At 45.5% G+C, this 72,089-nt stretch overlaps 3 protein-coding genes across 3 annotated transcripts in view; all 3 read right to left on the reverse strand.

Moving 5' to 3' along the window:
- Positions 1–12,751: 12,751 nt before the first annotated feature.
- Positions 12,752–21,419, reverse strand: LOC125944706 (uncharacterized). Its single transcript, XM_049665651.1, has 6 exons — positions 21,321–21,419; positions 16,816–16,860; positions 16,017–16,091; positions 15,830–15,901; positions 14,471–14,524; positions 12,752–13,260 (listed from the first exon to the last, which is right to left on the reverse strand). Exons 3-6 carry the CDS (start codon positions 16,068–16,070, stop codon positions 12,889–12,891), a joined length of 552 nt encoding a protein of 183 aa, XP_049521608.1. The 5' UTR covers positions 16,071–16,091; positions 16,816–16,860; positions 21,321–21,419; the 3' UTR covers positions 12,752–12,888.
- A 9,676-nt stretch (positions 21,420–31,095) lies between these two features.
- LOC119448638 (serine/arginine repetitive matrix protein 1-like) lies at positions 31,096–34,069 on the reverse strand. The gene is made up of 2 exons (XM_037711868.2): positions 33,919–34,069; positions 31,096–33,273 (listed from the first exon to the last, which is right to left on the reverse strand). Exon 2 carries the CDS (start codon positions 33,268–33,270, stop codon positions 31,096–31,098), a length of 2,175 nt encoding a protein of 724 aa, XP_037567796.2. The 5' UTR covers positions 33,271–33,273; positions 33,919–34,069.
- An 18,742-nt stretch (positions 34,070–52,811) lies between these two features.
- The window catches only part of LOC119448639 (uncharacterized), a 34,999-nt gene continuing 15,721 nt past the window's right edge, over positions 52,812–72,089 (reverse strand). The window contains exons 4-11 of the mRNA XM_049666441.1: positions 65,751–65,850; positions 61,780–61,874; positions 60,217–60,327; positions 57,834–57,878; positions 56,997–57,074; positions 56,834–56,905; positions 56,161–56,214; positions 52,812–54,268 (exon numbers count right to left, since the gene is read on the reverse strand). Coding sequence (XP_049522398.1) covers positions 53,762–54,268; positions 56,161–56,214; positions 56,834–56,905; positions 56,997–57,074; positions 57,834–57,878; positions 60,217–60,327; positions 61,780–61,874; positions 65,751–65,850 — 1,062 coding nt within the window. The 3' untranslated portion in view covers positions 52,812–53,761. The remainder of the gene's footprint in view (positions 54,269–56,160; positions 56,215–56,833; positions 56,906–56,996; positions 57,075–57,833; positions 57,879–60,216; positions 60,328–61,779; positions 61,875–65,750; positions 65,851–72,089) is intronic.

Genomic DNA, 72,089 nt, shown 5'->3' on the forward strand with positions numbered 1-72,089 from the left:
GATGGAGGCGATCTCCGCATCACAGCAGCTCGTCATGCGGTCTCGAAAAAACGTGCGTGGCGGCAGCTGGCGGGGGAGCTTATTCTGGGCTCTCTAACGTCCTCATGCTCTGCGGCCACGACCTGACCCATACAGCTCGTTGTGCCACTTAAACAGCCGGTCGACTGTTCAAAGCATCCAGTTCAACCTTGTGCGTCTGCCGCCACGTATTCGTTCCTATACTGCGCCCCGTGTGCGATGGTAATAAAGGTGTAGCGGGAGCCGGCACGATAGCCAGCTGGGTATCTTTTTGTCGTTTCATTTCATGTGGGGTAGTTAAAATTAGTCCGGAGTTCTCCACTACGGCGTGCCTCATAATCAGATCGTGGTATTGGCACGTAAAACCCAGAATTGTTTATTTTTAACCGTCGTCATGGCATACTTGGTTGTCGTTATAGTTATGCTTGTCGCCGAGGTAGCTACTGTTGCTTCGCGTGAAACGTGAAGCTTTCCTTCAAACGTCCTGTTGAACTCTCTCTCTCTCTCTCTCTCTCTCTTTGTTAGCCCATCGTGACAGTCTGTCCTCTCAGGTCACGGCTCGCATGCTAGCCACCAACATTAACCTATGTCAGAGAGAGATATTTATTCTGATGGAATAGCTTACAGGCTGACCTGAATCGAAGTTCTGGATGGATATGTACTCAGCATTAGGCGAGGAGAATAGAAGTAAAAAGAGAACGATAGAATATCGTCGATGATGAGGACGATAGCGCGGGTTTGAATGAATATGAACAGAGAAGTCCACTTTCTGCAGCTTGAAGGCTCACATGGTTGACATGATTTTACTAGATTTAGCAATCAGGTTGGGTAACAGGCACCGACACTTATTTTCCTATTTACATCAACTTTGCGACACTGATGTTACAGCTAGACCAGAATGCAAGAGAGTTGATCACTGGACCGTCACGCCAACACGTTTTTATTTTCTTGTTATTGTTGTCGTTCGGCCGCGGAATGCTCCTGCACAAATTCATTGCGACCGCTCGAGAGCCCTGCCGCTTAATGAGCGTGCATCGGCATTCGAGCGACAAACGTTGGTGGGGCGTGATGCAGGAAGAGGAAGCAACAGCGCTGTTATTTGCGTAACTATACAAGGAAGCGACAGAAGCAGCATTGTACGTGTACGTGGTACAGAGCAGCGCGACACAGCCAAGCAGTCAAAAGTGTCACTGGAAAAAAAAAACTGCGTAAGGGGCCCAGGGGCGTATAATGACCGCATTCGCTGCAGTGTGTTCAATATGCAGCATTCTGCTTGCAACACTCCCCATTGCAATTACGGGTTCGGCGAATAGTTCGCAGAGAGGAAACGAGAAAGACCCACCGGGGGTTACCTTCTGTGTATACATGCTCACCGCTATGGTGGTCATTTCGCGAGTCCATTATCACAGTCTTGTTTTGGAAAGCTGCGCGAAGCCCACACTCGGTGGCAACAAGTATACAGTGCGTACGCACACTTCTCTATTACGTGCGGCAGTCATGTAGATCAAAAAATTAATAGCCCTGTATATATTTTGCTCGGGGCAAGCGCATAAGCCAAATTAAGGCATAAACCCTCTCGTTTTTTCCCCCGTTTTTTTTTTTCTTTCTTCGTTTTCTTCACAGAGGAATCCAGTAAATGTATACATGTACGCACTCGTTGCCAAAAGTTTAACAATAACTTGGAGACATGCGATCGAATACTCGTCATGATTAAGTGTAAAACAATCGCCACACCTATAGGGAAACGTCGGCGCCAAAGTCCTCAAATTGTGACTCTTGTCTTCACTGCAAACTGCAGGCGAGGGCGATGTGCTGCCTCCTCCGCGGAGTCGTCATCGTTCTAAGAAAAAATGAAACTGCTCTGTGTGCAAACACGCGCTTTTTCTCCGTATCAGCTCCGTATCACGTGCCAACTCTCCATGGACATATTCGTGGTGCCAAAGATTTATCTGCTCCTTTTAGCTTACCTCGCGTCTTTCTCGTGCGCCTTATCTCGACAGACGCGAACGTGCATTATATAGAGGAGCGACACCGGCTACGGAAAAGCCAACAACCTCAAGCATTTGTACCGTATAGGATTTGCATAGCGGTCACCTTGAGGCGTTGGGTCTCTTTCCGCGCACGTTCACCCTTGTTTTAAACGCGAGCTCGCCGCCGCCGAGAATCGCACGCAGCTGTTTTGACTGCGCCGCTTGATGAGTAAGGAGGCGGTCTCTGTTAGCCTTCGGCGCCCACTGAGCGTGTTGTCAAATGTTCAGGCGCAGCTGTGTGTGACAAGTAGTCTCACACTGTTTTCTATGCTCGAAAGCAAGCGTGGTCTTTAAAGGTCGCGAATGACGGAGAATGCAGATGTATAGCGCGCGAGCGACGCTGTACGCATGCCAGTTAAATTCCATGCAGTTTCGAACAATAAATTAAAGCTCAATTCTAATACGGGTTATAATATGCGGCAAATTACGCATTTTCTAAAGAAAGAGAAAATTTTTGCACATCCGCGGAAGGTACATCACTTTCGCATAGGTATAACCAGTGGTCTAAAGAATTGGGTATACCAAAAATAGTTTAGACAACTTGGTTAAAATTTTTCCATTCTGAATATTTCTTCTCTAGAAGCCTCCTCTCTCGGAGACTACGACCGGGATGTTTGCTCAGCCATGGAGGAATTTATAGCTGTTTCAATAAGATTTTCTAAAGTTCTTCATAAGTTATTTTTTATTCATTTCCTCCTGACAATTTTACCAATTTTAGTATTAACAGCAGTTCCCTAATACCCTCCTAACCTTGTCCAATCCACCGCAGTGGGTATGCGCCATCAGTGAAGGGAAACCAAACCAAACCAAACCAAACCAAGGGCGAGATAATAGTTAGCAATGGTAATTATATGCTCAGGTGTTTGTTCTGTATTGTAGACAAGTCATACAATAATATTATTTTGCAGCCGGCACCTTTCCCTTGCAGAACGTGCGTCTTAGTGCTGCTGTTTCAAGAGTAAGTGACGCCGTGCTATCCAGCTGTTATGGACTGCGTCTCGCTGTATAGTTGTATCGTTGGGGTGACTCATAGGAACAGCTGCTCTGGAAAATCAGCGCGGAAAAGCGCAAGCTATGAATCCTCGACAGCGTGTTGTCGTGTGGATTTCTTTTAACAAGCGCTTACTGCGTTGACACACAGTGAACGTTGGGCAGCCGCGATCGCGCGCTCGTCACCATGGCCAGAGCAGCAACTCAACATCGTGTCTGCAAGAGTTCAAATATTGCTATAGTAGCACGTGCAAGTCTTAGCAGCGAGCGACTGCAGTATTCAAACACCTAGCAGCGCTGGGGCATCATGGGATGGAGCACACGAGCAGATCTCCGAGCATCTTAGTGTACAGCAAATAGCATGGCGCGAACCTTACCAGCATAGAGTTAATATAACCAACTCTCGTGAAAAAGCTCCCCATAGCGACCATGTATTGCAATCGGGAACCGCAAGGGCACTGCCATGATGCTACCCTATGCAGGCGCGCAGGCGCAGACCACGAGAAGCGATTCAGACGAGGTGCGCAATCAACGCGATCCCGAGCCTCTGTCGGTATGGCAGCACCATCTAGTTAAGACACCTGCAAACGCAGCCTTTCAGACACTGTAAATTTACATCGAAATTTTCTAAATAGCCATCCGATCTTTCTGAAAAATATACGGAATGAACTTAAAACGTTGTCCGTGTCTACGTGCTACGTGTAAGTGCTTGCTTTTGCATAATATTTTGAATATTTTTAGTGCTACAAGAATGAGTCGTAGCAACATGGTGGCGCCTATGGGGTTCCCACTTTTTTCGCCCAGCTTTTCCTCTAGAGTCAGTATACTAACTCTATGCTTACCAGGACAAGTCATGTTCATTATTATACTTGAAAAGATTGGAACATAGGCTATACCTCGGAGATAAAAAGTACACTCAAACTGCTCAAGCACTTGCACTGATAACTAGAAATACATTCAAAAGTATTTAAATCCGCGGCTACAATAAGTCCTGACCACAGTTGTCGGTACTAAAAGAGTGAGTCTGTAAAGCTCGAACTGTTCCATGCATGCCCGGGAGCGAACGTGAAACGTGACATTTAGACCTGCGGAAATTGAACTCTATATGAGGCTCGAAGCGACTCTGACATGGTGATAGAACAATAAAGTTGAATAGAGAATTGCACAGGCGTTATCTAAGCAGGGGCGTATAGCATACCGATTCCTTTCAATTTCCATTCTTTCTGCTCTTCGCATTGACTGCTCGGACACCTCGCCCTCGTTTATCGGGCTGTCGTTGCAATGGGTAATAAGGAAAAGAATAGCATCGATGAAAGCAATTTTTGCATAATGCAGCGTCAGCAATCAGACGCATGCGCACGAGGTCACTGCCAGCTTTCAGTGATGATATTTATCGCAACTCCTTTCTGTAGGCACATATACGCGTGATTAGGTGTAGAAGATTTTATCTCTAGTTTCTTCCTTTTGCATTCGCTATTTGTAGTGTCTGTTAGGAGTCACTATAGGGCAGCCACGGCTTACCATCTTACAAACATGCAGCATTTGAACCTTTGTGCTTCGATGCATAAAACAGCGTTTTCTTCAAAAAGTTAACTGGAACGCCCATGCATTTTTCGGATGCTTTGCAAATTAATAACTCGAAACTCGTTCAGTCCTGAGAATTCGTTCCAAGTGGGTTCCTTGCGAACTCAGTGGTTATAATTCGTTGATTGAAAGATGTGCCGTAAAATAATTAATTAAAAAGTTAATTAGCGTAATTATGTCAATTATTCAATTAGGCGTTTTGATTTCTCGTGAAAGTAATGGCCGTCTCATCGAGTAGTTTAGATCAAGGATTATAATTGTGCTATCTGCCACAGGCAACTTTTAAAATTTGGTGCAGCTAATATGAAGCACCCAGTATAGGGCTCACTATATCGCGATTTACAACAAGAAAGGAGGAGTCGTTGCCTCGCTAACATGGCTACCAATAGATAGAGTTGCTGTCAACGGTCAGTGCCCTACAACATAACTAGAACCACGAAAAAAAAAACGCCTTTGCGTTTATGTCTGTGCAACACAGAATGCGCAGCCGAGCTGCCAGACATCATAAAAGGAAATCCGGTTTATTGACTGTTATTCAGTAGAAGAAAAAAAAAGCAGAAGTCGGAACATTTGGCCGTCCACAGTAGTTCAAGGTGAGACTCGGAACATTTACTCAAAATTCGGGACTGTCCCGCTAAATATGTGACGGTTAGCAACCCTACAAGACGGTGCGATGAAATGAGAAAATTTGTGGAAATAATTGGGGGTCAGCTGGGGCGCTAGACAGGGTTAATTATAGACCACTGGGAGAGGCCGTCGTCCTGCAGTGAGCATAAATAGACTGATGACGATCATCATCATCTCGCACCAACAACTGTCGTCGAAGCCTCGATTATACTCGTATTTCCTTGTGGAGCGCGCTTTTTCGCGTTGTTTGGCAAGGAGCTGCATGCGTGTTGTGACACAGCCTTGATTATATAAAACTTGGCTACTTGCTCGGTTGCAAAACCGGTTGCAAAACTATAATAACAAATCGTTCCCAATTTATTTCACTTAAGGAAAACGAGCACGATTTATTTGACCACCAAGGAAACCAGCTATGGAAGAGGAGACTTTCAACATGTGTTACAATATGACACTTTTGAAATAGAAAACGAAGGCGTGCGCTTTCCTGGCGTATACAGCGAGGTCAAAGAAGCAAGGATATCAGGTGAGCCATACGAGCTTGGAGACGCTCCAAGGGTCGCGCGTCACGTTCATGGCTTATCTCGGTGGGAAGTTCGCCGGTCTGGCGCGACGCGAGCAGATACATAATCACTGCGCGCTGTCGCAAAGCGCTGTTATGAAACCGGGCTTTTTCCAACCCAGATCGTGCGTGCGCAGGGAACGAAACAACAAAGCTGGCGAAGACAAAACTGAAATTATAATAACGGATAGGGCATGCTTTATTGAGTTATGCACATGGCACAGCTCAGAGTCCGGTGACTCGGTGTGCGTCGCATAAGTACACATCTAAATTCACGGAAGATCGGCAGAGGATGGCTGATAAGTTCACCGGTCTTGACAGCCATCCATTGTCAGGTGATCTTATACATGTCAAACGCCTCTACAACGAAGCACTCGGGATCTCCAAACCCTTCGTTAAGTACGTCTTTCGTTGTAAAGATCAGGCACCATACCGCTCATAGACCAGCCTAAGGACGTCCAGCAAAATAAAACCATTGTTTAGCATGAACTCAGGATATACTGGGTGAAACGAGCGGCCAATTTTCTTCTGCATGATGCCTCCGATGGGACGTGCGAGTGCGACTGACTCTATGTCATGTATACGTTCACGCATGCTCCGCGGCCAAACCCGAGAACGATGCACGGTGTGGCTACAGAGCGTCCAATGCCCGCTTTTTCCCGCCCTTGTGATTTCAACGACATCGTCGACCGTCACTAACAATATATATATATATATATATATATATATATATATATATAAGGTGGAGAGGTCCGAGAACTTTGTCTCTGGCCCGCTGGCGATTCCTGGAGCTGTGTAGCAAGACTAAAACACTCGCTGTGATCGGCCCGCACGCTAAGCACGTCGCTAGTTCTAGCACTGAGCGGCGAGCGCAGCTGAGTGGCGGCTTCGGAGGGCAGTGGTGGCACCGCTATTTGCATCCATTGTAAAGCAACGAATTAGCGATCGGAACGCCTTGATTTCTTCGTTGTACAGTCGAATTCGTTGGAGTGGTCTTCGCGAGTGGTCCTCGTATAGGTGTTCACAATACATATATGAAAGCTAGGAATTCGGCCGGGCCACACGGAATCCTTCGTTGTACAGGTGATTTCGTTGTAGTGGCGTTTGTGGTAGAGCCGTTCGAGTGTATTGGGCCTTAGTTGTGACTGTAAATTCACGTTTCAGGCCACACAGGCTTCACTTGTTTTTTTTTTTTTTTTTTTCTTTTTTCTGGACTTAAGGCTGCAAGTAGAGCTGTCCGGTATGCGTTTTGCCTCTTCCCTCTGTCGTCATCAACACCCATCGTGTTCCTCTTTATTTCCCTTATCTCTGTTCACCAGCGTCATGTAGTTGCAGGCTAGTGGAATGTGCCTCAGGCCAACTTCCGTGTCATTCTTATCATTACATTTTTATCTCTCGCTTGGTTACATTGGCATTTTCTATCGTATGCGCGCCGCACCGCCGTGCATCTGTCGTGCACGTGGCGTTTAGCCATGCAACGAAGCAGCCCATGGCGAGCAGAAGAACAACAATCCGAGATTTCAAACTGAGAACGCTAGACCATTGTTTGGAAACATGAGCTCGTCTATGCGCCGGCTGCTGTTGTATAGATTTCTGGCAAGTGTTCTTTTTCGAGCAGGAACGCAAATTTACGAGGATGTCCTCTACAACGTCGTGCACGTCACGTGTTCTTGCTGTTCTAGCATAGGAGCACGCCCTTGAATAGGACGAGGAAGACTAAGAAACACGATGCCTAGCTGCGACGTACACCGTCTGTTTAGCATAAATATCTCGCGAACCACATGCCCCTATTCTCACATTGTTCTAACGCGGTGTAGTAGTTCGCTATTGTATGACCCAAATATAAGGTAATGTTGCTAGCGAGCGACGACAAGACAGAGAAAGGAGGTTCGAGACAATAAGAATCACCCACCCTGCTTTTACGAAACAAGTACAATGTCCGGTACGCCAGCATGTTATTTGGCGAAGTAGACACCAGCGTGCAGAGTACACGGAAGCGGTTTGTGGAGCTGTTTCTAGCTATAATACAAGAAAACGCAATGGTTGACGACAGATGACAAGGCTTGGACGCATCGTACACGCTCCAACAACATGAAATGTTGACGTAAACATACGTGCACAATGGCACATATACGAGTACTTATACGTATGAACAAAAGAACACCGCCTTCGTTGAATACATTGATCATATATTGTCTATCGCGAAACGGTTTGAGAACCTGCTTTTCAGTTTAAACAAAGTTGACCTGATTTTCTGTCACGCTATACGAATTATACCTACGCGCAAACGATAAAAACAAGAGGAAGACAGAGTTCAACGACCGTAGGAAAACGCATTCCTAATAGCGGTGAAAGTAGTAAAAAGCAAAGCTCGTCCTTTATATATATCGAAAAACTATTCCTCATTGAAACAGACTGCCTTTCGATGTCGTGTATACTGTATCTAGTGTTTTCTTTGCACTATTAAAGTGATTGTAGGTTCTCGCTTTTTTTTTTTTTTTGACAACCTCGAAGCCCATATTTTGGCCAGTGTTGCTCAAAGCCCATATTACCTCATCCATGTTGTCGCACTTTGTTTAAGTGTATTTTCGAAGAAGTGCTGCTGATATTATTATGATGTTGTGCGAATTGTAACTCCCCCCCCCCCCCCCCCCCCCCTGTTATAATGACTTGTTGGCGCTTGCGGTGCAGCATAAATAAACAAAGAAACAAATAAATAAATAAATAAATAAATAAATAACCTTCGATGACCGTAGAAATACGTATTCTAAATAGTTGCGAACGTAATAAACGCGCCTTGAAGAGGCCCTCACGTGACTGCTTCCTACTTAAAGGAGTGTCCTTCTAGAGGTCGTGCAGCCGCAGTAGGCGTGTCGTCGGCCGTGACGAAGAACTTGGAAGTGGTGGTAGGCTCTTCGAACACGGGTGGCGCTTTTTCATTCGTGGACCTGGATATGTCGCGGTGCAAGTGTTCGGACCCCCTTCTGGTGTTTCTCTCTGCACGGCAGTATTCGCCGTTTTTGTCAAAGGCAGTCATGTACGTTGCCGTGGGTGTCTTGACCGTGAATCTGACGCCGCCGTCTGGAGCAGGTCTAGAAGCCCTCGTCGTGGACCTGGTGCCGCCAATCTGCTCGCCAAGCTCTTTGCCCTGGTCGTCCGCATGAAGATTGCGAGATAAACCTGGGCAACCAACCAGATGGGTGTCTCAAAAGAAGCCCGAGGTAGAGGCTCCGGTGTTACAAAAATGTGGTTGATCCCTCTTATATAGGAATCGGTATAGAACACGAAAGTGAAACGTGTCTTCACAGAAGTAGTGTAATGTTTATTGCACATTGATATATAATGTCTATTGGTGTTTTGTGGCTAAAGCGCCCTTAGGCGTTGATGCACCCACGCTGACGCCTGGTGGCACGTCTCCTCCATCACGACTACCAACGTCGATGACCATGAGCAACCGTCGTGCATATGGAAGCTGCACTACGCTGCACACGCTAGCACAACGCGAAAGACGAAGCACGTAACTGACACACTAATACAACGCGCAAGACAAAGCACGTAACTGAATCGTCACCGAGTCAAATCAGCGCGTACAGCGCGTCGTAATTGCAGCCTCCGCGATCAACTTCAGAAACATTTTCAGAGCTAATTGCGGAGGCCACGCTCCGCTGTGCTGAGTACGGTGTGGCGTTGGTAGTGCTTCTTGATGCCAGCGTCCCTTCGAATGCTGGCATCGAGGCGTCGTAGTGCTGAGACCACCGAAGCGTTCACTGTCGGTGCGCGTTAGTGTCATAATGCAGTACTTCTCTTTTCTGCTCGTAGGCGGCGGCACCGCCCCGAGCAAGAGCGCGGGTACACGGAGGAGTGTTAGATATATAAGGCGCGTCTGTGTAGCTCTCTGCAAATGCGTTTGTGGCGCAATGGGTTAAACGCTCGGCGATCTATCGTCGCGGACAGAGAGGTCGTGGGTTCGATTTCCAAATTTTGCATGTTTGTGGAACTTTTTCTTCTGGTTTCTTTCTTTGTATTATGTTCGTGTACATTGTAAGCTGACGTATTTCCGCTGACGGAAATACGTCAGTGAAGTCTTGGTGGACCCCGGCATAAAACACTTTCGTGTTAAAAAATAAAAATAAAAATAAATTTTCGCCTATGGGGTATACCGGGTGTTCTCGTTTTATTATTATTGTTGCTGTTGTTGTTATTATTATTATTATTATTATTATTTAGGGTTGTTCCTGGGCACGTTAAATAAACATGATTGATTGATTGATTGATTGATTATTATTTTCATTGTTTTTTTACTGATATTCCCCTGCTGTATTTATTTTTTTATGTATAAGTGCGCCAGCATCTAGACCTCATGGTTGTTCCTGGGCACGATAAATAAATGATTGATTGATTGATTGATTGATTGATTTTTCGACCGTACAGAATTTTTAAGACTCGCCTGTGGCAGATAGCATATGTCTATTCACTGAGCAGGATTACTGAAAGAAGTAGAAATTACTTTCACGAGAAAACGAAATGCATAATGAACGAATTAGCAGATACTCACTAATTCACTCTAATTAATTCCAATATGACACATATTGCAATTTATAAATTGCAGCCGGTGAGTTCACAAGGTGTATCCACTTGGAACAAATTTTCAGGCTGACATCTATTTCGAGATATTCATTTCCAAACTGTGGCACGAAATACATGGGCATTTCAGTTACTTCTGTGCTTCAGTGCATGAAATGGCGCTTTGTTAAAAAAGGGTAAGCGGAACATTTGTGCATTTTTACCGCAAGTCTCATCACAGATATCTCAAACCCATGTGATCCCCAGGATTTGTTCGAAGTGGATAAGCATTGCAAATTCGCCGGCTACAATATGTAAATTGCAATGTGTTCCGAAAAGTAATTAACTAAACAATGAACAAGGGATTTTTGTTAATTATTCTATCATGCACTTCGATTTATCGTGCGAGTAATGTCCACCGCTTCGAGTAATCCAGCTCAAAGACTACAATTGCGCTATCTGCCACAGGCGATTTTTAAAAATTCTGTATGGTCTAATAAGAAAACCCCGATATATTCAAAGTAGAGTGTATCATACGGAAATGTATGGTACTTATTCAGACGTACCTCTCTTAAGAATGTATTCAAATGTCTTTTTTTAATCTTGATAGGTAATCTGTACTACAGAAACATTGATGGTATTTGTACTACAGATTACCATCGATGTTTTACAGGATCAATTAAAATTAAATTATATTATGGGGTTTTACGCGCCAAAACCACGATCTGATTATGAGGCACGCCGTAGTGGGTGACTCCGGAAATTTGGACCACCATTCTTTAACGTGCACCTAAATCTAGGTACACGGGTGTTTTCGCATTTCGCACCCATCGAAATGCGGCCGCTGTGGCGTTCTACAGGATCACTCAATATATTCAATATAGAGTATAAGAAAATGGTCATCAAATAAAATGATACGTTGCTCAAGACGCCACCTTGGACTACTAATTACCGAATTTTATAGCTGCTAAGCTGTGTTTCGCCATTTACCAGAGAAAAAACACTTTAACCAGTCTACCTTTCCATAAACCTAAAATATTCGAAAGTGCGAAAGTACGTCAAGTTATCAAAGAAGTAATACCACATCCTCAGAGAAAGAGATAAAAGGAGAAGAATGCTCCCAGCGACTCGGCCAATTAAGAAGCCCAAATGAGCTTATTCAGGGAGCAGAGCAGTTTCGTTCACTACCAGCAAATTCCGCCAGGTTGCCCTTCTGAGTGGCGGCTTTTGGCTGCTCTTCTGATTTGCCGTTCTGAGTTGAGGGCCGTTATATCTTCTTCGCTCGAAGGACACACGGTGGTATTCGGTCGCAGTCAAAATGCACTCGTTTACTATAAAGGGGATTAGGGCCTGCAGTCGTTCGATGAGGGGAAATGTTGTTAAGCATTGGTTTCAGGTTGACATCGTTGACTTGCGCACAACACGGACTCAATCATTCGACTTCGTCAGAGTTTGCATATTTCTGTCCAGTACATATGCGATATTAGAGCGAAAGCTCTACTACACCATGTCTCGCAAGGTCATTCATCGCGTCGCAATGACCTTGAGCCACCGGAGCGCGAGCCTCGCTAGCCGCTCTTCAGTGTTCTCGCACGGCTCGCGCCACACCTGCAACACTTGCGGCAGGTGTGACGTCACGCCACATGATCCGCTGCGGAGAGGCGACGCAGCTGCGCTCGCTCGGAGCCTCGCCGCTGCGGTACCACGTGACTCGGCGAGGGTTTAACGGCTACTTCGCTGGCGCTTGGTCGCTCAGTCTCGCCATGGATGGCACGCTGGCTGGGTCATCCGCGCGTGCGCTTCAGCGCAAGCGATAGTCTGAATCCAATCATGCAGTAGATATAACTAGACGGCAGAGGTGAAATCTCAAGCAAAGGCAAAGTTGGCTGCTGAAACACTGGAGCAAAGGGAGGCCAGATTAGCACGTTATAGAGAAGCTTACCAAGCGCGGAAGCGTGCATTAATGAAACGCTCTGTGCATAGTCTATGCAAAACCAAGCCAAACAGACCCTTCGCTCGTGATAACTAGGTTTACAAGAGCTAAATCTCTTTCTTATTTCTTGTTAGCTTTGTAGTTTTCTGCGGTGCCATATCGTATCCAGGGAATGCACAATTCTTCATATTAACGACCTTCCAGCAACAAAATCTCATAACGGTTTTGTGACGCTGCCGTCGGTATAGTGACAATTGTTTGGGCAGACTAACGGAGCTCACTAGCAGGAACATACAAACTTTCCAGCTCACGGTGCCCTACATCGATTGCGATGCCTCTGTTGATAAATTAGCACAAGAAACACGAAATAAAATGGTTTCATATATGTTGTCGGGGGAATGTTGCAAAAACAGCACAAAGTACGCAGTCGCGTAAATTGGCACATTGGCTTATGTCACCATGCGAATTACCACACCATGCCCCCAACCAGCAACCGAAGTTAAGCGCTGCGCTTGCCATCCCACTTATTCAAAACGTTATATAAACTCCAGCTTCGAAAAATCGCGCAAACAAGACCGTATTCTCTATGGGTAGCGTTTCAGAATATTCACGCCAGCGATGAAGCAGTGCTTTTCGTCATCACCACCTTGGTCATTGCGGAGCAAACCCGGGCTTGATGACCCAGGGCTCACTCCTGCGGGAGTTCCTGGAACTGCGGAAGGCGGAGTGGGGATGGAACGCGGTGTGTGCGCTTCGCCGATGCCTTGGGCCTGCATGTCGAGCGTTCGTTCCTGTATCGAGTGCAGCGTCGAGCGGCGACGCGCGTAGGCGGCCTTCCAGGCGGCGATCGGCGACATGGACGCCTGCGATATGCCGCTCGAGTCGTGGTCGCTGCCGGCGTGCGCTGTTGGGGGCTCGCGATCACTGTACTGCTTGAACATGATCAGCACCATCACCTGCGCCGGAGTGGGCCATCGTCACATAAACAGCCGTCGGTGTAGCAAAAACTTGGGCCGAATTTCCACCGTATCACGGTGTTTATCATTGTGTGTTAGGTAGACGCCGTCATGTGGCATTGTCGCGTGTCAAGAGAGAAGGTCACAAAGACTCGTTGAGGAGCTCTTAAGCTATTCAGCCAGAGCGCAGCATACTGTTACAACGTAGTCCGCTAATGTCAGGCATGGGTTTTCCTGAATGTGCCACACGCACACATGCACGAGCATATGTTCGCACGCAACACTCGGGGCTTTCTGCCGATGCATAACCGACACAAATCCATGAGTCTGCTGAGGCTACTATTGTGTCTGGTCATCCTCACAATTGCAATGATTACCAGTCATGGACATGATGTTATGTCATGGTCACCCTTCGCTCATGGGTACACCTTCCACTTTGCCCGGACATCCAAGAAACATTCTCTGAGAGCGTGCTTCTGTGTAGAAGCATGAGTGACCGTAGCTCGCAATCTCTAGAAACTCATAATCTTTGCGCCCTTTCCCTTTCATCCATATAGTCAATACCAATGGACGATCGTATACAAAGAGAGAAGTGAACATGTTAAGCAGGCATGCAACTCACACAGATAGAGAGAGAAAGAGGAGATTAACGACTGATTGATGACCTAACGGCCCAAAACAGCACTGGTCAGCTATGAGAGAAACCCTAGCGCAAGACTCGGGCTTAGTCTCCGGAGAGAATTAGACTTGTGATCTATAGTGATTGTGATCAGAAAATCGTAGGCAATGAACCCCTGAAGAGGGTAGTGGGAGAGGGAAGAGTAAACGGCGAACAGAAGGAGGGACGTTACGCTCCCGTTAAACAGTAAAGGAACACAAACTAAATAATGACCCTGACCGGTAAGCATTGCAATTGTGAGGATAATCAGACACAATCGACCCACTAATCTGACATTCACAGGTGAAACCAGCCTGTCCTCGCGGCCGGCTCCTGTTAACCACGAAACTGTTTGTAAGTCTGGCTACGCTGGGGAACTCCTTTCTCAAACCATTTCAACGTAATTTATGCCTAAAATCCAGTTAACGTACGTGCTTAACGTGTTACCATTGCGAGTGTCTCTCCGGCATCGCTTCAACGCCCAAATTAAAGACTCTCTCCAGATTCTGTTTCTCTTGTGGTCAAATTATCATATGCAACTCGGCTACTTACCTTAAATATCGCCACTAGAAGAATTTGAGGAAGTGACGGCTTCGAGTGGATTTTCTGCAAGAAGACAGTATTAGGCTAATTTTAGGTTCACTTCAATACCTAAACTCATCAGCCTTGAGTTAGTTGCACACGTAACCTTTATGCGTTACGCGATGTATGGTAGGCTAAATATTGATGCCATTTTCGCATTTTCCAACACAGATAAACCACATAAGGTATCAGCGCTTCTCGTCTATAGGCAACGACGGGGTGAACTACTTTTTTTAATGTAACAACGTGGGTGACCAGAAAACATAATGCCAACAGACAGGAAGCCTGGGCGTGCGCAAGTGGCCTGGATCTCCACCACTCCATGGAGGGGCCGGTGATGCAATCTGCATGCTGTTCTAAGTATAATCACGTGATGACGGCTCGCCGAGTTCTTCTCTGTTCGCACTTCGTAAGTTTCACTATCTGCCATAAAGTGATTAGTTTGAAAGTTAATTAATTAAAATTTGTAATTATTCATTTATGTGGTCGGATTTCTCATTCGAGGAATATCTGTCTCTTCAAGTAATCCCGGTCAATAAGTAGAATGCAACCTGCAATTTTTGAAAAAAAGCTTTCCGGAGATGAAAATAAGATAAGCAGATCCAACACACACCTTGAAATCTATCTGAAGCGAAACTATCGTGAAGCGGTTAATCAAATGCTATAAATGCGCACATTTAATTTCCGCGCATTTGGCGCAAAGGAAACTGGCGCTCACGCACGCGCGCTTGCACACCCGTGCTGCGCAATGTGACACACGCGGTGATAATTTCAAAAAGTTAGTTGGCGTTGACACTATGTAAGTACACGTGTGATTGGGTCCTAATGGTTAGAGCACCGGGCTTCTGTGCTCGAGGACCGAGGTTCGATCCCACCATCGAGTATTTAATTCAATTTGTTAGGTATGATCTATTCGGCAAGACAACATCAGCACCCAGCAGCCACGGTCAGGAACATCCGAGAGGGTTCAGAAAGAACGCTTCGCTGTAAGAATATCACCTGGTATATACTGGCCTCGTAAAACGCACGAGTTAGACGTCACCGCTTTATTAAAATCGTGCATTTTTAAAACATTCGTTGACAGGAATCTTTTTTGAATGACTGCAATATGACGATATTTATTGTCTTGCCGGAGCGTGTGGGTTGGTGCGTACGCTTATGCGACGACGTGTGTAGCCTTCTTTGGTGGGCCGCTTCGTAACTCAGTGCATCGGAATTCCAGTAACAGGCGATCATCGCGAAGAGGCCGACACATACACGTAATTCCGCGCACTGGCTAACGCCAGAAAAATAATGTGGGCAAAGCAGCAGCGAATGTGGCGTACAGACCTCTGTAAAGGCCACGACCTTACGGGGGTACGATTCTCTTGTAGTGATGCGTTCAGTCGTGGTCTCGTAATCCTGCGTAAACCAAGTTGACCTTGTGGCGTATGAGGACTATAATAAATGTCGAGAATTCGACATGTTCGCGTTCAAGGTCAAGTGCACAGGCGACCGCAAGCAGTGTATACCTTACCGAATCAAAGTGGTCACGTCCTACAGGATATCTCTCCATCATGTTCTCTTGCATGTAATCCAACGTTGACGTTGTCTGTAGCGTAAAAAAAAAGGCATCGAATATATAATATGCCGTAATTCCGGTGACATGGGAGTTTCGAATTCTGGCTGTGGTTAAACTACATGCATGTCTATTATAATTATGTGAACAGTAGCGGCACTTCTCGCAGTGTCCTTGGAATGCTTTAGTTGCCTTCTTTGCCTCTTCCCGTGTTTCAATCCTTCATAGTCTGTCCTCGCTTTCGTTGTATCGAAATGTTTTGCATTGCGTCAGAAAAAGAAAGGCAACTACTTTCTTCGGTAGTTTTGCGTAAGAATAGAACACGTGAATAAGGGAGTCAGCGAAAGTATATGATGCAAAGGTGCAGCATAGTTACGCATTTTTGTCCTATAGCATGGCTGTTGTTACAAGCGCTGCAAACGTTCATCCGATCCTGCATGTTTTGAACAGCGCAATTGTTATGACTATAGAGCAGTGGGTTAACCATATAATTAACAATAACTGACTAGATTTCACATCTAGGCTGTAAACCCTCGTTTTCAGGGCTGTCGTAGCAGGGCCGTCGTTCCTTAACGTGCACATGCGCTACGAAAGCTATTAAGGGCACATCCTCCCCCGCCTTCGTGGAGTGGTTCTGTTGCAGTTATCGTCATTACGTATCCTTGGCTGTCGTCGAGCGATGGACTCCTTATACCTAAGCGAGTAATATTGCTAGCGAGGGAAGATAAACAAAGACGAGCAAAAATGTCTCGCTTACGTCTTCTCTTGCGGTCGCTGCGGTGCTTTGCAAGGCCCTGTAGCCCTTGAAAAAACACAGGAAAAAGTTTTATCTACGCTGTTTGCAATTTGCTATTTCGTGCAAGGTACACTGGACTTACGTCCAGAAAGGGAACATGTGTACAGGGCAACATGTATAAAACCATCCAGCTGGTTGGTTTTAGCATCTCGAATATCTCGAAGCAGACCTGGTATGAAATTCACAATTAGCTGAGGTAACCCCAGATATGTAGTGTATTCCCAGCAATAAAATTAAGCTGTTGCCTAAACCACAACTTTATTGGCCTCAAGGCCTGTGCGGGAAGTCATTTTTAAAGGCATGTACCGTAATATATTCAGGGGGAGGGTTAAGAGAATTCTGTTATTTATCTGATTGTACGTTCTTATCTTTCGTGAAAGCAATGTCTGCCTCTTCAATTCCTAAATTATGGAGCTAAAGGTTCCTAAATTCCATAGTAGGTTATGACGGACGCCATAGTGGAGAGCTACGGATTTATTTCGACAACTTGGAGTTTTTCAACGTGCAACCAAAGCACAGTACACAAGTGTTTTTGGATTCCTCCCCCATTCAAAATGGGGCTGCCGCGGCTTGGAATCGAACCCGTCACCTTTCTCCATCACTGGTGCAAAGCAAACGCTATAAGACTGAACCCAAGTAAAACTGTTTTTATTGTGTTCCACTCGGAAGCTAAGAAAATCACAGATTTGCGGATTAGTGCTGTATAACAGTTGCCCTATCTATCGTGCTGACCATACGTAATTTTTTGGTGTTCTAGCTGACGGTCATTTAAAGTTTAGATGTCATATGCGTTCTGTAATTGAAAATGCTTCCTACGCTCTGCGCGTTCTCTCCCGATACAGACATTTTCTTGCTGAAGGCATTCTAGTTAAACAGTATTAGGATTCTGTTCATTCACACATGAGATATCAAATTGCTGTTTGAGGCTCCGCCAATAAAACACACTTGATACCCATTTTGAATTTACAGAAAATTGCTCTTCGTTTAATAACACACTCCCCACTCACTACAAGATCAGCAGACCTATTTAAAGCATTTGTGTTACCCGAATAAAGCAAGACCTTGCATTCCAGTCATTGGAAGATCGCCGTGTCATCGCTCTTTTATGTCTTTTTCACAGGTACATTTATATTAATAAATTTCACTGTTTGCCGCTTCATGTACTTGTGCGCACATCTCGACGCATTTACAATGCACTTAGTTTTGCACGCATTCATGGTCAAACGAAGGCATTTAACTCATCACCACTACCTCGAGCTATTGCACATTGGAATAGTGTTCTGGATCACATTGCATCCATCTCTAATCGCGAAACATTCCGTGATAACTTGAATTCGTTGCGTATTAATATTGTATAAAGATGTTGTACTTTGCTTTTTGTAATATTTGCATTGTTGCCTTTTTTTTCGTCTGTATCATTATTTTTTTATTTTTTGACTTGTAATTACTGTTGCCCCCCTTACTCAATGCCATTCAATGGTATTTTTTATAAATTTAAGGTATTTGAATAAATTCAAAGGTATTTTGAATAAATTTGGTATATAAAAAAAGCCGGCAGATCCCACGCCCTGTGGGAATCGATGTTATGCGAAGCAGTGTGCGGGAGGCCGACCAAATTAACGGAATGATCATGAGCGCACCAAGACGTAGGCGGCCGTTTCATGAGCTACATGGCACGCATGTCATGACATTCATGTCATGAACTATCATTTATGTCCGAACTCATTTCAGTCACTTCTGAGTGCTAATCTCTTTTCGCTGAGTCATTGTCACTTTTGCTGAGTCATGCTCATGACTATGATTTCTGCCATCATACTTTAGTATTTCCTTCACTTAGTGACCACGTCCGAACCCATTCCAGTGATTTTTGAGTGTCAAACATTTTTCGCTGAGTCACTGTCATTTTTGCTTTGTCGTGCTAATGACTATAATTTCTACCATCATCCTTTAGTGTTTCCTTCACATAGTGCCCACGTCCGAACCCATTCCAGTGGTTTTTGGGTCTTAATCATTTTTCGCTGAGTCACTGTCATTTTTACTCAGTCATGCTCATGACTATACGACTTCTACCATAAGCCTTTAGTGTTTCCTTCACTTACTACTTACGTCCGAACTCGTTTCAGTGGTTTCTGAGTGTTAATTGTTTTCCGCTGAGTCACGGTCATTTTTGCTGGGTCATGCTCGTGATTATGACTTCTACCTTCATCTTTTAGTGTTTCCTTCACTTAGTGCCCATGTTCGAACCCATTTCAGTTACATACCAAGTTAACGAAACGACCATGAGAGCACCAAGACGAAGGCGACTGTTTCATGACCTACATGACACACTTCATGATATTCATGTCACGACCTATCATTATGTTTTTGATACACTCTTGTCATACTATGCCAATTTTGGTACCTACCAAGTTCACGAAACGGCCATGAGGGCACCAAGGCGTAGGCGGCTAGATAGATAGATAGATAGATAGATAGATAGATAGATAGATAGATAGATAGATAGATAGATAGATAGATAGATAGATAGATAGATAGATAGATAGATAGATAGATAGATAGATAGATAGATAGATAGATAGATAGATAGATACTGTCAAAGTGGCAAATCTCCGCCAAGAAATGCTTCGCATTTAAAACGCCTGTGATCTAATCACATATAACGATGCTTCCTCGATGGTATAGCTTATACAGAGGAAAATTTGATGAACGACTGTTACCTTGCTTAAATCCGCATTAATTAATAAACCCACTAGACACCAAAACACTGCAATTCTGCAAGCATTCTAGCTCTGAGCCACTCTTTTCCAAGTGCCTAGATATATTGATGGCCTTTGCTGTTACATCGTATTAGACGCGTACCTCTCTACGGAAACAAGATCTACTTATAAAAACACATCAGCAACTTTGCTTAGCGCAGGGAATACTGATGGCTATACTATAGTTTCTAAAAACTTTTTCTCTGTGTTGATAGCAAATTCAGCCACCTCTCTATATGCCTATGGACATGTTCAAATTCAAACAAGTTGCACTTTAATATTTATTGTTAACGTGAATTATTTCCTGTGTAACGGGATATTTCTACATAACCGACGTCATTTTTTTCTTGCCTGTTTTGCGACGGCTAACCCTCCCGTTAGCCTTCGTTCATTTGGTCACTCCGATGGCCAAGTAAACTTTCTTTCTCTGGCTTTGTCTAAGGCAAACGAAATTCATTACTTTACTCTCAGCACATCTTGCGCGCAACTGTTATATATATCTACATATATATTTATACAGACCTGCATATGTATTTCAAAGCTTTAAGCATTGGTTAAATATTCTCTTGAGCATTAGTCTCGTTAGTGTAATGTAATTTTTCTGTGCAGTCGATCGATAAGCTGTTATTGACGTTTAACGCATAAACAACGAGCCTGCCGAGTTTTGAAACTGCATTCGGTAATTGTGCTAGAATATTATCATGGCGCTTGCGTAAAGAAAGCCTACGTGTGCCTACGAGCCAGTTCTAAAAAGAAAAAAAAAAGCAAGTAATAGATAAAACGCACGAGTGATATTTCTCCACATGCAGAAACATCTGCGAATCGATTAAGTAGGAAGAGCTCAGGTGTGCACGCAAGGTTAGGAAAAAAAATATTGCTTTCTGAAGCGTATACGTGACAGAAATACGCTTGTGGCTTCTTCCAAAGTGGAGCAACTCAGGGCCCCCGAACGCGGTATAAAGGATTACCCAGTTTGTCTTTTTCTTTGGCCATTGTTGCGGCAGAGCGCAAGACGACCTACTTGAGCAGCCGTTCTGTTTTGTTTCTTTTACCGGCAGTGCCAGCGTGTGACTTTTATGTTTTTCAGCTACTTCGGACAGCAAAAGAATAGGCGGCAGTAAAATAGCGCTGGAATAGCGTGTATTCCGCAGGGGCAGTGTGACGTAAAACACGTGAGCGGAATTTACAAGAAACATAATAAGTTGCATCACTTCTCTGCACTCGTATACTTGTTTCAACAGGGAATAAAGCCTTCTTAAGGTGGAGGAGATTGAGTATTAGGAACGTACGTCGTTTGAGTGACTCAATACAGCGCTGTCTTACTTTTAACCTTGTAGCGTAACTTGAAGCACGTTGTACCTTACATTGCTCAACGGGAGTGAGTGGAAATTTTCGGGGAAAACATGCGCCCCCTGCGTGCAAAGTATAGTCAGAGAACTATTTTTTAATGCGTGATTAATCCGCGATGGTAAGGAAAAAAGTTACCATCATAATGGAGGACACGGCTGAAGCAAATGTAATAGCAACACTGCCATACTTAGATCTACTCGGCATCAGTCAATTGGTCTTTGAGTGTGCAGGCTTAATGCTTTCTACTTACACTACAGTTGGGTTGGAATTTACGTTGCAATCAGGCGGCATAACTGCTGAAGCACTGTGCAGCAAAGTCGTCGTTGTTTTCAAATATTTTGATGACTTCGCTTCTCTTACCTCGTTGGCTACGGACTGAACCAGATAGTATAGTGCGATGTCACACACGAAGGTGACGACGATGTCGAATGCGTTCCAGAGAAGAAAGGCCCTGACGCAGACATGGTTTCCCTGAAAGAGTTTGATGACGGTTGTTTTCAAGCGAACGATCGCAGTGGACGCGTTACAGATTCTACAGAAATTGCGCACAGAAGACCGTGAACTAGTCGAAGCTTAATACATAAAGATGGACATGCCTGTGTGAGTGGAACATCGATACCCCTGTTCGACTCGGAAATATATTCCTGAACCGTTGCGTTATATATAATATTTTTTACTACACGTAATTTTTGAAAATCGAGTGTGTCCGATAGCACGTTTCGAGTCTTTAAACTAGATTACTGCAAGAGTCTCTCTTGTTTTGTAGTGCTGCACGTATGGACTTGTCTCCTTTTATTTTTTTTTATTTTTTTTTGTACCTGCGCAAGCGCACTGCGTCGTTAGCAAGCCAATGTATTGCGTCGCGAAAGTTCGCCGAATCTCGTTGCAAGTCTGCGCTCGCCCGTGTGTATACTGTCAAATTAAGCTGCGAATTGCTTTATTATAGTCTTAACTATAGCCCATCAAGGCGCCCTGTACAGTCAGACTTTCGCGTTGAACGCTTACGGCTTTTTTACTTTGCAGTTTATAACGAATTATATGCAGGTACGCTCTAAAACTCTGCGGCATAGCTCACGCAACCGACATGATAATTGATACTGATTATTCTTGAAAGTTACGCTTTTGCGGATAATTAACGGAATTAGCAAAATGACACCTTCTTTTTCACCTGTGTTGTAGCGATTATCTACTGCACAACGCCTTCATAGTTGTCGAATTACAATGCCAGGGAACATCCCCAGCACGTCCAATGCTAGCGGGGACACACGAAGCGGCATCGCGGGGGAACGGTTGACACCACCTCCAAGAACTGTTTATTCACGGCTGAAGTCCGCTGCATGGGTCTTCGATGCCGCGACTTCGCTACATAGTTTACTGTTGCCGGGCAGCTGTACACACTTCGTGTGTACAGCTGCACTTCGTGTGTACAGTATACGGGCTATTTTGCCTGCATCCGCCAGGCTGACCACAAGCTATTTAAGGGAGTTCTCGTGGCATGCCGTAAGTTCCAACGACCTGGGGAACGAGAACTTTTGTGCTCCCCATCCAAAGGTGTGGCGTGACAAGATCCCCAGGAAAACTGCACCACCCAGCCAAACGATACATATGGGGAATGCAAGGAGTAACCCGCATACTTTTCACGAAAGCTGTGTGGTGCAAAACGAATTGATTGAGAGCTTTCCCTCGACCATCGACTAATCCTGGCCACCAAATACGACACACCGACTAGGAGGGGGGCCATAGCGGATTATTCCGTGTCAATTTCTACATCGCGTAATTTCTCGAGTTATCCGTTAAACGCATGATTTGATTTTTGGCGTCTAACGTTCCAACGCAACATTACAGGGGTGTGACGGGCGCGGGATTGTAGGGGTCCCGGATCAGTTTTGACCTGGGATTCTTTGACACACACCCAAAGAAAGGTACGCGAGTGTTCATGCACTCTGCCCCCATCGAAATGCGACCCCGCGGCCGCGAATTGTATCTGTACGACTGTGATCAGCAGCATAACGCTAGAACCATGCAAGGTAAATATTAACAAGTTTGTTACCACGTCAATCAGCGATCGCTGCTGAGGGCTATGTATAAGTGGACCTCGAGGACTCTCTTTATTTACATGAAGCGGCTGCGCAACTGGAAAGCGCATAGGAGGTCGCTCGAGATACGTATGTGGCATTCTTCTCATATATGCTAAAATATACGCTTTATGACACTGTTTGCATTGACATATTCCCAACGTAAGATATCTGTAAGATATCAAAGAAATAGGAGCAAGACCGACATTCGCAAGGCAGTTAGTATTGGCTAGAAGAGACCGCAATATCAGGCAACAGACAATCATGATATTTGCTATATTATTAAAGGGACCGCCGGCTAATGACAAACAATTTTTGCGAACGTTAACATTTATGAACTCGACTGTAGGTTCGCTAAACTTTCGGCACGCGAGCGCACTCTTGCTGAAGATATCTATATCAAAAAAGAACATTAAAAAATAAGAAACGGTTAATTTCTTTCTTTCTTTGGTCATGCACTGAATCGGCATGCGGAACCGAGCGGATTACTGTAAAAGGAATAGCTCTGAACTCTTAGTTTGCACATAATGTGAAAATGTCACATTGCAATTTTATAAGGGGAACGGGAGCTGACGATCACTCACGGTGCACTGGGAGCAGAGGAAGGCCACGTCGGAGATGCAGCACAGTGTGGACGAGAATACGGTTACGTACAGCACTGCCGCCAGGTCTGCTAGGCCTGCGAGAGAAACGAGTACCTGTGGCTTGCGCACAATGCTGCGAACTTGGCGAGCGTTGCTTATCTTCACGTAAAGAAGTGTTCTTTAACCTCCTGAAATTGTATAGTGCAGTGTGAGGGACACCATTGCGGAGAGTGTCGGATAAAGCTACACCTGCTGGCGCACTACGAGCACGTTTTGAATTCCACCCACCGTGAGACTGCAGCCTCCGCTGGGAATCGAACCCATGACCGTGCGCTCAGCAGCAGGACACCATAGATACTGAGCCGCCACGGTGGCTTTCCCTCTTCACTTATATTTATTTAATAGAATGGGATATTAGGCTAGTTGGTTTGCACTAATCATGGTTTTAAGTAGCGCTAACTTGACGAAACAGAATAACGATGAAGGGAGATGCACACCAAGCGCTAAAACCTTTATTTAGTCTCATTCATTTTTACGACCCAGGGCAACACCTGAACTATGAGGCACAGGGTAATAAAGAGCTCTGGATATATATTTCGATCACCCGATGTTAGTATGAGGAGCCTTAAAATGGGCCAAATTATCCACTCGCAGGCCTCTCTTCTCACGCGGTCACCGTATTATAACCATTTTTCGTAAAAAGGCCTTCAGTTAAATACAATAAAAAGCGCAAGGACTAAACTATAAGACCGTTCTTAGTCGTTCTCGCGTGCTCTTTTTACAGCGAAGCTGTTAAGCGCTAGGTTTCCCAGGATAGTGTCCGTGTGTAGAAAAAAACTATCAACATCAGCATAAGCCTGGGCTCCGTGTGCGTGGCGGTTTCCCACCAGTTGTGCCTTAGCACAGGTGTCAAAACAGACGATGGAGGGTCCATTGTTATACCCCTCGCCACCGCCGATGCCTCTTTTACAAGTGTCGCGATACTCTGCGGCGGCACGTCCACCAATCGTTGTGCTCCTTTGTCTCGCGACGTAGAGATCGCGCTAGCACTGTTAGCAGTTGCCCTTTGGACTCGCTATGGGACGGACGCTCGTTTAACCACATCTTCCAGGATCCCGACGTCAGGATCCTGATGGTGCCGTGCAATGTGACACGTTTATGAATGCTGTTCATACGCTAGTCAATGACGATGTGGCGGACTTGGCGCAGCAACCACACTTCTTGGCCATCGGACCAGGCGAAAACAATACGCCGGTGTCCTTGCTCTCTGACGAACATGCCGAAGACACTCAATCTAGTCAATGATAATAATCTATAAATTCACTATAGCAATATTCACTACAGTCGATCCACCATAGTCACAGCTTCGCTGGCTTCCATCTTCACAGTAGTGGAAGGGCTACGAATATTTTATTGCGATAGCAATTATATGGACACTTCAACCGAATTTCTGCCGTCGGCGTCGCCGTCCGTCGCCGTCGCCGTCGCCGTCGCCGTGAGGTTCCCTATAGATAAAATCTTCGCCGCGCGCTATCACGGAGAGCGAACGCACTCAATCTCCCACGCGCAAGCAAGGAAGCAGGAAGCCAGCGCCGGAAAGAGCGGGGGGGGGGGGGGGGGGGGGGGGAAGGGCGCACTTCTACTCCGCCAACAACCGCGCTCGTCGCTCGTCCGCACCGTCTCTTATCTCCACACGGCTCTGACCTTTATGCGCCGGTTTTGAAGCGATAGACCGCACGTACCTTCGCCCGCAGCGGCGTATGCTTGCTGCCAGCGTTATGAAAGTCGTTGTCTGCAGTCATTCAGTGTGATCTATTCGTGTTTGTTTGTGCGCGCTCACAGTACGCTTGTTCATTCAGTTAGTAATAGTCGGGTCACATTTTCCAACGCACGCTACACATGCAATGCTGCCCGGATCGGCAGTGCAGCGCTACAGGTGTGTCCCTTCGCACGCGCTGCCCACGGGAAGCGCTTCTCATCAACACCACCGTTTCACACGCGCCTTCTCGTGGTCATCGAGCCTCTCTTCATGTCGGTCTACTTACGCTGCAGCACACCTGCTTACTTAATCAGCTCATGTTTACTACAATTCATATTGCTACCAAAGCCCCTCACCTTACTTCGTATGACATTGCTGTGTTGCTATCGCATTCATTGCTTCGCCCTTAGGGCGAAACTGTGACATTTTTAACGTATTATGTCGGTCATACCAGCAAGTTTAACGGCCGGGCTAGCAATAACGAATACTTGTTTTTAGTGACTGTATAGCACGCAAAAACTATTCAAAGGGCTTTCAGCCATAGTATGCGTACTGTCCATACACTTATCCAGGTTCAGGAGTTGTATTTACAAAAAGCGCTTACACTATAGTTGTTCGTAAGAGAAAATTCCAGCCAATCCCGACGTTGGGCATATTAATAGTGAAGGCGACCGGCTTATGGAAAATAGCACTTAAGGAAAAAAATTATTACATGTGTATTCCGACCCTGTTTCTTGAGAACCTGAAACATACGAATATTAGGCATAGCACGCAAGCTCCCACAAAAAAGAAAGTTCTGCCAGCACGAGGTAAATCACGTTTTATTGCGATAGCAATTATATGGGCACTTCAACCGAATTTCTGCCGTCGTCGTCACCGTCGCCGTCGCCGTGAGGTTCCCTATAGATAAAATCTTCGCCGCGTGCCGTATGCCCGAGCGGAAGCGTGTGGGGACGCGCGCTATCACGGAGAGCGAACGCACTCAATCTCCCACGCGCAAGCAAGGAAGCAGGAAGCCAGCGCCGTAAAGAGCGGGGGGGGGGGGGGGGGGGCGCACTTCTACTCCGCCAACAACCGCGCTCGTCGCTCGTCCGCACCGTCTCTTATCTCCACACGGCTCTGACCTTTATGCGCCGTGGATTCGCCGCTCAGTTTCCGTTGAAGCGATAGACCGCACGTACCTTCGCCCGCAGCGACGTATGCTTGCTGCCAGCGTTATGAAAGTCGTTGTCTGCAGTCATTCAGTGTGATCTATTCGTGTTTGTTTGTGCGCGCTCACACCACGCTTGTTCATTCAGTTAGTAATAGTCAGGTCACATTTTCCAACGCACGCTACACATGCAATGCTGCCCGGATCGGCAGTGCAGCGCTACAGCTAGGTGTGTCCCTTCGCACGCGCTGCCCACGGGAAGCGCTTCTCATCAACACCACCGTTGCACACGCGCCTTCTCGTGGTCATCGAGCCTCTCTTCATGTCGGTCTACTTACGCCGCAGCACACCTGCTTACTTAATCAGCTCATGTTTACTACAATTCATATTGCTACCAAAGCCGCTCACCTTACTTCGTATGACATTGCTGTGTTGCTATCGCATTCATTGCTTCGCCCTTAGGGTAAACTGTGACATTTTTTGACGCCCCCTGATTGGCTCTGAAGCTCTCGCTGTGTCACGCGAGTCTATGTTTAAAATACTGACATAAAGGGACACATCTCCTGTGTATATTGCAAAACTTGAACAAATTCTGCTGCCATACTTTTCGGAGAAATATAGTTATGACCGCGTACCCAACTGACAGTAAATACCTAGGGCTCCTAAGAGCGTTCGAGTATGACATGAAGGCTCACCTCGAAAGGTTCTCGTAGATTCTCTCCGCATGTCAACTCGGAGGCGATGCCCTTCAGCAAGCGATTGCGCGTTCTCAAGAACCATATAACAGTTCGTACACTGAAAAAGAAACAAGTATAAAGAAAAAGGACTATAACTGTCCTAAGTTTTCGCAAAACGGTAGACTTTTGTTCTCATACTGTTTTTAAAGCAAAGAACGGGTATAAAAAAAGTAATAAACGAAACGCGAAATAAGATATACTCATTCTTTTGCTCCCCGATGCTCATAATCACCCTAACTTCACTCAGAAACCAACAGTGGGAACTAGCTCACATTGGCTGACACATTCACGTAAAAGTTAAACGATAGCCAGGCAGAACGCCTTTCTCTGGCCACAATAAAAATAATAAGGACAGAAGGCATCACCTGTAGTTGCAATTTCACGGCAGAATTTCATGGCAACATTTGGTCATAGTTGTTTTTCACGTCGTTTGGCAAGTTGCTTTGTGGCTCACTCAACGGCCACACGTGTCTATTGTATACACACATGTAATATTATTTACTCGCGCTCTCACTGGGAAAACAAGGCACAAGAGAAAGACAAGGCACGATTTCCTTACCAGGCGGGGTTCAACCGGACACTCAGGAAAAACATGCAAGCTTCGCTGGCAGCTATATCTCTAATAAACATTTTCATTATATAGCGTTCAGAAAGCTCCAGCAAAACGTAGAACATTCGATATACCAATTTACGAATATCATCTACACGGAGTCCAGCCATGCGACGATGAGACTTACAAGGCAGCCGAAGGCGATTATGTTGAGAAGGACTGCCCTGGACATGGAAGATTGGACTGCTCTCTCACTTCTAGTACGGATTTATCTTGAAGGACACTTGGTGCAAAACAATTCATACGCTTTTTACGTGGTGCCGGAGCTGTCCTGTATGCTTGCGGCAGCACAGAACGCTAGCATGATGTGACGCAATGGCGACGTAACTGCGTTTGTAGAAAGGAAAGACGAAGGAAAACCCGAATGCTTGGCTCTTCGACCGAGGCGACCACCCACTGCCGAGCGGAGGAGCTATGTAGAAGTAGATGTAGATCCTTGCGATATACTGGCATGTACCCACTCCGGGGGATTGGCCAAGAACCGGGTAGGTCGAAAAAGAATGCCCAGTAGAGTGCAAAATTTTACACTGGTTAAGTTAGAATCGGAAGATGGAGACTTAAGCCTGCATAATTTTGTAATTATGAAAATTCTACCATAACCTTAAAAATAAAGCAATTCAAATTATTTTTGGGCCAAAGAAAATGAGGCTTAAAATTTTCTATTCAGAGTTTAAATCTCACGGAATACGAGCGATGTTTTCAGGCAACAACAAAAACCAGAAGCAGCGCAACCTTCCCGTCACTGTGCCCAAATGTAGAGGCACCTAAAGATAGGACATTTGGAACAGTTAAATCTAATCCAAGAAGGCGGAGTGGTGTTTCTAAGCCCGCGCTCGTTTCGCTCGCGTGCCGTTATACAGATAAAGTTTATTCCCCTGATCTCTACTGTACGCGTATATATATAATCAGTGGTTTACTATATATCTCTCTCCCCCCTTCTTATTTGAGTGACTGTTGCCAAGCCTGTGCATTTTTCTGTTATACCTAGGACCCCAACACTTTTCAGCGTGTGAGAGCCGCAAAAATTACAAATTTTCTTGTCGCTTCCTCCAAATAAACCGGGTAACCAAGGGTTCAGTAGGGCGGCCCCACACTTCTAGTGCGGATAACTTTCCTGCCACGAGATTTTGTTGTTTCGTCAATCTAGCGGCCATCAAACGTTTGTAGGAACGCGTAATCTAAAACGCTACGTTTTGTTGATTCATATTGTTCGAGATGAACAGAAAAACCACTTTATAAGCGTCCTTTCCTTAGGGGCAGTGGGCAATTGTAGAGGACCACAAAAAGGAAAGTAGCCACCGAAACTAGCCATAGCTGGTCCGACGATAACGACGTCGACGACAGAAGGACGATTACAACGACGATTGCACGGTATGAGCAAGGGCAACAGTGAGAGAAAGGATGATGTCGCGACGGCTGCAGCTATGGCGTTGGTACTGCTACTGAGCACAAGCACACTGGTTCGATTTGCGGGCGTGGCGGCCGCATTGCTATTTGGGAACGGACTGTAGAAGAGGCTCGTGTACGCTTAGGACGCATGTTAAAGGATCCTGGAGCGGCCAAAATAATCCGGAGCTCTCCGCTTCGGTGTTTTCGATAGCTTGTGCTGATTTAGAAACAGTAAACTAAATAAATCATATCAATCAGTCACACATGAGAATGCCGACCTTAAAACGAAGGCACGATGGCTGAAATATTCTGAAGCCATGATATAATCGTGGGATACAATAAATGATTTCTTGCTACGTCTTTGCAGCAAGAAAGCATGGCTAGGACCAATTGATACTTACCTTAAGTACCCTCGAAAGCTATCGCTGCAAAATGGTTAACACGTGTTGCCTGTGAGGCGCTGTCCTAAGATTTGAGTGACTGATTGTGTTTGACGCTGGAGTAGCTTCACCACATTTCTGACTCGAAAAGTAGTCCCTCTTTCAATCAGAATAAATAAGTTAAGGCTTGGATGGGTAAGGCAGTGCGCGTTGCGTGAATAGAGGAATGCATTTCAACATACCACCGCTACGCACATGTTTGACACTTACAGCCGGCTACAGACACTGCAATGACTTCCAAGAATATATTGTATGGCTTACACAGGGGCCAAGCTACGACGCAGTCGTACAGTATGTTGAAGATACGCATCCATCCAGAATACATGATCGTTATTTTATTCTTCTGGCAACCTTCTTCAAGAGCATTTGTTTTCCTTCGTCATCTACCCTGCAGGATAGAGTGTATAAAGGATACATATCGGCAGAAAACTGACAGGGAAGATTTGTACCTTTCTCTGTCAAGATTTTGCCATAAGTTTGGTAACAACAAATGTTCACGCATGGGCCTTATGTTAGCTTTCGTAATAAGGCGTCGACGCCTTCCTTTAGTCCAGGCTGCAAACGAGATCTAAGCATCGTTCAAATTTGTTTATTACGTCTTCGTACGTGTTCTCTTGACATCATTTGCAATAATGTGTCGACACTCTATAGAATCACAGATTCCATTACTCGTATACTGCCTACGCCAGGCATTTATCTGGCATTTTCTCTTCCGCTTTCAGAGATGTGCCCTCTTCTGCGCAAAACGTTTACAATCACCGCGTTTATAAATCATGTGTACCAATGCGAACCACCGAACCATTGGCAGGAGGTAGTTAGCGTGGACATTTGTGACATTTGTACATAAATATGCTGCAGTAATGACTTCGATGCATGAAAGTGTAACTAATAAATAAACAAAAGCACTGTACTATGGTGATAATGAAAGCAGGAAAAGTATAATGCGGAAATTGACACACTTTAAGCGCGTGCGCAAGAGAGAGAAATATAAAGAGAATGACAGCATGCCATGGACTACGAGCGAATTAGCGGGTTGTCATTATGGACAATACGTTTCGCATATGTGTACCATTTAAGGTAGTTAGCGCGCGTGCTAGCTAGAGGCAGAGCAGATCATCCAAAAAGTGCCGAAAACGCAGCAATGGCAGGACGCGCGAGTGCAAGACATCAACGGCCAAATTTTGGGCTTCCTGTAGTACACTGCCGCAGCCATTAATTTCGCAGCCCAAAATATAAAGAAGTGCGTGAAGTTTATTCCTTCGGCTAATTAGGGCCTGCAGCGTCGGGTGGGTCTTCTTTGGCTACCGGTGGACCTGGCGACATTCCTGGTTGAGCTCTAGGAGGCAGAATTGGTGGGGCTTTAAGCCGGTCTGCTACAGTTTGCGGTGGATCTATCGGTGTTTTCTCCAGATCTTTTCATGTTTAGAAAAGTTCGCCGGAGTAACCGATGGTGCCGGGGGAGCCTCCGGTGAGTCTGCTCCAGCTTGAGTTTGTAGAGTTGGTGTTAGCTCAGGTGGAATTTTCGGCAGCTCTTGTGGAGCTTTCGGCAAGTCATTTGCATCTTCCGGCAGACCTTCTACAGATTTTGGCAACTCATCCGCTGGTTTCCCCAGATATACAGCGCTGGCGGAGTGTTGGGGCTGCTGTGGTTTTTTGTCCACCAGCCTTGGGAGAGATTGCGTGATGCCTCCTCTAATTACACACGTCGGCACGTCATCCGTTCCGACCGAACCGGCAAACTGGAAAAAGAACGGTTCAATCCTTCGGCGCGGATTTGACGGTGGCGGTGGTAGCGGAGGTGGCGGTGGTGGCACCGACGGCGGTGGAGGTGACGACGGCGGAGAATTATCGGCAATCCCTCGGAAGGGTCCTCCTGTTGAGGGTAGCACGGCGGGGCCGTCCTGCGCTGCTGGTACCGTTTTGTCCGGCACACGGGGAGTGAAGTTGGCTTTTATGAGCACCGACTGCAGCGCCTTTAATCGAGGGTCAAGCCGCGGCGCTAGCTTGTGCTGCCCATCTCTGTCCTCTGTCGATCTTCCCAGGGTTTCCTGCCGCGCTGTTCCCGCAGTTCGTGCTTGCGGCAAATGCGGTGGTAGCATTACTTCTGGCTGGGGACGGCAGGTGGTCGCTCTCGTCGGTGCGACGCACACAGAACCGTGTGCTTCATCGGAAAGTGGCGGAAGCGGTGGCAACGAGCCTACCGCCATTCTGGCACCACTAGGGGGTGGATGCAGGCAGTAGAATCCCGCCCGCCTCTGCTCCGGTGCACCGGGTCTATGTATTCCCGCCGTAATGTTTACGAAATGGGGAGACTGCATCTGTTGTTGCAACTGTCTCTCGACTTGCGCGACGATTCCATGCACATAGGGTGATCGCAAACGCATTGTACCGGTCTGCACGGGCCCCCCTCTGGCTGTGGCAGCACTTGCCACATTTTCGGGATGTTTTTCGCGCAGTAAGGGTTCGAATACCGCCCGTATTTGCACATATGGCTTTAACTCTTCTTCATCGGATTTCTGGCCACGCGCTTGTTCTTGCCTGGCCATTGCACCTTGCCTTGCCAATTGTCCCGGTTCCGAGGTTCTTCGCGTTGGTTCTTGTATCTGCTCGTGCCTTATTACCTGCTGCTTCTGCCACTTCGTTGGCGTGGCTGGCGTGACTCCGCGTTGCGCGCCGACCAGAAAGGCCGGCTGCACATCTTCGAACGTGGCTTTGAGATTCAAATCCCGTGTCTTGGAGAGCTGAGCTCTTCCCACTGATTCAGAGGGCTTGGATTCCTTTACCAGTTCGCGCACTGGTGCATGCGTAGCTATTCCTCTAGTCATTCTTTCAGCTGCTACTGACGCTTCAGCTCTATCGTCACGTGCCACCGCGTCGGGCGCGGTTTCGAATTTAGCGTGCAAATCCAAATACGGCGTTTTGAAGAACTGCTCTCTCCCGGCTGACGTGCTCGTCGGCACGGTTCCCTGCGTCAGCGCTTCGGTCGATTTCCGCCCACCATGAGGTGCGTCCTCACGCGTTGGCGAGGCCCTTTGAGTCGGAGAGCCCAGAAACCTCCCGATCTTTACAACTGGGCCCATGATGGGAGTGCGCCCAAGCTGCGCAGACCGTCGGCGTATGTACTGGAAGCCGGCCTTGATTCTCGTAACGGTCCTCCTCACGGGAGGCGGAGAACGTTGCACCACACTACTAGGCTTGAGCTTACGACTCTTATGCTTGCCATCGTGCCTGCCGTGCCTCCTTCTGCCTATTTTGTCTTTAACGGCTGCTGACGACCGCTTCGGTTGTACTGGTGGTGCTGATGTTGCTGGTGTTTTTTCTGGTGGTGCTGGCGCTGTAACTGGTCGTTGTGGTGTTGTCCCTGGTGGTTCTTGTGGCGGTTGTTGCGCAGGTGTTGGCAGTGATGGTGGTGGCATTAGTACAGGCTTCAGTGGGCGCATGCATGACTTATGTTTCATGGCATCCGGTGGCAGGGAATTTTCTGATAAACTCCGGTGCAGACCTGACCACCGTTGGTCGCTTGCAGCCAACGCCATGCTGTAGCCGTAGAGGCACAGTAGCAGCATAAGCTGTGACAAAATAAAGGTAAATATATTAAGACATTAAGCAGTTAAAACGCGAATGCAACAAAGGCGACAAAGTATGAGCAAGCTCGCGCGCACATTAGCATAATAGGTCAATGTTAGTACGCCTTCCTGGCGAGTCGATTAAGCCTTCCACCACCGAAATATTTACCATAATGCTGTTCGCCTTTGTGAGCACTCAATATGTGTAAGAGGTGTCACACCAACAGCAGAGGTTATTTTAAAATACACAGCTTAGGAGCGCGCACCTGCTATCCTTGCCTTTCTTACAGCCGATTAAATCTGAAATTAAATACAATGTTCTTGCGCACCCCTAACTGAAATATTTCTGAGGAGTTCCGTTCTAGCTTGAAAATTTCATTCCACCCGCTCGCTGCCAGCGGATTCTCTAATTAGTGTATCTTTTTTTCTAGAATTCATAGCCTTTCCTCGATCAGTGGTATTAATCATGCTAAATAAGTGTTCGGTCCAACATTTCGAGGCTCCCAGGTATATTGGCCGCTACGGAAAGAAAAGCACTTTTTCCTTCTAATTTGCAAACAACACAGCGTTCATCACCTCGTCTTTCAACAATTGTAACATTGATGACTCATGCAGCAACGTAAGCGCAGCGGGACGGGCTCCTCTTACCTCGATCCCGCAAACTGCAGCGTTGATTATGAAGTCTGCAACCAATACCGAAAGCTATAAAGAAAAGAAATATGCGAAACGGTTTTTAGAGATTGTTCACGTACACTGTATTGCCGCAGATCTCGATTCTGTGAAACAGCGTCACGTGAACATATCCGAGTACAGCGGGCAGTGGCTGACGCCATTGGGTGCTGAGCAAGCTATGGAGCGGTACTTGTATCTATACGCAGTCTCACCGAAGGTCTGTGTGGTTGCGTCAGCGAGTCTGGAAAAATGTACTAAGTTATGCTCCTTGGTAGATGCTATACAAGCCATCGTTCGATGCAAACCTGTCTGTCGACGAAAGGACTTCACCGATATAAAACATAGACTCGCCAAACAAAATAAAATAATACAATGCCGATTGAGGTTTCGGGGCCCTTGTTCACAATAGTCAACAAGGGACCAAGGACCCGTATGGGTCCCGAAATGTAATCGAAATAATTTCATTTTATTTATTTGGTGATGCGTGTGTGTTTTATATTTATGATAGCTGTATTAGTAACAGCGCATGGAACAGGGCAAACAGAATGGATGGACGAAGCTCTCATTACGTTTGTCCTCTCCCGTGCACTGTTACTTTATTTAACTATCACACGTACCAACTAGCCCAAGTGAGCACTGTCTTGCAATTCACTTCTGGTACATTGGGCATTCTTTTACCCTCTCCCCCTACACATTCTTCGCTTGTTAGTGTAACAGCACTTCGTCCGTTAATTTGATTTGTTTTGTTCTATGCACTGTTACTCTATCAAGGGGCGCGCGCCTTCGGGCGCTCTGAAAGAGGCAGGAGTATGTGTTCTGAACGTTCGCTTTCGACCAGCCGAATGCACCATTAGCCAATCAAGAGCGAGACCCGAAAGAAAGGGGTCGTTCATTGCTGTCACCGACCCCTTCTTTCAATCCTTCAATGCGACATCGCATCTAGCTGCTTCATTGAAGGATTACGGGTAGATTAGGGATGCCTAATGGCCGAGTCAGATTTTTTTCTGCAAGACACGCAAACGGTTCTTGTTCTTGCCTTGGCTAACGGGACCCCGTGCAGTCTTCGTTGCACCGTACGTAGGTACAGGTGAAAGTGCGTATAAAGCATAGATGTAGTATGCCGATGAACGAGGTAAAGCGGTAGACAGGTGGCGACCCTCCTTTTCATTACCAGCTATTTATGACGTAACCTATTGTGAAAGCGACCGGACGTAAATGCCACTCATCGGTTACTTGATGCGTAATGTGTAATGCAACGAAATGCAATGCAATGAGTTACAATGCAAGATAAAATGCGTGAATGAGATATGGGGCGCTATAACGTAAAGCTATTCCAATCTCTTTCTATTCGGTTTCTTCCACTATAGCCCTCCACAATTTGGTAAAACCTGTTTCAGGCCACCCCAACTTCGCCTGTCTGTCACGCGACGCCACGAATACCGCGAGAACTGATATCCGATATGAAGTGTACACTTTCAGTGATGTGAAGTGTACATTTTCACTGCGATCACTCAGACCCACTAATATCCTCTCCACTTTAACCCTCTTCTCGCCTCTTGTCAGCCAATGAGGTGACAAAAACCTGCCACGGAGGCAATGCTATTTGCTTTCATAGCAAGCAAAAGTGACCTCCTATAAACGAGGAGAGCGTTTGATTGGGCTGTTCAAACGACGATGCGGGTCACCGCCCGATGCTTGCGTCGGCATTTGAGTAAACTTGACGTGAGGTGATTCTAAAAAAAAACCCCTCTGAATTAACTTAGTTTACGATATAGGGCCCATTGACTGTTATAATTGAAGGATTCATTTCGCTCGATTCTGTTCCTTTCTCAGTATCGTGCACCGCTCAGAGCCGGACAATCACAGTGATAACGCCTCTCGGAGCAGTGGCAAAGCGCGAAAAGAATAAAATCATTATATTATTGCTGCTATGGTGTTGAAGACCGTATAAAAGAAAAAAATAAACCACAGTTTACTCGCAAGCAATAAACAATCCTGCCCAGAAATGCTTTTTGCATCTCTTGTGCAGATAGTATGGCCAGAATTTGTTACTTCTCGGAGTGGTATCAGCAGAGCCGTGGTTTGATCGCGGGGATAGCATAAAAAGGCAGGTCCGAGCTGTCTGGGCCTTCAAGTGCATTAATAAGTCTCCGTTCTTTGCTAATAAAGGACACTTTCTTTCTTTCTTTCTTTCTTTCTTTCTTTCTTTCTTTCTTTCTTTCTTTCTTTCTTTCTTTCTTTCTTTCTTTCTTTCTTCTTCTTCTTTCTTCTTTCTTTCTTTGCATTTTTAAAACACTGACTTTGATAAGTATACGAGTACAGCCTGATTTACTGTATCTTTTGTGCCCGTATTAAGATTAGTACACTATAGCACGTGAAACTAAAACAGCGCTATGAAGAGGCACAAGTTGTAGCTTACCATTGTAAATGAGTGCGAAGCTGAGGAGTCGATGCAGCTTACTCGAAGCCATGCGTGAACCTGGCCAAATATGAAAACAAGTTTTCACATGCCCTACAGGCTGAAATACATTGGTATACAAGTTTCCCGGCTGTCGTGATTTACTTGAGCCAAAGCATTGCAAATACGTACGTTGGACGACCGCTTGGCGTGATCGTACTCGTCGCAAGCAAGGGCTAGCGACTCGATGCAACGCAGAAAGTATATTGCCATGATCAACCAGAAACCGTTCACGACCAGGAATTTGATAGCCGTCTTGGGGTCCTAAGGTGGTGGAAGGGTTGTCATTCAATTGTGTGTGACTATTGAAACAAAATATCGACCCATAGGTTATGCAATCATGCCAGCACATAGAATGTACCTACAACATTAACAACAAAAATAAACAAAGGACAGGATTCAATGTACCTGCCATGTTCTCGTAGTCGTGGACTCGTGGTAACGTGTGTCTGTTGCTGATCTAATGATAATCATTACAAAGCTTGCAATACTTTACCGACGTTATAATTGGTAAATAACAAGCACGTGCACTCACTACCGTGAAATCCGGGACGATGTAGCGATCTCCAAGAACTTTTTTTTTCAGGTTTGCTTTGTGCTTTCGTGTGAGGACTGTAACGGTAAATGTAAGAAGTTCCGAAGAAACAAAGCGAGTGAAAACTGATTGCCACAATTTGTCCACAAGAGGAGCGCAGGTCACAATAATATCACCAGTTCATATCTTTCTACGGTAGAGGAATATGAACAGGTGAGATTATTGTGACGGATATCTTTCTACGGTAGAATAAGAAAATGGGAAAACACCCTAAAGCTTAAAGTTGACTGAAATTTTATGATTTTGCCATAGAATACTTATGCTGACTGTGCGATTCATAAATGTTGTAACGACGTCACTTCGCTCACTTATTACCAACAATGTGGGTACCAATGAGCTATTACATACCCTAGGTGCTCAAGGCACGGACGGCGATAAGGACAAGTACATAGAGTGCATACATGCTACGCGTGGTGGGTAAGGAAAGCCGTTATCTCATGTGAATTAACTTGAACAAGTATGATTTGGTTTACTAATGGGCCATTAAAAGCGATAAGAGTGAGGTTTACCCCGTTTAGCGAAGTAACAAAGTACATCACCTATCGGTAGCTAGCAGCGATAAGAGAGCGAAGCACACCGCGGGTCTACTACGTTTTCGAGACTTGTTATTAAGTTGTTCAACAACTAAACGACTCGCCATTGTTTGACTTACCATTGGCACCAGCCACGATGAGTACCTGGACGCCGGAACTTTCCAGGTGTACCAAAAACACAAGCTCTGCAAGACTGAAACCGTAAAATAATAAACAAAGATTATGCAGAACACCGGTCGCTATCCCAGAATGTGTTTAGCATGCTGGGGGAATGGTTATTTGTGGCACTATATATGCGGCGCTTATGTTTACGTGTGGCGTTTTCCTTACCACTGTGCCTTGCCCGTAAGCGGGAGCCAACCGGTACCTTGTGCGTTACTTCCTCAAGAACCCCGTGCAACGTTTGCGACCGCCTCTGGTCGGCGCAGCGTCTCAAGAACAGCGTCTCAAGGACAGCGTCTCAAAACGCTAACTGTCACGAGGGGAGAATGCGAGATTGCTACCCTTCCAAATTTCTCCTTACCTGTCAATAAAAAAAGGTTTTCATCATCATCACCATAATAGTCATCATCATCATCCCCTTGCCACAGGTACTACTGGCACCGGTACCACCGTGTGGTTTTAACCGCTATGTAAGACTGCACTATCTTCGGGATCGGTTAATGCAAACGGCTAGACAGTCGCAGGAAATCGTGGTTAGTTCTTAAAGAATGTTAAACACATTTAAAAATTGGCCGCATATCTACTTGCTTCACTGTAAATGACGTCGAAAGACGATAGTCTTCTGCCGCCCCAGCTACGTAACACCCTCTCTTTTCTCCCCTGCCACCCCTCGCGCTCTTCCCCTCCCCTCTCACTCCTCCCATGATGGATGCAACGGAGGTTTTGCTGAATTAAATTCAAGTTTCCCGCGTTCGCCCTGCTCTCGCGCCATCTGTTGGGACCTTTTAACAAAGCCGCGGCTTCAGTCGGCTTGTTTTTAACGCGTAGCGTCTCTTCGACACCATTTCTCACGCGTTGATTTTCCATTTACGAATGTAACATCCAGTCAAATGTGTCATCATCATCATCATCATCATCATCATCATCATCATCCTATATTTTATGTCCACTGCAGGACGAAGGCCTCTCCCTGCGATCTCCAATTACCCCTGTCTTGCGCCAGCGTATTCCAACTTGCGCCTGCAAATTTCCTAACTTCATCATCCCATCTGGTTTTCTGCCGACCTCGACTGCGCTTCCCTTCTCTTGGTATCCATTCTGTAGCCCTAATGGTCCACCGGTTATCCATCCTACGCATTACATGGCCTGCCCAGCTCCATTTCTTGCGCTTAATGTCAACTAAGAATATCGGCTATCCCCGTTTGTTCTCTGATCCACACCGCTCTCTTCCTGTCTCTTAACGTTAGCCCTAGGTCCAATGTGTATTCTTCATTAAATGAACGCTGCGGATCACGGTTATGTAATTACCGTGACTCAGGCCTATTTTGCCTCAAATAGGCCTGAGGTTTCCTTTGCGCTGTATAATGTTGACGTGTATGACTTCGTGCCACCAGTGCTAGTAGCTTGATTGGTTTTGGCGGGGTGGTTAAATCGAGTGACAGACAGACAAAGTTTTTCGCGTTTAGGTAGCCTAAGAAAGTCTATCGTCTTTAAAAGCTCTGAATTACCGTGTCGATAAGAAAATTGGCGTCAACCCTTCACCAGCTTCGACTAACAGGTGATGAATACGTAGCTCTATTCGCATCTTTTTCTTTCCTTTTTTCTTTCTTTCTTTTTGCAGGAAAAGGATTGTTTAGCCACGAAAATAAACGCAGAATTGCTTTCTGAATACCATGCCCAAAATGTGGCTTTGATGACGTTAGTCTTAGGTAACGTATTTCCTAGTAATTTAGTAAATTGCGAAGTTGCTCGTTCCCACACTTGTTCGAGAAGCCTTTATTTATAACTGTAGACACACTTTCTTATAGATAACTTAAAACTGCGAATGCTGTCTGAAGGATGCATGCGTAAGATTAATTCACGTTTTTTTTTTCTTATTATGCCCTCCATATATAGTCGTGATGTATGAAATATTCTCTGCCACCACACTCCAAAAATTACCGGCTAGCTGCACGATAATATCTCCATCTAAAATGAAGTTTGATATCGGACAAGCAAGCAATCAATCACGCCCCCCCCCCCCAAAAAAAAAGAAAGAAAGAAAGAAAGAAAGAAGGAGGACCGGCCAGCACTCCCTTTGTCATTCGAGCGAATGGAGTCATGCAGGCAGATGGGATCATGCGTTTGATGAATTGTGTTGAGGAAGTTCGTCCGGTATTCTTGGACTACAGAACGTTCCCGTGGCGTGTCCGCGACACATGGCAAGCCCCCAGCGTATGGCAGAGAATTCATGTATGGAGTACGGTGACATACCTCGGTGAAAGAGGTCACGCTTCGACTCAAGCGGGAGGCTCGAGTATGTGAAAGGACGGTGCAAGCGCAAGAGAACACTAGAAGTGCGAATTGCCGTCCATAATGTGGACTTTTAACAAATACACTATAAGACATTTCGTTAGATCGCTCACTGGACAACGTTTATTAGCACACTGTTAATTACTGCTGAGATATCCAGAGGAGGGCATGCGTCATTTGGCGAAGTGCGTATCTGGCATTGGACATACATAAAAAAGGTTTCATTTTCGCATTGATTCTTTGTTTTTTTGCCCATGTCCCAAAATATGCAGGGTGCGTGTATTTATATAAAAAAATCCTGCACCAGCATACATCGTATTATTACAGAGTTTCCATCGTTTACTTATCTACAATAATTCTACGCACATCCACACGCTCCTTGCACTTAATGATACTGGTCCGATCAGCACGATACCATTCTTTATATTTAAACGAATACGTTTCAAATTTTGGGCCTATATTGCACCTTGCACGGTGTCTATCTATATGAGTCCGATATTAAACGATATTAGCTCTAATATTAATTTATATAGGTTCCGTATATTATCATTAGGGGCCTCCTCTTCTTTCAAGTATCAGGGCTCCTACGGCCCCTCTTCATTTGAGCGATTCTTACGTAGTACAGGGAGGCGAGGGCCACCAAGAACAGGTAGAAGAGGCCTGCCCGGATGACGGCCATGGTAATGTACAGGCAAAGAAATGCTGCAATTAAGGAACAAGATGTCATCTGTCATAAAAAGAAGTATGTGTTTTATCCTAATTGTAATAATAAACACGGAGCACGCACGCATTGGGATTCAAAACTTGCATAACACAATCAATCAATCAATCAATCGTTAAAATACATTGCTGTTTTATAACTTCCCCCTAATACCTTATACCATTATTGCCACCGTATCGCTCGGCAAAACCACCACAATATAGTACATAATTTTCGTAATCACTGCATTTCTGTAATTAGCGTAATCAAGGCATGCACACGCGACAGACAAAGATGTGTTAGAAATTACACGCCTGCCTCATTGCTGTTGCTGCAATACCGAGAATTGCGCGCCAAGAATGCACAGTCGAAAGGATAGCTAGTTCAGAAGCTAAACACGTGTCACTCGACTAATACCTTCACGTTAATCCTGACGTATAGTACATAACATCGCACAACATTCTTCATCTATATATAGGTTACTTTTCTTATCCTACACGATTATTTGTCATGCATAGGCTTCCGTCACAGATAAAACGAGTTCTAACGGCTCCTGAAGAACGCTTTTAACCAAGCTTGCGATGCTATGCACCGCCTCGGCTGCACTGTAGAAGCAAAGATATTGCCCGCGACTCCTTACGCTCAATGTACCGCTTGTACCTACTCTGATTGGGTGTAATCAAAGCAAACATGCTTTCTCAGGTGAGTACACGAAGGTGAGTACAATTACAAGGTAGGTACCAGAACCTACAGGATAGATAAGGAACAAGGAGTTACTCCTGCATAAAAGAGTTGCAATTCATAGTCTTCTAAATGTCGCACCACCTCCTGGTCTTCACCGAGTGCAGAGCAGCACCGCGTCTCGCTGAAGTAATTCGCCACGCTTCAATGCCTGTCATCGACGATTTGTGAGCTATAGTTACATGATCACAAAAATTTCTTCGTCTTAATTGAAGCACTGGAATAAAGCCCCCCCCCCCCCCCCCCATTATTAACGCGTCATCACAGATACGCCCTAGAAAGTCAGTTGAGGTGCAGTGACTCAAACCCAGGGGCGACTTCTCAAAAAGTTGCGAAGATTCAAGTCGAAGCGCATTACAAGAGTTGTCCATGCACGGTTATAATTGAAAGTGTATTGAACGATGCAAAGGCGGCTTCCGCGCAGCACGACTGAGCAAGACTGGTGACTATATGGTGAGTAACGTGTGGGGTTTTCGTCTTCGGTAACGCAACGGAAAACTTTCACGCGAAAGAATGGCGATGAACGATCATGACATAAAGTGCAGAATGTGGCTGTGATAGGATCTGTTTTCGAAGAACACGTAAGAGTGACAGTAAATATCAAATGAACAATAAACGCGTGTAAGTAATCGAAACGGGGTAGCGCACGGGGCGATCAGTCGGAGCTGGAGCTTAAGTTGATTGTGCGCCTGTCGCCGACAACCAGTGAATATCATCACAATAGTTTTGTTCAGTGTACCTGAGATTATCTAACTGTAAGTAGTGCCAAAGCCTCTGCCGAGAACAGCGAATGTTTCGCGCAGAGATCGAACAACATGACCACGCGATTGACTCGAACGCTTGTGAAGTGCTCATAAACAATTGCTTTTGTTGTGTGCATATGAACTTAGAATTTCAAGCTCATCTATGAATTAAGAGAAGTGGAGTAGCCACCGTCTAACAGGCACCAGCATCACTTCGCACACAGTTAACAATTACACAAAAAAGCATATTTGGTACTCACCCCAGTTCAAAGGTTGTGGAAAGCCTCCTGAAATAAAGTTACATACCCGTTTATACAAGCGGTGTATTTCTCTGTTTCATTCGTAATGCGATTCCTGTTCGCCGAGTAAAAAAAAGTAATAATAATAACCTTTAAAAAATAAATGACAACAGAACTCACCTGGTATGCTGAAGATAGCAGACATGAGGAAATGACCGCAAAAAAGTACTTGGACAACCTGAAAACAGCAAAGAAGCGCATAAAACTGAACTGCAAAATTCACTCACAAGCAGCATACCCAAGACAATCTAGGCGCGTCACCAAAAAACACTGTCTCTGCATGTTTGCTTTGAAACATGCAGAGACAGTCTCTGCATGTCTCAAGGCAATCCAGGCGCGTCAGAAAAAACACTGTCTCTGCATGCTTGCGGTGAAACATGCAGAGACAATCTCTGCACTGTCTCTGCTGGTATGCTGAAGATAGCAGACATGAGGAAATGACCGCAAAAAAGTACTTGGACAGCAAAGAAGCGCATAAAACTGCACTGCAAAATTCACTCACAAGCAGCATACACAAGGCAATCTAGGCGCGTCACCAAAAAACACTGTCTCTGCATGTTTGCTTTGAAACATGCAGAGACAGTCTCTACATGTCTCAAGGCAATCCAGGCGCGTCAGAAAAAACACTGTCTCTGCATGCTTGCGGTGAAACATGCAGAGACAATCTCTGCACTGTCTCTGCTGGTATGCTGAAGATAGCCGACATGAGGAAATGACCGCAAAAAAGTACTTAGACAGCAAAGAAGCGCATAAAACTGCACTGCAAAATTCACTCACAAGCAGCTTACCCAAGGCAATCTAGGCGCGTCACCAAAAAACACTGTCTCTGCATGTTTGCTTTGAAACATGCAGACAGTCTCTGCATGTCTCAAGGCAATCCGGGCGCGTCAGAAAAAACACTGTCTCTGCATGCTTGCAGTGAAACATGCAGAGACAATCTCTGCACTGTCTCTGCTGGTATGCTGAAGATAGCAGACATGAGGAAATGACCACAAAAAAGTACTTGGACAGCAAAGAAGCGCATAAAACTGCACTGCAAAATTCACTCACAAGCAGCATACCCAAGGCAATCTAGGCGCGTCACCAAAAAACACTGTCTCTGCATGTTTGCTTTGAAACATGCAGAGACAGTCTCTGCATGTCTCAAGGCAATCCAGGCGCGTCAGAAAAAACACTGTCTCTGCATGCTTGCGGTGAAACATGCAGAGACAATCTCTGCACTGTCTCTGCTGGTATGCTGAAGATAGCAGACATGAGGAAATGACCGCAAAAAAGTACTTGGACAGCAAAGAAGCGCATAAAACTGCACTGCAAAATTCACTCACAAGCAGCATACCCAAGGCAATCTAGGCGCGTCACCAAAAAACACTGTCACTGCATGTTTGCTGTGAATGTGTGAGATAGGAATTGTGAAGCTGCAGCAGTTCTACCCACTCTTTCTTGTCCTGTGCACCTAGTGGAGGAATTGCGGGAAAATAAACCCAAACATGATAGAAGGAAAAGCGCGAACGACACTTCGAAAGTGGAGGCGAGTGCCCCCTGGCTACGATACGATGTCATACCTTCCAGTGCCACGCATCATAGTCTGTTTTGAAATTATAAAGGTCCACTTACGAAGTTCGGGCATTGCTAACAGACAAGCGGACTGCGTAGATCATGTGGTGTCAGTCGTGTCTACAGTCTATTATACCGATGTACGTGAATACAACAGCTGAAAACAGCTGAACACACACAACATACGCACACACAAGACACACACACACACACACGCACGCACGCACGCACGCACGCACACACGCACACACACACCACACACACACACACACACAAAGAGGGGGCGGAAACGAAGCGGCAGGCTGTGGAGTGTCACCTCGGCTCTCAGATTCTATGGGGAATGAATGTCGCTTGTTGGCGCTGGTCGATGCATAGGAGAGATAATCTGCTGCGGTGAGGGTAGCTCGCCTCTTCGCACCCTTGCTTCGTAGTATTTTGTAAGCTTCTATCGCAGCTATTACTAAACTATCTTTGAAAATTCAATTGCATTTCAGGTCTCCTGCATTTCAGTTGAAGACTCCCCTCAAACTTTGAAACAGTAAATTGGCCTGAAGTAACGGGAAAAGTCTTGCAATGGTGGGCCATTTAGAAGTCTGGGCCATAGAGATATCCTTAAAGAAATATTCATGCATTCACTTTTACCTACCATCGCAAAGATGAGCAGACAAATCATGATCTTGGTGGTCTTCACCCTCATATCTGAAAATAGAATAGCATCCACAAAAGTAAAGTTCAAACAAGCGTTGACCGGAGAGAAACCACGCGGGAAAACGATCTAATTGTGGCGTGAGCTTCTTAAGATCATCAGAAAGCTTGTTGGTACGTTTTCATCGTCTTGCCCTAACTCACACGTTTCTAACAACAATTTGTTTTGTAACACTTCAAGTGAAAAACTAAACAAAAAAATCACAGCATATCCACGAAGTGAATGATGATGAGTGGGCGAAGCACCGGGGGATCATTCGGGTAAACCACAGCTACGGACGAGAGATAAAGAGAGCACGCGTCGGGAACGAGAGAGAAAATTACACCATCTTCCCGTAGGGGATCCCTGAGTAGTATGCGAATGGTGTGCGTCGTCAATCCACCGACGTAGCTTTGTTGTGTTGTCGTTGCATACAGTTCGCCGAGCCTGCACAGGAATGCAGCAGTTTTGCACCAAGTTGGGGGCGTCAGAAGTAGTCGGATGAGCAGCTGCCATCACAGCATAATGAGTTCAGAGTGATAGGAATCGCTAAAGTAGGCTGATGTTATCATAGCGAAGCTGTTGAGGGCTCACTCTTCGATGGTCGCGTCTGGCAGTAGAAAAAAAATGTCACAGTTTTGCCCTAAGGGCGAAGCAATGAATGCCATAGCAACACAGCAATGTCATACGAAGTAAGGTGAGCGGCTTTGGTAGCAATATGAATTGTAGTAAACATGAGCTGATTAAGTAAGCAGGTGTGCTGCGGCGTAAGTAGACCGACATGAAGACAGACTCGATGCACCACGAGAAGGCGCGTGTGAAACGGTGGTGTTGATGAGAAGCGCTTCCCGTGGGCAGCGCGTGCGAAGGGACACACCTGTAGTGCTGCACGGCCGATCCGGGCAGCATTGCATGTGTAGCGTGCGTTGGAAAATGTGGCCCGACTATTACTAACTGAATGAACAAGCGTGGTGTGAGCGCGCACAAACAAACATGAATAGATCACACTGAATGACTGCAGGCAACGACGTCAAAACTCTGGCAGCAAGCGCATACGCCGCAGCGGCGAAGGTACGTGCGGTCTATCGCTGCAACGGAAACTGAGCGGCGAATGCACGGCGCATAAAGGTCAGAGCCGTGTGAAGATAAGAGACGGTGCGGGCGAGCGACGAGCGCGGTTGTTGGCAGAGTGGAAGTGCGCCCCCCCCCCCCCCCCGCTCCCTCCGGCGCTGGCTTCCCGCTTCCTTGCTTGCGCGTGGAAGATTGAGTGCGTTCGCTCTCCGTGATAGCGCGCGTCCCCGCACGCTTCCGCTCGGGCATACGGCGCGCGGCGAAGATTTTATCTATAGGGAACCTCACGGCGACGGCGACGCCGACGGCAGAAATCCGGTTGAAGTGTCCATATAATTGCTATCGCAATAAAACTCTCATTGCCCGTATGCTGTATGTGCGAGTGAAAGCGCTCGAGCGCAAGGGACGCATGATTTCACGGGGAGCGAACGCACGGCGGAGAGTAAACGCGACTTCCCAGTGGAAGGGGAGCGGTGGGCGAGGAGGGCATCGAGGCACCCTAGACTGCGTGTGCGTGCCCGCTCTCCCACTGCGGCGCATGCGCACAGCCCTGCCGGCCTCTGCCGCCTGTGCCACAGACTCTCCCTGGGCTCTCGCCCGCCTCTCCTCTAACAGTGTCGACAACGGCGTTTAGCCGTTCCGTCACGTAGACAGCGTTTTGACAGCGGTTGTTTGCGGTCACACAAACAACGCGCGCAACTGTTGTCGACAATGGCGGCGTTTCGCCCACGTTTGAACCAAACGCGCGCGGCGTTGGTGACGTGTTTATGAAGAACGTGCCAACCTTTGCCGTACACCCTATGGCGGTGCACCGTAGCGACCATAAGGCCGTGGTCCCTGTGGTCACTAAATAAATGAAAACCACCAGATCATATATATTTCTTATTCTTTAATAGCTCAAATAACCAATTACACCATCACATCTCAATAGTCATAATTGGAAATACATAATTCCCACCATAGTACAGCTTCGCTGGTCTTCCATCTCCACCCCAGTGGAAGGGCTGACAGTTATTGTTTTCTTGGTTTGTTTCACGCGACTGTGTACAGTCTAATCCGAATATAATGAACCCGGATAGAACCAGTTATTCTCTATATTGAACACACGAAACTTAGTGACCGAAGCTCATGCAAAAAGTAAAAGTCGCAGTTGCACCCGAAAGGCGAAGCATCGATTGCGATAGCAAATTAGCAGAGAGTTATACGAGGCAAGGATAGTAGTTTAATGGGTCGTATAAAGTTGTAAACATTCGCTTACTAACTAAACAGACAAGCATGGTGTCACGCGCGCACAAGTAAACATGAACACATCTCGCTCGATGACCCGGAAACTCGCTGTGAAAACGCGCGTGTGAGAAAGCGCGCCAGCAGCAGCGGGCAAATTTACCTTCGCGCTGTCTCTCGCCTCGCTTCAACGTGAACTAAACGTCGAAAGCACAGCGCATACGAAGCTACTGGCACTCGGCGCATCCACTTAATCCCCATCTCAGATCCCTTTGAAGATGAGGCCCGCGCGGGCGCGCACTTCGCCCACATCACAGATCGCTTTCAAGATACGGCGGCCGCTCGGCCGCGCTGTGAGCGGCAGCCTACGGAGAAGAACGCACCCCCCTCTCTCTCCCTCAACTCACCCCCGTGCCTCGCCCGCGAAAGAAGAACGTGCTCCTGCCTCTGCGATCTTTCTCTTCTCTAACTATCAGTCCCACTTCCCCTCTGTGCAACGCGGTTGAGGTGTCCTCTATTGAGAGACAGTTATCGCGTTGCACTTAACCCAACATTTCACCCCCTTTTCCACAAGAATCTCACTCCGAAAGAAGAACGCGCGCTTCCGGCCTGCCGTCCCTCGCGTGCGTGCGCTACATTAAGCCGCGATTGCCGGCTCACTATCGTACGCTTTCCCTGGCACACACAGCGTACGGCGCGTGGCGTAGATTTTATCACCATTGCACTTCATACGGAACCTCACGGTGATGGCAGAAATGCCTTTGGAGTGTCCATATAATTGTTATCGCAATAATTGCTGGCTCTCCCGTAATCGAGAGTAGATGTAAGCATGAAACGGCTACCATATGGCGTCTTTTGCTGCCTGTGGTACCGCCGACTTCAAGCGCGTTTCTTCTAGCAACAGTCCAACGCGCTCAGCGTCTGCCGCCACTTTTTTCTTCTCGCATCGAAGTGGTCGGCTGCAAATTTGCCCCATTAGGTCTCCTGTATCTGCATTTTGAACGTCGCTATTGGTAATGACAAATAAAATTTCAGCGTACTAGAAGTTAGCTTGAGAGATATTGTGAACAAACATTATGAAGAACTCGGAAGCAATATTTTTTGTAACTTGTTTGGAGAGAAACTAGCGTATGTAATTCTGCCCTGTACAAAGGGTTGGGGTTCAGAGACCGCATTTTGTTAAGTTTTGACTGGTTGCCCTGATGATCTCGTTTTGTTCTTGCAACTTGCCGGAATGTTCTCGTTTTGAGTGCCCGTATAACAGCTCTGGCTTTTGGCTCAAGGTCACTTGAAGGTCCCCGACAACGGAAGCTAAAAGCATTTCATGCTTAATAAGTTCCTCATAACAAACTCGACATTAGATATGTCGAACTCGGCGCGTCCGATGCCAGCGCCAAAAAGCCGCTTGCATGACTCAGACGCAGCGTTCAGGGGAGCTATTATACATTGCTGAACGCACTTTCTGCGTTAGAAATGTTACGCTGGCATATTGTGCCAACATTGATAGAAGTAGACTAGCGCTGGTCTACACATTTTCGCGCATCGTAAACGTTATAACGCTGAGAGACAGTACAAGGCCATCTGTAGGCAAAAATTACAGCCTACTAGGCATAGTTTTGTTTTCAGTAAATGGATCTCTTGCTAGTGCATTCGTATATACCAAACGCATCACTAAAGTTCGTATATAGGTTCATTACACAGTAGAATTACATGATATATCGAAATTATTTTAGCCCACAAGTCTGCATTCCCGCCTGTCTCTGAAAGGTTAGCTGGAACCACGGTGTAAGATATATACTCTTACACCGTGGCTGGGACTAAGCGTTTGTGTGCGTTGGTTCACGTCGTTGTCCTATTCCACGCTGGCCTCTCGCCGAGCGTTTTGGTGAACTGTTAGTGTGTAACACGGGCATCTTGAAGGAGAGATTACGCGAGAAATATCCAAATAGTATCAATTATTTGGTAAACCATTAACTCCGGTACCAACCAGCCAGTGCTTATCAACTGCTATGCATGAATACGTTTTTTATTACCACATCCGACAATGCAATATAAAGAACAAATACATTCAATGGCACTCGCCAGCCTCACGAGGGTCGGCAAGCACCAACTATCGTTCACGTATGCTTAACAATGCTTACATTTTTGAACGCCATTCAGACTCGACGTGGTGGCTTAAGCACGAGGTCGCATCGAATCCCGATGGCGGTGGCCGCATTTAGGACCTGGGGCCAATTGCAAAAACGACCGTGTACCGTGCATTGGGTGCACGTTAAAGAACCCCAGGTGTTCAAAATTAATCGAAAGTCTCCCCCACTGGTCCAATGTTGACGAAATATTAACAAAAATATTGCCTTGTCGGCTTCGAGACAATGCCGTCGTGCTGAACTGTTATCCCAAGTCAACAAATGCTGTGATCATGCTAGAAAACAATGGGGTCAAATGGGATTACATGTTCATTTTTAATGGGCAGAGGTCTCATTCAAAATATGCCCTGAAGCAGTTATTTTTTTTTATTTATTGTTGTTGTACAATTCAAATGTTCCCAAAACAAAGTGCTTCCCAGCAACCTAAAAAAACTATATAAATAAATTACAAAAAAAAATTTAGTTTCTGGCTTTTTGACCAATGAAACATTTACTTCATGAGGTACTAAAAACGGTTTTTGTCTTCTTTTTTATAGACAGAAGAGTTAATCATTATATATTGTTGTTGGTTACTAAGTTCGCTTAGAGATACAAGGAATACGAAACGTTGGTTATAAGGGCGAATAATAATAAAAAAAAGAAAATTAATGTATTTGCATGTCATTTCGAGCAAAAAGCTTTAACTTTTCCTGGGCCGGTGTAACGCAAGGATTCAGTTGGCTCAGTTCTATTCTTTTCGCATTACCCACCACTCACGATTGCTTCATCTTGGTGGTGGCGGGGCGTTGCTCGGACCATTGACGAAGTACGAATATGATTGGAGGAGAATCGTTCCCTTGACCCGGTCCTGGTACATTCAGGTACTTTGCCGGTTTGAATGTACTGCTTTGCCATAGACCGCGTGCACGTCATTGTCAACTATAAAGAAGGACTGGCAAAACAATGTTGCATAGATGTTCCAATATAAAACTGAGGCAAAGTCAGAACCATAACTCGGTCAAAATGTCGCGACAAGCGGTCAAGCAAACGCTGCCTCTGGCAAGATAAGCGATGTAGAGTTCCTACCAGTTGGGCTTCCGTGCTCTTCTGTACCTCCGGTTACGACTGAGTTCGCGGCAGTGATCTTGGATCCCATAGACACTGCCGAACCGCGGGACGCCTTGTTGGAGGCTGGGGGTCCTGCGCCATCAACGTGAATCGCAGCCGCGTGGCCGGGCGCCGCTACAGACTTCGCGTTGGCGACCGTCATTGTTGCCTGTTGGCGGCCCTACTGTTGGTCCTGAGACTGGGTCATTCGAATAAACCGTTGTGCTGTGATGCCGTCGCTTGCTGTTGGCGATGGTGATGTGCCCAAATCATGGCGCATACCCACAAAGGGGCATTGGCCAACAATCTGGTGGCGCAGACCAAATGCATTAATTGCGTGTGCGTTTGAAGCTCCGCTAATGGAGAGAAGATGATCAGAAAATAAGGAGTGAGATTGAACAGACAGACGCGGATGATATAATTTCGTGTTTCAAAATGAAATAAATAAATAAGTAAATAAATAAATAAATACAACAAAATTAAACATAGAAAGAACAAATAGGACCACAACAATGTTAACAATTTTGTCAGCGAGATTCGGAAATGAAGTTATCTGTAGCATTGAATGCATTTCTGCGCGTGTCCCCAGTATGAATCTTCCAAAAGACAACAGCACAGAAACATTCAAGGGCAGGTCGAGCTGGCGCAGTAGAATTTCCAACGCACTCCTGCTCAGGGAGGAGAAGCGCCAACAAATCAGTAAGATATTATCAACCAACACCTTGCTTGGAGTCGTAGATGACGAACTTCAACTAAGGCATGTGCCCAATGCTGTGGATTGGCCAGGGCTGACAGCCTTTATTCGACGGTTTGTTGTGGTTGGTTCGTTGACAGCATATATCCATTAGGGGCTTGGTCACGCAGCGAGAAAGTAAAAAAGTACTCGACAAATGCCAAGATTAGCCATAAGAAAAAGTCATTGATATCTAGTCTCGAGAAAATGAGTAATAAAAGATCCCAGTTCATTTACTGGTGAAGAAAAATAGGAAATGAAGAAAAATAAACGTAGCAGTCAAGACGGCTCCGTTAGCGAAAAGCATGAAAATATTTAATTAACCGATTCTGGGAGTGCACTGCAAACTGTCCTGTGGCTTCGCCCAAAGTGACCAGCGTGGAAAAATAATGAAATTGGAACACAAAAAAAAACATGAAATATATATGGCGCATGAGGAATATTCCGAACAATGAGGTAAACGTTGACATTGGAAAAAAAAGAAAGCAATGAATTGCCTCTTGCAAATTGCCTTTTGCACTGATATAGAGGAAATGATGCGGAAAGGCGAAATTGCATGTTAAAATTAGAATAAGAGCAACAATAAGAACGAGTAATCATTAACTAAAAAGTACAAATAACGATACAAATATAACTGGGCATTCGGTTAGACTCTAAAGGAATTCCTGGAAGCCGTTGCAAACATACCGTAGCTGAATCCCAGAGCGGAGGCTTCAAACGAAAGAACAATACAGTTGAAATCTTTATCAGCCCTTAAAATTGATTTATGATTATAACTTCAAATTATCGATTCAATTTTTCGACAATCTCCCATAGTGGGTATGACAAATAATTTTTACTGAACAACAACAGCAACAATCCCGCCATGTTTCCAGATCTGAAAAAAAAGTCTTGATCTTGCCTGTTGATTCTTTGCAAAATAATCAAACGTCAGAGACCGAGACGCCACTCTAGAAAACGAAAAATTTTGCAGATGGAACTCTACAACAGAAACTGGTCAATGTCACCTCGCAACAATAAGGAAAGCACCAAACCATGTACCATGAAAATCGTTAGTGCTGAAGAAGTACCGAAGATAGCAGGATGAACTATACGGAGCGTTTTAATTATGAAAGCATCCTTCCCTCTTTTCCAACTACTTCCCATCTAACCGCACCCCTTTGATTTGTAAATTTTAATAATTTATTCTCTCGGTCTGTGACGGGCGCCCTATTGCCCCAATTCTTCCGTGTTTTATTCTCGGAACACACGAACAGGAGCGGAGAATAGTTACACACAGATGAGTTTGTTTCTGGACCTCTGATGAAGACGCCTCAGCAAATAGAAATAGCATTTTAACATAGCCGTGATGAACGAGTAAAAGAAAAGTTAAACAAAGAAATGTGATCCTCATGAGATTTTCGACGCCCTCGTAAACTTCTACTGCCACGCCTTAAAGGGCACACACAAACACACACCAGTTTTAAATAGAGGGTTATGTTCAAACGTGCATGCACTCAATTTAAAGGGAAACTCAAGAGAAAAATAGTTTGAACGGCATTTGTAAATTACTCTTCTACAATACCCCCAAAATCCACTCTCACGGTAAGTAGAGGCTTAGTAAGAGAGAAAACACGCGAAAATGAGAGACAGGTGGTGATGCCGTCTTGAAGTTCTGGCACCAGCTCGACGTGACGTCATGGATTTTGATGTCAGTGGCTGACTGTGGCAACCAGGAGGCGATTCCATATTATCCATGTTTTCGGGTGGACAGCATGCGAGTGTATTATAGCATTCCAGTGATGAGGAATATCGACGTTTTGTTTGTGGTCAATTACGTGAAATAAGTGGTGGTGGTCGGGTGAAATGCTCGCGATGATGGTCATTATGATAGTAAATTACACCACTGAGTATAGGTGGTGTAAATAACTTTAGGCAACTTGGAGCCATGATAAATGCCAGTTTTTTATCGGCAACATAATATCATCAACGCAACATTATCAAATATCCATGATCAATGCCAGTTTTTATAGGCAACATAATATCATCAACACAACATTATCAAATATCTTCCCTTCAAGAAAGCTTACTGGAAAATTGAACGGAATTTATATGAAACTGAAGCATGCAACCTTGTAAGAGGGGCTCAACAGCGCGAGGTTTTTCACAAAAAAGGTCTTGGTAAAAACGGCAAGTCTTGGAAAGTCTTGGTAAAAAGCGACACAAACCCTCCCAAGCGCAAATTATTTTTGTTCTTCTGTACCAGCTGCTCTTTGAAAGGAATGGAAAACAACCAAGTGTTGTCACTCGGAAGTTTTGCGTAGCTAGCCGTTGCCATATGACAAAACAGCTGGGAAGAATTATGCTGAGATTAGTAAAGTATTGAGGACAAAAGGACAAAAGGTAATGCACTTGAGTACCCCATTAGCGTTGCTTGGTATCATACTACGAAAAGCGTCTGCTAACGTCGGTGCAAAACGGATCATTTGTAAATATAGTCGCGACGAGTACTTCACTGTGTTCTCGAGCGGCAGAGAGGACGCTTTGGAAAATGTACACATGCTGTGCTACTCGACACGCGGTGCCATGGAGCGAATTCTCGAAGTAGAAAGTTTCGTTAGCACTCGTTTACACTTTTTCAACCCAAATTTCATAGCACCCAGCCAACCTTATCACGAAAACAAATCAGGCCTCGTGCTGTAGAGGCCATTCCAAATGAATAAGGGCCGCACATCTAAGACAAAACATTATTTACAAATAACCGTGACATAATTAACAGTCGCGGTTCACGAGCGCCTACGCCTCCTATTTACGCCTCTAGCGAGACATGCTCGGTTTTTCATTCAGAAATTGTCGCGGCCGTTGTGACAAATTGGCGTCCGCGTCTTTGTTGGGCTGGTGGTTTCCGAGATCCGACGAGAGATCTACGCCACCCAGATGGCCCGTCCCTGATGTTAATGCTTTGCTGTTCACGTCCTCATTGGGGACGTGCTCGGGATTAGCCGAGAGCCCGACGTCCTCCTGCTGCTTGGGAAACTCCGCCGAGCCGTCTTTATCGGACTCTGTTGCAGGTGTCGCAAGGTCTGGGTGAGCCTCAGTGGCCGGACGCGGTTGCTCAGGCTCCGACTCCTCGGCAGGGCTCGTGGATTGCATCTCGAGCGCTCGCTCCCGGATTGTTTGAAGCCTCGAGCGGTGCTGCGCGTACAGGGCCTTCCAGACGGCAATGCGCGACATGGACGAGCTGCTGGCGTCCTGCGGATAGCTGCTGCTGCCCAAATCGTCGTGGTCCGCCGCGTTCTGCTGGAATATGGCAAGCACCGTCACCTGCGCTCCATAATGTATGGTACGCAAATTACGAGGCGCTGAAAGTTAACATCTAAAGGATTTTTTCTAAATACTAGAGGCTCACAACGCAATATTGCACCAGCATTCTCGAGCCGATATTTCGACACATGAATCCCTCTACAAAACTGCGCAAGACCTAAATAACGTAACGATTATACTCCAATTATTTTTCTTTTGTTGAGCTTCGTCAGTGGTCCGAGCAGCCCTTCGTCTACATTGTCACTAGGTTCAGCCAGTCGTGAGCGGTGGATGATAACAAATTATTATAAACGAGCAAAAGAACTCTTGCTGTTGTACCAAGCGTACATTATACGATGACGTACAAGCACTGGTTTTATGGCCCTAATTCCCAAAGCTTTTCGTTTGTATACCTGTTTTCCGCGGGATGGCCGCTTTCGCTAATGATATATTCGACATGACAATTGCTAGGCATCTGATATCTCTTAGAAACAGCTCTACTCCTTTGTGAACACTACCTCAGATCACTTCCATGAGCATAATCTCTAAATGCTGTAGCATAAATTTATTATTGCGATAGCAATTATGTGACCACTCCAAGCGCATTTCTGCCGCCGTCGCCATTGCCATGAGGTTCCGTATAAGTCCAAGGCGATAAAATTGTCGCCACGCGCCGTACCCTGTGTGTGCGAGTGAAAGCGTACGAGGGTGATCCGGCAATCGCGGCTTAATGTAGCGCACGCACGCGAGGGAGGAAGGCAGGCCGGAAGCGCGCGTTCTATCGGGCGCGAGGCATGGAGGCGAGGCGACGGAAAGAGATAGGGAGGGGTGGGGGTGTGCGTTCTACTCCGTCGGCTGCTGCTCACAGCGCGGCCGCACGGGCGCCGTATCTTGATAGCGATCTGCGATTTGGGAGTAGTGCGCACCCGCGCGGGCCTCATTTTCAAAGCGATCTGCGATGAGGACAAAGTGCGTGCGCCGAGTGCCGGTAGCTCCGTATGCGCTGCGCTTTCGACGTTTAGTTCGCTCGCGTTGAAGCGAGACGAGAGGCAGCGCGAAGGTAAATTTGCCCGCTGCTGCTGGCGCGCTTTCTCACTCCAGCGTTTTCACAGCGAGTTTCCGGGTCATCCAGCGAGATGTGTTCATGGTGACCTGTGCGTGCGTGACACCGTGCTTGTCTATTTAGTTAGTAAGCGAATGTTTACAACCTTTATACGGCCCATTAAACTTCTATCCTTGCTTCGTATAGCTATCTACTAATTTGCTATCGCAATCGATGCTTCGCCTTCCGGGCGAAACTGCGTTATTTTTTTAAAGAAAGCGTTATCTAGCTTAACTTAGTGAGATCCATACTCTACATTTGTTGTGCTTGCCATAAATACAATAATGCAGCTTACGTAGCGACTGTATGAAAGCGTACGACTTGACGTGAACTCAATTCCTTATTGGCGTCAGCCAATCAAAAGTCGAATTCCGAAACATTATCGCACCTGGTAACGGTCCACTACTGGCGGACGACTAAGCGCTCTTATATAGCGTCGCATAGCTAAAGTGACCACCAATATCCTCAAGGCTTTGCAAATTTGGCACGTGATGGGCTTACGCCAGCTTTCGCGCCTACACGAAGGCTGCGCGTTTTTAGTGAAATGCCTACACACCAATAGTTTCAGCACAGAAGTAGGCTGCTTGGAGCAGGCTGCAGATGCCCACGAGAAGTTTTTCGATGTTGTGCACTTGGTGTATGGCTCTATACTAACGTAGGATATACATCCACATGTAATAACTCAGCAAGAAATTTCTGAGTTTTTGCATATTGTAGTTCGATCCCAGACCGCCTATCCATTTTCTAGAACGGTATGACACACATTTCTTCGCACACCAAATATTTTTCAGCGAGCGCGCAAGTTGCTTACCTTAAACAATGCCACAAGAACGATGTACGATAGTGACGGCTTCAGGCGAAGCGTCTGCAATTGGAGCACTTTGTCAACATACTCACACATAAACGGCAAAAAGTGAATATATTGTGAGCACAATTAACGACACCGTGAAGCAATAAGGATAAATTAAAACGAATGCAATCAGTCCCTGAAACAATCGGAATGGCCCATCAGATTGCGTGAACCTACTTTAGTGTTACGTCTTCTTGAAATGACACAGAAAACAACATGTCCGCGAGCGAGCTCATGTATATATCAGTATGCAGCTCAACAAAGCAAGATGTACTTGATTGATTGATTCTACGCGTCCCTATAGCATAGTGCTCGGCGTGAATTTTTGAAAATTTCGAATTTTTTCTTTAATATCCCCGAGAACAAGCCTGACCATATTCGCGGTTTGTCGTCACTGGAACAGTGCGTGCGTGGCCGTGAAACAAACCCTGGGACCTCATGTTCAGCTCCAGGATGCAATAGCCGATTCAGGTCAACAAGAATGTCCATTCTTTGCGTACTGCAGTGACCCCCCGCTTACACAGGAGAACACCCGTGTACTAGGTCAGAAGCGTTATTCTCCCCGTATATAGGAGCTGGCCTTGGCGAGAACATGTATGAACTAAATGCTTCAGAAAGCGCCGCATATACCAACCTCGGTGAATGCGATGACCTTCTTAGGGTACGACTCGCTTCTCGTTGTGATGACTTCTGTAGGAGTTTCATCCTGCGAAATGAAGTGGCCACAAAGACACTCGCATAAAAAAAAAGTAGCTGAAAATTTTAAGGCATTGTAAGTAGCAACAAACGTGTTTTACCGAATCGACTTCTTCCCGGCCAGGCGGGAATTTGTCCATAAGAGTGGCTTGCATATAATCCCACGATGAAGTAGCAATCTTCAATAGTGCGTAAAAAATATGAAAATTGTTTATTGGATGGCTGCAGAAGGCTGCAAAGTAAACATAAGCCTAGTTTTCTCAAGGCAAGGACTTGGCGCGCTGTCGCCTCTTTCTCAACGTAACCGACGAGTCATAATTTGGTGCGCTAGCATGCATGTGACAGTCGCCTACTGTCAAATGAGATTTTTTTTGTCACAGTTAACGTCAAACATGAGCCCTTAAAAGGACATATGCAAACATTGTGTTCGTATGGTATATTTAGCAAATGTTCAAAGTAACGAAAGAAATAAAAAAATAATAATGCGGCCTTGGAATAACAGTGAGATAACATGTTACAGCTGGTTGTCTGCAGGAGCCGAATTCGCAAAGCTTTTCGTTCGTAGGCACTGTTTGCATTGGCCTTTGCTAAAAACATGTCCGTCATCATGACTGGCTGACATCTGCTCTTACAGACAATTCTTGTGTAAGTGGGTGAATAGGGGCTCAGCTTTCCCTTTTCTTGCTTTCTTTTACTTTTTTTTCTGGGCATAAATTGTTCGACATAGGTACGGCGATAAGTCTTCTATCAAGTCTAGCATCTTTTAGGATGCCTTTTCGAGCGCATCTTTATCTATTGCGTCAAGCTATATATCTCAACTATTTACACTCTTGACCTTTGAGGGAAGTCAAACGCTTTCTTGTTGAGCTCAGCTTGCCTTTCATAAAGCAATAAGAGACCAAGATTGTAATATAAGTAGAAAAAGAAATGATGCTCACCTCCTCCTCCGCGGTTTCGGTGACAGAATGCAACGCTTTGTAACCCTGAGCAAAAGGAAGACAAAAAATAAAGAAATAAAGAAAGAAGAAAAAGCAGGAGTTCTAATTTTTGAAGTCTAATATAATAGCTTGATGTTTTCTTTTATAAAAGAAATCGCGCGTTCTTGATAATAGGATAGAGCAAAGTGGTGGTCTGCTCTTAAGCGAATAGTTTTCTTTGCCTCTTTCGCCCGTTTTCGTGCTTGGTCGGTGTTCGGTAGTCGGACCAGGCAAGGAAAAAGATCTTTCTCTCTCTCTCTCTCGTTCATTTGTTCGTTCATTCGTTTTGCTTACACTGACAATGATCTTTCATGGTTACTGCACTGTATTTTTTAACACTTATTTATGCTGAATGCGACTTTACGCTATTACCTAGTACTAAGAAGAACTACCGGAAATATCCAATATTAAACAACATTTTGCTAAGTAACCTATTATACCTCGAGAAGTTAAGAGCACTACATCCACGTTGTAGCGCATTACACATCAGGCAATGTCCTCGGCAATAGGGTAATGCAGAACGGCGAGCAACAGCGAGGGAACGGTGTATATATCTTACACCGTGAGCGAGGGTAAAAGGAACAACGCCGGACAAAGATCGCGCTCCTAATAAGCGCTCGGTTCCCATGCAAAAACACTAAAAAAATCGTAACAACGGCCAGTTAAGGTTTAAGTACTTCCGGAAGACAACATGAAGCGGAGAACACAACGTTGCGGCTTATGTCTTCGTTTCGTTTTTTTTTTTTTTTTATTCACTTCAGTTGCCAAATGTTACCGCCATCTACCCCATGGCGGAGATTTGGACACCATTGCTCTAAAGGAGAGAGAGAGAGAGAAAGAAAAGGAAAGAAAGACAAGGAGGTTAGCCAATGTAAGTACCGGCTGGCTACCCTGTGCTGGGGAAAGGTGAATTCGGCCTCTGGAGCTGAATTCACAAGCAAAGTTTTTGTTCGCAAGAACTTTCTCTGATTGGGATTGGAATGATATGTTTGCTGTTGCTACTGGATTGTTCTTGTTTTTACGAACTTTCTAGCCTAAGAACATTTTGTGAATACGGTTCCTGGGTCCGAATTCACAAAAACTTCTTACGTTAGAATTTTTCGTAAGAAAGAATTTTAGCCAGTCCTGATGCCAGACATATCATTAGCGGACGCTGCCAGCCAATGGCAAAGCGAACTTACGAAAGAAAAGCTTTGTGAATCTGGCCCCTGATGCATGGTATGCAGCCCGCGTACTGCTGCATGCCATATCATTAAGTTAAATTTCTTGCAACCCATGCAATATAAAATGAAAAGAAGGAAGCGCCAGTAAAACACTGACGCCATCGTGCGTCATACAAAAGTGACGCATTAAACAGGATTTGTGAGCTCTGCCACCATTTATAGTTTTTTTTTTAACACCTCCGTTTTTATAACCGGTTTGTGCACCGGTTATACGGGAGTGCTTGATGCTTTGCATGGAAAACGCAGGAGTTACCTGTTTTCGTGGCCGTTGTTTGAATTTAATACATTTCTCGAGGACAACAAGAAACAGAATAAGCATCTACAGGAGACCTGCCTGAAAACTAAGTGTCGTGTTGGTTCCTGCATTACAAGCTTTCGGTGTGCGCAGCGCAACGTGTTTAAACTTTTAATGCCAGCTGTCAAGGATAACAGGTTACTGCAAAGACACGAGGTATGCTGTGCAACGAATGCTCGAGTTCTTCTGCTTAGTAGCAAAGCTGACGGAAACTTGCTTTATTGTTGCCTCTTCAGGCATCGTGAAATCAGTCTTAATAGGCCTGCCAATGTTGTGATTGCGCTGCGACAAATGTATGAAGTGCAGTCGATAACAAAGTAAGAAGCAACACTATTGCTTGCAACGTCTAGATTCGAAACCTGACTTTGTGCGTATGGCCGAAGCATATTCCCCGTAGGACATTTCATTTAAGTTGTTTAGTTTAGGAGTTGAGCTGCTACTGTCTATTCCGTGCCAATTTGTATTTTTTTCAGTCATATAATTATCACGGACGCACAAAACTTAGCTTTTTGTTTCTTTTCAGCGAACAGAACTTGCTTGAATGGAGATAATAGCTGCGTGACGTTGCATCACCCTGAACACAAATATAGGTTTAGTAGCAGGTTACAAAAACAAAGCTTTATACCCTGTATTAGTATTTGCCAGAATCAGACGCTTGAATGTTGCCATGCAGCAGTATAGGTACCTCCAAGTCCACTAATACTTTGTCGTGGCTTATTATTTTATAAAAGGGTTTAACGCAAGCCAAGTGTTAATATTTTGGGTGGCCATATGTTGCTGGTTCCATGTTCCATGCTTCATGTTCCTTTTCCCACGCCAAGCTCACCTCGCTGGTCACGGACTGTACCATGTAATACAACGCGATGTCGCACACAAAGTTGATTAGGATGTCGATGGCATTCCAGTATAAGAAAGCCTTGAAGCAGTTCTGGTTTCCCTGAAAATTTTGAAAGTGACAAATTAGGGACGTTGAGTCACCTCATATGAATACAGTATTACTTTAACATATTGACAGCACATAACCATAAACGCATATTCGGAAAAATATGCGTGCACACCCATACACATCCACACACACACGCACATAATGTTTTCGACCTTCAACCGCTTACAACAATCCGTGCCATGACCCACGGCACGTGACGGTATAGTGCTAAGGCTAAATTTATCGACGGCTTGTATTTACATTAATATTGTAATGAATACTAAAATTCACCGACGATTACGATACTCCCAAATGCGAATTTTGAGCGCAGCTTACACGTGTTTCCATTTCGCGTGTCAATAATTTGTCTTATGATCATATAGGTACACGGTTTATATTACGAAGAGAACGGTGTGAGTAGCGTACCTAGCACGGACAATCTATCTCGTGCGGCACATTGCAAACGGCGCGAAGTGTGGCGCGACTGCTTCGCTAATCGGGAGATCGCGAGAGGCAGTGCGTGGTTGACGCGTGGGCGCGACTCACAACAGCCGCTTCAGGCTCAACTAATGCAGCGCTTTGTTTCCATACAGACGACGCGCGCTACTTAGGCGCCATCTTGTAGTCATCGTCGCCGCACAGCCCGTCTTGCGCGGCACTACGCTTTTTTTTTCACACGCGTCCGTTCCACCAATGACGAGAGCGGTCCTTCGTCGAGGGGAAATCGTGCCCACAGTGTCAGCGACGACAACACCCAAGGGAGCGTCACATCGAGCCTTACTCGTAACCGCTCGCCACCGCCCCCTGCAGGAGCAGTCAATTATTCTGTAGAATGCGCGGCTTAACTAACAAGGTAACTTTACCTGCTTGGGACAGCTATCACGGGCACGTCTAATGAAGACCCATTACAACCTCCTCCATGGAAAGGTGAGTAGGAATGCGCTACAACATCTACTGGCTTTCTTTCTTGACAGCGAAGAACACTGACTCAGCGTTTGGTGTTCACACTTTCGTTTGCGCGAGGACATTAATCAAAAGCTGCCTTTTACAGGCCCTTTAATGCTATCACAGTGAAAACAACTCAAGCAAGCGTCCTGCCTAGTTTGTCATCGTTTTCTTTTTCTTGCTTTTTTTTTTATTCCGCTTTCTGTATGTCCTTGTCTACATTTGCAGTGCAATGTGCTAGCTATAGCACTTGGGCAACATTTACCGGTTTCGACAGCTGACACTAGAAGTACTGAACGCTGGGAGAGTTGAATATTTTATACTACGAATAGCGCTAATAACAAGGGACGACAAAAAAAAAAAAAAAAAAAACACGACACGATCGCTCGTATCGTGTTCTTACTTGCCCTATGTTTATTAGTGCTCTTCTTCGTCAAACACTAGCTAGCTGGTAGACTTCATTTATACCATTTCAAAACGTCTGAACAAACAACCTGACAGCGAGCCGAGAGACATTACCGTGCATTGAAAGCAGATGAAGACCACGTCGGAGATGCAGCTAAGTGTTGAGGAGAATATGGTTACGTACAGCACGGCGGCCAGAGCTGCGAGACCTGCGATGGAGAACTTTTGCGTGATTGGTTGGGAGCGAGCACGGGGGAAGGGGGGGAGGGGTGAGGGTAGTAGTGGTGAGCACTGTTAGGGTGAACACCTCATTAGTATTCAAGTTGCTATAACTTCAACATACCTTCTACTTTCGGGGGGAAATGTGCCGAATACGACGCCTAATGATGATGCCGATAAAATAAATAGTTTTCTCAACATCAAGTGCTATAGGCTCGTGCTAAACATCAAGTGCTATACATCAAGTGTTATAAGCTCGTGAATACTAATGAGGTGTTAACCCTAACAGTGCTCACGACTGTATGTACATTCGTAAGTGCCAGTCCACCTCAAGTTTGAAGCCAAACACGGTGCATGATTGGCCCAACCTTTGCCGCTAAAATGCAGGCCACTGTTTTGATCGGTCGGCTCCACCCTATTCAAGCAACTGCGCTGCAGTTACGTCGTGGAAGCGGATCAAAACATGGGGCCGAATTCACAAAGCCCTTCGTTCGTAAGAGCTCTTTCCATTGGCCGGCTGCCATCACTAATGATATACGCCGCATCAGGATTGGCCCAAATTTTACCTTTAGAACAATTCTAGCGAAAGAGTTTGTGAATACGGGCCCAGTTTACTAGAACGTTGTTATGTGTGAATAGATATAATACAAAATACTACAAAAGAGGTCGTATTTCAGTATTGTACTCTGGTATTTGTTTCGGTATACTGCTCCAGTGTGTCCTCTAATATGCATGAGACAACATAAAAGACCATGGGTTACTATTACTACGACTACTAGTCAAAAAGAAAAAAAGAATAGAAAGAAAGAAAGCTAAAGCCGCGAAAATTGCGTGATACACAGAAATACAAATACGGGTAAGAAGTACATGCACCTGCCGAATCACACTCACGTACCAAGTTGTATTGCCAAGAATAAGAGCAATTAGTTGACTGGCTTCAGCGTCAACTACGTTTGTCACACAACATAACACACACAGTGAATATTTGGTCTGCGAATACCGTAATTTTAATTCACCTGGCTCTTCTTCACTACTGCCGAAGTTCAAGCATGCATACCCTATTCTTCCTATGCCTTCTGAATGACGTCAGCTATGGTACGGCTGTTTTCCTGCAGTTTAGGCATACTCTTCATTCATTCATGCCTTCATCCTTCAAACGCTTTGCTGCTTCGGCACCGCAATAGGCGTGTAGCGTTTTCGCATATGCTGTCCCAGCATACAGACCCTCTGGGACATTACAATGGGAACATCAGAGACAAACGACAAGCCAGGAACATTTCCTTCGGCTCTTCATCTCAGAAATGTTCACAGAGCTCGAAGTGCTCGAGATAAATGGCTCTATTATAATACAGCTTGTCTCTGTGGCTGTTATTCAGCCTGTCGGGTGAAAAATACAGCCGCAACCAAGTCTGCTTACCACGCGACCAATCTTGGCAACAATCGTGGTACAAAGCTAATCTGCGGCCAATTTTAGGACCAAGATGTTGCCAGGCTCGTGCAATACGAGACGCGATTCTGCCTGAGCTACACGCACAGGCCAGTATAGGGAAAGGGCGTGGTGTACGGACAGGCAGGATGCCATGCGCACCTCCCTAAAATACTGTAGAAAAGTAGGGTACATCAATACGTCATGGCAGTATTTACGCCGTGTTTGTAAAGGAAACACCAATGCCATCTCGAGGAAGCGTCGGGCACTAAAACGTCCTTATACTGCCGCTGCAGGTAAATTATCCTCAGTCAATGTACTGTACAGAGTACATTGAGTACATTGAGAACTTTGCACAGAGACCTGCGTTTTTCCTTTAAAATCACGGAAAAGACCTGCGTTTTTCCTTTAAAATCACGGAAAAAATAAAAACGATACAGCATTGACATTCACATTAAGAACAGATACTGAAATTGAACTTAACCGATATGACCAGACGCGATATCCACGAAATGCTCCTCGATCTGGGCCCGTCCAAGCTGACTTCCAGCGTGAAGCCGGTGAAACGCAAAGTAGGAAACAAAAATTTCGGATTACTGGCTAGAATAAACCGTGAAACGAAGTCGTTGTGTAATCGACGGCGGTGTACGCAATGTAACTTTAATTTTGTAGTTAGTTATAACTATACGTTTCGAAGCAAATTCTAGGGTCCGGCGTAGACCGCGTTGTTGGCTATTCTTTGATATTTGCTAACGACCGCACCGCCAGCCGCCATCCTTCGCCGACGGTATTTGTAGTACATTCTACCGGCGACCTTCCCCGATGCCGCTCGAAAAGCACTGCCGAACTCCTCTTTACAGCTTCACTGTAAAAAGAATTTTTTTTTATTCAAGTTAAGGCTTCATTTCCTTGCTTTCGCTGTTTATTATTACTTTTATTCATGTTTCTTTTTTTTCATTCATGTTTCGCGCTGCGTCCATGCGTCGATAGTACCCAGTGGCTACTGGCACAAGTTCTGTATGTTCTGTCTGAAAAAAATCAGAGGGCGCCACCAGCTTCGTTCATTGTGAGGCAGTGCTGGGTTTTTGTCGTTGACTACAATGTTCTCGCTAAGAACGCTGGTTTACCCTGCCAAGACTGGTCCCGTCCCCAAAACAGAATGTGAGACGCGGCAACCTTGTTCTTCGGACACACTAACTACACTTTTCTGTTGGAAAAGTCCGATTAGGCCTTTCCGATTGCCTATACCAGCATAATTGTTCCGTCCTGCCCAAAATGCAGGGTGTTTCACCACAGGATAACGTAATAATCACATCAGAACTTTTAATAGAGTATTGTTTTTTCTTAATGCCATCAACACGTTATTTCATTCAAATCCCCGACGAATTGCACTGCCTATACAATTTTTCTCCGTACTGCACCTTCACTGCATTGACAGCTGTAATGCAGTGAAGCTGCAGTGCAGAGGAACGCTGCAGGTGGAGCGAGTTTATTTTAAACGAAATTTCACTGCGTCCCGCTGTCAAATAGACCATCTCCTGTTATGATTACATCCTGCACAAAACACAGTGCATTTCACAACAGGCTAATACATAAATTGTGTCATATTGTCTGAGTGGAATGATATTTCTTCTTTTTTCCAATGTCACCAATAAGTTTTGTAACTTGCATGCACTGCCTGTAGCTTTGCTCCGGACAGCACCTTCAGTGCATTACATGCTATAGTGAAGTGAAGTTGCAGTATGGAGCAAAGCTGTAGGTGGAACAACAAGTTATTTCGTGTTCAGCATATACATTTTATCAGCATAAAATTGGCATTTGGACAGATAGCAGAAATCCAGATTTTTACAGATCTTCACACATACATTACTTTTTTCTATAAAAAAACAATTTGATAAATCTTACTGAAGCAATAATCGCTATGTCGTGCTATTAAGAGTACCGTGTATTAAGTGTTTGCATTTATAACAAGCCCGCAATCTCTGTAACACTGTACGTTTTCATCTGATGTAAATCAGAAATGAAATGACATGATATGCCAGGAAACGCTTTGGACTCGTTTTGAGATGTCAACTTATCGCATGTTTTTATCACCACTTATTGCCCCTCCGTGAAATCAAGATAATTCTTACAAAAAATACTTTTAAAAGTTGTTCTTGATAATGAGAGCGAGGATCTCTTAAACGAAATCGAATATGATCGAGTTGAACGCTCGGCGTAATTTGGCTGGAATGACCCTGTAAGTTGGTGGTCACCACTGCGGTGGAAAAAATTAGGGCCTGTAGCAGGAAGAAGAGAGAGAAAGAGAGGTTGGAAAGTTTGGTTCTGATAAGACCAATAAATTGCTTTCGTGACTCATGAACAGCTGCTCTGACCCTCGAATGAGCTTCGCCCAGATCCCAGCTGCGTTCGTGCATTTAGAAATGTAATTCGGTCTTACCACTGAAGGTGTTCGCCGACTCGCTGCTCAAGCTGACCCTGAGGCGGTTTCCTTGTGCCAGCGACTGAGAGTTCTCGAGCACCGAAAAGCAATTGACGCACTGAAGGAAGAACAGAAGTCAATGACTATAAAATAATAACAATCGATCAATCAAAAAGTATTTATTTATTGTGACCAGGAGGTCTTGGTGCTGGTGCACAGCAAAACAAGAACAAAACGGTAAAAAAAAACAACTATGACTAAAAGTTATGGAATAAAACGGTAGCATGAAAAAAAAAACAGAAACAAGGAAGAAAGAACAGGAAGAAAACTGCTAAAAATTGACAAGAATAGAGCAATAACACACAATTAAGAGACGGAGAACATGTGCGGAAGGAGAGGGAGAAGCTATGGGAAGTCTGGAAAGGAGCGCAGCTAGAAAAAGGCTGAGGAGAAAGTGCGAAGCTCGGAACAGAAGACAACACGTTTTGAAAGATATCGAGATAGAGGAAATGACATCTGTAAAGCTTTTGCATTCTGCGGAGAGGCAAATAATAATAATATAATAATAATAATAATAATAATAATAATAATAATAATAATAATAATAATAATAATAATAATAATAATAATAATAATAATAATAATAATAATAATAATAATAATAATATACTTGGCATCATTCACTGCCCCAGCAGTAAATTAAAAAAACACAGATGCCAGCATAATAAACTGCTTTTGCATTGTTATTGTTTGTTGTTTATTGATACCTCAAGGGTCCCGATAGCACATTACATAAGGGGTGGGCACGTAAAAGACGGGAATGATGATGACATTACAAAGATGACTCAGAACATTCGATGGCAGATCTAAAGCGCGCTGTATCACGGATGAGTGAAGTTTGTCTCGGAAGGCCATTCCAGTCGCGGGCCGTTCGGACAAAGAAAAACAAGCTAGCCAACCCAATTGCAATTAGAAAATGTTGATAGGATTGGCATCAGATGATCGAATTATTGTAACCATGCTGAAACTTTTCCGCCTGGTTTCCTTGTGATTTTTGTGAGGTTTCCTTATGGGAATTGTACCATTTTTATGGATGTAGCAGGCTTCCGTGTCCGCTGCGTACCATCTCCTAAAATATGGCACGTAAAAGTGTATGGAATAGCTGTACTGCGTGCAGAACGTTTCAGCAGAGACCAATAGATAGTCGACGTCCACAAAAATCAAAACATAATTTCGCTTTCTTCGCTCTTTTGCAGACAATGTGCGAAACAAACTATTGTCAAATTTACCCACCAGTTAAAATTGTCTGTTATCGTTCACACACGGGGAAAGCTACTGGTAAAGCATATGCTCTTTATGCTTTACGGTAGCAGCAACTGGATTCCCCAGAAAGTCGACAGGAGCTCTACCAACCCACGATAAGCTTCCTCCAAATGCGCGACCTCGATCAGTCGCTATCCTTCTAGTGCCCCGACAGATAGATCGCTGCCGCTGAACATGCCGCAGGGCCAGATAGCAGCGTCTAACATCTAAAGCATCTCCTAATGAGCATAAAAAGCGACTTACAAAACAGACAGTCACTATCAAGTTGAGGGTCACCGCCCTGCTCATGAGGAGACTGCGCTATGCTCTCGCACTTCCAACGCAGTTCAACGTACAAGCGCCTTCGAAGGCATAGAACACTGCTTCTTCTACTTCTTCTTCTTCTTCTTTGCTTCGCTCAAATAACTATCCTAAGTCCCTTCTTTTTCGCTTACTAAAATAATAGCATGTAACTTTCCCAGTCTGTTCCTCTACCCCCTAAAAATGTCTTCCTCTATTTATAAGATGCGCCAATGCTGCCTCAGTATACTGGTATAGCTAAACGCGTATTTCAGCTTTCTTTTATAAATAAACCTCTATATTTATTCCTGCGCCTTTCCCGCCTAAACTGGCACATACCTGCACATTGATGCGTGCCTGCACCGGAGATTGCTTTTGTTATTCATTTAATGTGTTAAATGTGGCAGTGGCTATTCTCCCGGCAGCCGGGAGAACTTCTGCAACAAATTTCTGCCGGCAATCACCTCCTATTGGCTCTTGGAAGGTTAGGGTGTTATGTTAGGTTATGTTATGTTATGCTAGGTTAGATTAGGTGATATTAGGTTATGTGATGTTAGGTTAGGGCGCACCTTCAGGCCGTTTTTTCCCCCGGCAGTTTGTCATGTGACTTCCGAGCGCCAATAGGAGGTGCGCGCCGGTACAAATGCTGCCGGGAGAATAGACTCACCCTTAAATGAAGGATTAGCCAAGAGGCGGGTGGCTAATCTGACGAGCTAACGTAAACAAAACTAGGAGTAATAAACTTCAGTAAGCTTTCAACTTGGGCTTGTTGGTTTTCCATTGTGAACGTGTAGCACTCCGTGTGTATAATCGTGTTCCTTCATTTGTCCATGTTTTAACACGAAAGTGTTTTATTCCGGGGTCCACCAAGACTTCAGTGACGTATTTCCGTCACGGAAATACGTCAGCTTACAATGTACACGAACATAATACAAAGAAAGAAACCAGAAGAAAAAGTTCCACAAACATGCAAAATTTGGAAATCGAACCCACGACCTCTCGGTCCGCGACGATAGATCGCCGAGCGTTTAACCCATTGCGCCACAAACGCAATTGCAGAGAGCTACACAGACGCGCCTTATATATCTAACACTCCTCCGTGTACCCGCGCTCTTGCTCGGGGCGGTGCCGCCGCCTACGAGCAGAAAAGAGAAGTACTGCATTATGACACTAACGCGCACCGACAGTGAACGCTTCGGTGGTCTCAGCAGTGCGACTATAGTGCCTAGAATATACTTACTAGTGTGCCGACCGCCGGGCGTTTCTAATGGGAGACGCTGGCACCGCCGGTGATGCCTTCCGCCGGAGGCCACCAGACGGCGACACTGTTTGGGACCGTGCTAACCGAGCGGCGCATCGCGCGTCGCTTGCGCTTCGGATGCACTTTGGATGCGCGTTCGTAAGCGCAGTCGGTTGCGGCGCGTTGTAGCTTTCGAGCAAGTAGCATGTGGTGCCTCCGCATGTCATTGAAGACACGTTTCACTTTCGTGTTCTATACCGATTCCTATATAAGAGGGATCAACCACATTTTTTTTTAAGCACAATGCTACATGTTCATAATAGATGTAATAAGAGTATAAGGCAATTTAAGGAAAAGCTGTGAGGTGGAACAACGCATCCGGTTGAGAGTTTTCGAAAGAAACAGACAAGATAAAATTAACCAGAAAACAAGGGCTTTTCTGAAGATGCAGATTAAAAGACTGGACAAGAAGCACAAGGATGTGCTGACGTCGGCTCTTCTTTCCTTTTGTGATTACGGCATTGATCGGTAAAAAAAAAAAACCGGAAGGCGAATTTTAATATGAACTTACGGTTATGACTTATGGTCTACGAGTTCGCGGTGTTAAAAATACACTAGAAAAAAAATAAGAGGAAACAATAATGTAGGCGAATTAAGCCAACGTGTTTCTAAGAATGAAATAAATGTGTAATCTATTACAACAAGCTTTATGCGCGAGAAAATTGGTTAAGCACTAGCAAGAGCACAATAAAAAACTCTAATTGAGATGTCACTAGAGAAGTTACAGGGCTGATTTCTAGAGGTAATTCTAATAGGATAACTGGGCGCCCGGGGCGCCTGCTTTCGCTAAGCAGTGCTATAATCTCGGTGGCAGTGCTCAACATTGCGAGCTAGTGCAACTGCAAGGTACGCACAGCTCCCATTCTCTTTGGGGGAACAGTGTGGCTTCTGACGTAACTATGCTTTATTTCGACGGTTTATTTCTTGCATTTGCATTTGAATTAGCACCCCTTCACATTGTGTTCAGTTATGCAGGTGTAGCACAATTAGTAGAATGTTCATGCAAAACCTTTTTTTTTTTTTCGCTCGTTTCAAGTTTGCAAGCTCGAGCTTCCGTGCTCTTGTGAGCGATTTCCCATCTTAACATACTCAACCAAGTTCACATGTCTTTTCCAGAAAGCGGTTGGAACTTGGTCATCAAGCATAGAGCACTGCACGGGCCGATTTTTGGAGCCCGGGCCCGGCCCGGGCCCATTTTTACGTTGGGCTGCCCGCCCGAACCCGACCAAAAGATTTATGGCGAGACCCAGGCCCGGCCCGGGCCGGGAAATAATCTACGTTACCCACCCGGCCCGGCCAGCCACCCCTTTACCTTAGGCCCAAGCCCGGTCCGAGCCCGGCTCGAAACCAGCCCGAACCCTGCCCGAGACCGAAAAAGACATGTTTTTCAGAGTTGAGACGCGCGAGGATAACTCGCTGCACGTTACATGCACACCACCAGAAAGTCCGAGCCCGGCCCGGGCCCGCGTCAGAAAACCCCGAGCCCACGGTTCGGGCCCGGGTCAAAAAGCACATGCCGTGCCTGAGCCCGGGTCGAGACCGTAAAAAACAGCCCTGCCCGGCCTGGCCCGGCTCGTGGGCCCGGGCTTTCGGGTAAGCCCGAGCCCGTGAAGTACTCTAATCAAGCAAACGTAATAAATTCCTTTGCGTCTTCGAACGAGGCTTTTGTACCACACATGCAAGTATGTGAGCCAGCTCGGTAAGCGTTTCTTTTACAAGATGTGGAGCCGTGGTGGCAGTTCTCCCCATCCGGGTATTCCCCTCCATAACTAACAGCAACCTGCAATTATTTGCGCCAAATCACGCATAGAAGCGCCCGGAGAAAACTAGGAAGAAAAAAGAGATATGGACCGATGGACCAGATTTGAATTCATTTCACCTAAATTGGGTGTTCCAAATTTTTTACTAATATTAATTCTCTCCTTCACCTCTTTTAACTCATCTTTCAGTTAGTCTTACGGCTCGCTCGCATACTAGTTTAGTTATTGCAACATCTCTTTTTTTTCTAGTACTTCGCGTTTCTCGTTTTGAAATAAGAATTTCCTTTAGCTACCTCCTGCCGGCCGATTCTTGGCCTATCTCCCTTAGTGGAGGGAATGGGTGATCCTCCTCTGACTCACGGCTTATACACTTGTGGGAGGCTAGGGAAAGTATCCAGAAGAGATGGATGTCACAAAAAACAACAAGACCTTACGTAGGAAGATAGCTCAAATCGACAAAGAAATCGAGAAAACACACGCAAACATTGAGCAGAGAACACTGGCACCAAATGTGTGACCGGCTCAATGGTCAATTAGCTAACAAGAACTCTTGGTTTCTACTCAGACATCTAATTGACCCCGAACAAACCAAATCAATCACAAGTAAGAACATGCAGAAACTCATTCATTCTTATCCTGGGAGGAGCATGACCTAATACAGGAACTGCAGCGCAAATACTTCAACACCAGCAAGGACATACCCACTCCAGCTAAATATGAAGGAGAAAGCAAACCAGCTTTAGATAGGGATATAGACGTAGCAGAAGTTAGAGCCGTCCTCAGCCAGATTAAAACCACTGCCGCTGCCGGGGGAAGACAGCATAACAAACAAAATGCTCCGAAATTTAGATGATCGCTCGATCAGCGAAATCACTAAACTCTTTAACACCCACTGGACCGAAGGAAAAGTTCCACCTAGCTGGAAACATGCCAAGGTCATATTCATACCGAAACCAGGCAAGAGGTTAGAACTGGGAAACCTTAGACCAATTTCTCTCACCTCCTGCTTAGGCAAGGTCATGGAGCATGTAATATTAAACAGGATAAACTATTACATTGAGACAGAACACCTACTACCTGACACGCTAATCGGTTTCAGAGCGTGTCTGTCAACACAAGACATTATGCTTCAACTGCAACAAGACATTCTAGTTCCACGCCCAATAAGAGCCACTCGTACCATACTGGGCCTGGACGTCTGTAAAGCATTTGATAATGTAGCCCATCAGGCCATCTTAAATGGCCTATCCCAGCTGAATGTAGGCGAAAGAACTTTCGCCTACATTTCCGACTTTCTCAAAGAAAGAACGGCAACCATCCAACTGGGTGAAGTGCGTGGTCAAAAGCTTACTCTAGGGACAAGAGGCACCCCGCAAGGTGCCGTCCTCTCACCCCTACTCTTCAATATCACCATGATGAACCTACCACAACAACTAAACAGGATACCACACATCAAACATGCCATATACGCGGACGATGTTACCATCTGGACAAACAGCGGCTCGGATGGTGCGATAAATGACGCGTTACAGGAGGCAGCAAATCTTGTGCAAGAGTATGTCAGACACAACGGGCTAACATGCTCCCCCACGAAATCCGAACTCCTAATCATTAGAAATAAAGCCAAGAAGACGCCAGACACCGACACCCAACAACAGGCACCGATCAAAATTGTCTTGGAAAGCGGCCCGGTTT

This window comes from Dermacentor silvarum, chromosome 4, assembly GCF_013339745.2.
Source record: "Dermacentor silvarum isolate Dsil-2018 chromosome 4, BIME_Dsil_1.4, whole genome shotgun sequence".
Taxonomy (NCBI): domain Eukaryota; kingdom Metazoa; phylum Arthropoda; class Arachnida; order Ixodida; family Ixodidae; genus Dermacentor; species Dermacentor silvarum.

Excerpts from the sequence above, each read along its gene's own strand:
- LOC125944706 (XM_049665651.1), bottom strand. The coding sequence starts at position 16,070 with ATGCAAGAGAACATGATGGAGAGATATCCTGTAGGACGTGACCACTTT. Across the intron at positions 14,525-15,829 it reads AGGTCGTGGCCTTTACAGAG|AAAATCCACTCGAAGCCGTC; the intron begins GTCTGTACGCCA and ends GTCTTCTTGCAG. Across the intron at positions 13,261-14,470 it reads TTCTAGTGGCGATATTTAAG|GTGATGGTGCTGATCATGTT; the intron begins GTAAGTAGCCGA and ends ACTCCGGCGCAG.
- LOC119448638 (XM_037711868.2), bottom strand. The coding sequence starts at position 33,270 with ATGCTGCTACTGTGCCTCTACGGCTACAGCATGGCGTTGGCTGCAAGC.